The sequence below is a fragment of the Xyrauchen texanus genome, chromosome 20 (assembly GCF_025860055.1).
Source record: "Xyrauchen texanus isolate HMW12.3.18 chromosome 20, RBS_HiC_50CHRs, whole genome shotgun sequence".
NCBI lineage: Eukaryota > Metazoa > Chordata > Actinopteri > Cypriniformes > Catostomidae > Xyrauchen > Xyrauchen texanus.
The window spans coordinates 30,505,261-30,577,349 of NC_068295.1; the positions used below are offsets into that span (position 1 = coordinate 30,505,261).

The 72,089-nt window shown below is 37.5% G+C and overlaps 2 protein-coding genes and 1 pseudogene across 3 annotated transcripts; 1 reads left to right on the top strand and 2 right to left on the bottom strand.

The window, feature by feature from the left end:
* The first annotated feature begins 1,558 nt into the window (after positions 1-1,558).
* LOC127660756 (S-adenosylmethionine synthase-like) lies at positions 1,559-16,633 on the top strand. The gene is made up of 9 exons (XM_052151159.1): positions 1,559-1,935; positions 4,530-4,607; positions 5,248-5,370; positions 5,487-5,599; positions 5,703-5,846; positions 7,245-7,463; positions 9,225-9,407; positions 9,566-9,699; positions 11,186-16,633. Exons 1-9 carry the CDS (start codon positions 1,860-1,862, stop codon positions 11,286-11,288), a joined length of 1,173 nt encoding a protein of 390 aa, XP_052007119.1. The 5' UTR covers positions 1,559-1,859; the 3' UTR covers positions 11,289-16,633.
* Positions 16,634-16,755: 122 nt separating this feature from the next.
* LOC127660966 (transmembrane protein 150A-like) lies at positions 16,756-57,156 on the bottom strand. Of its 2 annotated transcripts, XM_052151472.1 has the most exons (8): positions 56,958-57,156; positions 56,592-56,780; positions 49,013-49,060; positions 46,504-46,590; positions 43,683-43,750; positions 34,355-34,482; positions 19,266-19,443; positions 16,756-17,657 (listed from the first exon to the last, which is right to left on the bottom strand). In XM_052151472.1, the coding sequence occupies exons 2-8, from the start codon at positions 56,654-56,656 to the stop codon at positions 17,413-17,415; spliced, it is 819 nt and encodes a 272-aa protein (XP_052007432.1). In that variant the 5' UTR covers positions 56,657-56,780; positions 56,958-57,156; the 3' UTR covers positions 16,756-17,412. The 2 variants fall into 2 exon arrangements, with proteins under 2 accessions (XP_052007432.1, XP_052007433.1); XM_052151473.1 differs by lacking the exon at positions 49,013-49,060.
* Positions 57,157-66,763: 9,607 nt separating this feature from the next.
* On the bottom strand, positions 66,764-68,154 carry LOC127660576 (toll-like receptor 4; annotated as a pseudogene).
* Positions 68,155-72,089: the final 3,935 nt, after the last annotated feature.

Below are 72,089 nucleotides of genomic sequence, written 5' to 3' on the forward strand. Positions count from 1 at the left end.
CTTTCTGTTCAAACACTGTAGGTTAAATCTTATGTGGAGGTGCTAAAAGAACTGGAGACTGAGATTAAGATCTCAATCCTGCCCTGTCACCATTGTGTCCTTGAACAGGGCACAAGATTACTGCAGAGGGAGGGTCCCAGCAATTAATGTAGTAAAAGTTGCTTTGGAACCATCTACTAGAGGACAATTAATTAAATATTAAGCTAGAACAAACCCGCCTTTTATTAGCTGTTCACCTTTTGTATTAGTGTGCTGGTGTCCAGTAAGTGAGCCATTTTTCCTGTTATGTGTGATAGTGAATTGTTTTTGTATACATCATGTTCTAAACAGTCCAAATCAAACAGAGATGTATCATTTGAGGGTCAATACAGCAATGTGACATTGAATCTGACACAGCCCAACTTGTAACAAAGAATAGACTATAAGTCTATAGACAGCATTTTGCTTCACTTTGTCACAGATGTTCAATTCAAAAATAATGTTGTTTTCGATGGCTCATGGGTGGCTTGTAATAGCTCAACATTTGACCTTTGATCACACCCTGACTTGAAACAAATTACTGTAGCATGAGATGTTGCCACAGGCCTCAAACCTTTTAAAGGGAACCATTCATTTGATTCATCAGAATAATTAAATCTTGAAACTACCAGTCCATTAAATGAGAAGAATACAAAGTAGAAGATGGGCACACATAAGGATACCTGGGTAGTTGGCATTAAATTCTTTTGAGAAATGCACATGTTCTGCAACAGCATTTAACTAATCCTTTGTTGAATGCTTTTGTAGTTAAATGTTTGCCACACCAGAGGACCATATAAAGTTAACTGGTGAATGCAAAAACTTAAAAGATACAGTGAACAGTTACCAGACCCTAAGATATACAGTTCACTTTCCTTGAAAACTTTTAATACATTTTAACCTAAAGCCTTGATATTGATTAAAAAAAAGTCCATGGACATGCATCAACAACCCACAAACTAAGCAAACTCTAGTCAGAGGCAAAGACGTTATACATTAAAAGCACTAGTTTTCCAAAGACATTTGTATCACAGAGTACCACAGTGAATGTCTTGTAACTTAATTGTTATATGTTAATCCACAAAGTTTTTAAGAAGATTTTGCAATACATTCATTGCATAACCAGAAAATACGTTTTTCTGCCAAGCACGTCTTTTTCAAATAAGAGGTGTGCTGTATCTTCCAATCACTCAAGAGTAGGCCTCACCACTCCCCCTTAAGTTTTGATATCACTTAAAAAAAAACTTTTAGGTTCCATAAAGTTTTTATCACATGTAGGCACGCTCAGGTCTGTTTCCAAACACTCCAGGTCTGATAATGTTTAGTAGAATGAAATAATCACCGGTGATTTCAAAGGGAAATTAATTGCACTATAAATCAACCCATTGCGTCCATTGACAAAGACCAGTCACCACCCACAGGAAACTTTTCTATGATACAGATTTTTGCGCACAAGGGGTTAACAGAGAGTATCTGGGAGTTTGAATCTCCTCCCCCCAAACAACACCCCATGAAATGGTCTGCCCCACTCGTTCACATGACATATGTGTGTATGTGTGTATATTTGTGAGTGAGAGAGTGAGTAAAGCTTTGTGTGTGTTTTCTTTCTGCCATATATAGGGGCAAACTTGCTTCAAGACTTGTTTTATAGTCAGTGATCTCTCTGCAAACCTCTATTTCTTTCTATCTTTCCTATACATGAAGTCGTTGAGAGCCTCAGGACTATAAGGAGCTCTGCATTCTTGGCCTACATCAACTATAGTTGGAGGGAATTACAGAGGCTTTGATTGATATATTTTCTGTTATTTACTTTTTAAAGCTCTTTAAAGTTGCTGGCAAACATGGAAGGAATGAATGACGTTCATGATGATGGCTCCTTCATGTTCACTTCAGAGTCGGTGGGAGAAGGGCATCCAGGTGATTTGTTTTTATTTTCATCTACACAAAACTTTATCTGATTTTCAAATTAAAATCTCAAACATCTCTTAAGATTTTTCACTAAAATGTGCTTAACTCTGTACTGTGTAATGACTTCTGTTTCGCTGTACATGCAATGAAAACCCAAAAGACATGTGCCTACTAATAGACTATTTTACCTGCCTCAACAAGTCACATGTTGAAGTGAGGTGGTTAAGCAATAGGTCAATAGATTTCAAAAGCTGACACACACACAGGTAATTCACACATTGAGTAAGTATACTTCCAAAGTACCATGTGCTCCATTGGTATTTCATTGAGTGAGAATGTAGCAGGCATAAATAGTCAATTATGCGGTAGTGACTTTTACAGGGGGTGTTATATTACAGTGTGCCACTGGGAGGGTTTTCTCAGTTACATATTTACCATGCAATTTATTTCATAATAATGTTATGCCTTTAATTTGATACAATGAGACATTTTATGATGGCACTCTCCCAGATCTGTCCTTGAAATGCATGCACAGTAGAAAAAAGTGGGAGTCAATAATGAGCACATAGGTCTACCAAGAGATTTTGCTTCAGTAGTTTATTCTGTCTAGTGTGGGGAAAATGCCAGACCTCAGATTTCTTATCAGCCACATTGCATTTCTCTCACGTCTTTCTACAAGGCCAATGTGGTCAAGACAGGTTCATATTCTACAGGTTCAAATAACCCCAATCTAAATGCATAGGCAAATCTTGTCTGGTTCCATTGCCAGAAGACACATTTTGCAACAATTTCATACTTAACTTCAGTATCTATTAAATTCACCACTCAAACCATGTGAGATTTTCAGAGTCTTGGTAAACATCTTTCATCAGCACAATTTTAAGCAGTTCAATAAAGCAAGACCAATAAAATCTATGCCATAACGTATCCAGCTAAGTTCTAGACCAAAGCGATCTCATAGATTTGACTAGTTTGTCAGTCTTGTGTTATCCCCTGGGATGTTGTTTTTGACAGCGTCAATTCTGATGTAACTCACCTAAGCTGTTGCCTCAGCTAGCAGCCCAAATATAGACTGAGTGAATGATTCTGAAAAGAGAGGACCATTGGTATTGTCCTCCAGTGGCTCAGCTATGGCTTTGATTTGTTTGGATTCCTGTGTATAGTAAAGCACAGCATTCTTAGTCTTACAATAGGAAAGACATTGTAACTATTAAACATAAGCAGGGCATTGGCTGATTAGGTCCCACTTTAGGTGTCTTTAAATACTATGTACTAACATTACAATGTATTTATTGTCAGTGCTGGGTGGATTACTTGTGAATTGTAATCAGGTACTGATTACAAATGACTTGACAAAGAATGCAATCAGTAACTTAATCTCCTAGATTACATTTTTGGGGTAATCTAATCCGATTACATTTGGATTTATTTTGGATTACTTTCAACCTCTTTCTATTTTAATCTTACGTCATGTACATTTGAGTAGAATAATAATTTTAACATTAAAGTACAAAGAGGAAGGAAATGTATTCCATTCTTTATTACTAACAAAATGCCTCACATAAACAGCTTTTTATGACATTTTAAAAAAGTGCATTAAACATTACATGAATGAAATCAACATTAAATATAACAGCAATGACAGTGCATGGCCAAAGTTTATAATTAAGTTCATTTTAACTGCATAAAACAACAGCACTACAAACGTTAATGACCATAAAATCAACATAAATCTATCTAAAATGTCATAATCATAAAACCATGAAATCAACATCCACAACGTTGCTTAGGTCAAAGTTTTAATCTAAAAACACTGAAATACTTTTAACCATTACTGCTTACTGATAGTCCATCGCCTATTCCAAAGCTGAGGTGCAAGATATTATCTTTTGAACATAAAGATTATTCTAAAAGAGCAGAATATTTTAAAACAGCAGAGTTCCACCGAGTCACACAAGGAAACATTTTGTCAAGTATTATGTCAAGTTTCATCCAGTGGACTCCACTGCATCAAAGGCAGCAGAGGAGCGATGGGCTTTGTTTCATATTTCTGCACATTTTGCCACCACTGCCCCCAATTATGAGTATTTGAAAATGCAATTTAATCCAATTACAAGAATTTGATTTTTGTAATCTGATTACATAATCCAGATTACATGTAATCCATTACTACCCAGCACTGTTTATTGTGTAATTAAGGTTGAGGTAAGGGTAGGTTTAGGAGTAGAGTTAGGGTTAGGTTAGAGGTTAGGTTTAAGGAAAGGGTTGGGTAGGGTTAAGTTTAAGGGTTAGGGAAAGGGTTGGGGTAGGGTTAGGTTTAGGATTAGGATTAGAGGTCAGGTTAACAGTGTAACTACAGATGTATTTAGGTACTTTAAATGTAAATAGAATGCAAAAAACATATGTACATAATAAGGTAATTGTATCAAATGCTTAAGTACATAGTAATTAAAGACACATACTATAAAGTGGGTCCGCTGATCATTTTATTGGTGAGTAACCATTCATTTCAGGTGAATTAAATGTAGTTATACTTGAACCTTTATCTGGACTATTATATAACTTTGTTTCATAATACTGCATGTTTATTTTCTATTTCATAGATAAAATTTGTGACCAAATCAGTGACGCAGTCCTTGATGCACACTTGAAGCAGGATCCGGATGCTAAGGTGGGCTGTGGTGAGTGGACATTCCTGATTCAATAACAAAATAAAGACATGAAAGCTCTCAGGGAATATCACAAATGTCCATGAATTATTAGTATAGTATAAGTATAGTCCAAAAATGTATCACTTACATTAACTGTTCTTTGGTTATAAAGTGATCATTGCTTGCACTCTCTCTGTCCTTACTTTTTTTTTTAAATACATTTCCAATAAGGACTAGATAAAGTTTTACAGCCTGACGGTAGAGAAGGACCTTCCACAAAGATCTTTTTATTCTGTTGTTCTTTAGAAAATCATCTGTACTGGTGCATCAAAGAACCCAGCAACCAACATACTGATCTGAAGAACCTTTAAATGTAACATTAACATCTTTTTAAATCTCTGAAGAACCATATAGCCAAAATTAAGAACCCTTGAAATAACCTTTGGAGTAAAATGGTTCTTCAAATGGGCCTAAGGGGCCAAGGAACCATTGAAGACCTTTATTTTTAAGAGTGTAAAGAGTGGTCTTTTTGAAGGGCTTTTGAATAGACAACATCTTCACATTCAAACTCAACATAGCAATGGATTATATAGTATTCATCTACAGAGATGTTCATTTTCATTTCACATGGGTTGTGTGACTAATTAAGCTTATTTTTCTTTATCATTAGAGACAGTTTGTAAGACTGGCATGGTACTCCTGTGTGGTGAGATCACATCTCGGGCCAATGTGGACTACCAAAGGGTTGTCCGTGATACGATTAAACATATTGGTTACGACAACTCTGAAAAAGGTCGAGACCTCTGAATATTTTCATTACTGTGATTACTGTGATATAAGATTTTTACTTGTTCATCAACTTCTTTTGCTTCCTTCCACATATCTGCTCTTTCTCTCCTCACTGTTCAGGTTTTGATTATAAAACCTGCAATGTGCTGGTGGCTCTGGAGCAGCAGTCTCCTGATATAGCACAGGGCGTCCATATTGACAGACATGAGGAAGATATTGGAGCAGGAGACCAGGTCAGAACACTTAGGAAGTGTTAAGATGTGTTTGAGGATCATTTGTAGCAGCTCACATGATAAACATCTTCATTCCTTTATATTGCCTTCCCTTGTGTTTTAGGGACTCATGTTTGGTTATGCCACAGATGAGACAGAAGAGTGTATGCCGCTCACTATCGTCCTCGCTCACAAACTCAATGCCAAAATGGCTGAGCTGCGGCGGGACGGGACTATTCCGTGGCTCCGTCCAGACTCAAAAACCCAGGTTTGTAATGTTACATTAAAAGACAGGGCTCAACAATAAGGGCCAGAGTGAGAGAGTTGCGGGCCATTTGACGTAACGGTAACACTTATACAATGAGGTTCCATTTGTTAACATTAATTAATGCATTAGGTATCATGAACTAACAATAAACACTACATTTGTTATAGCATTTATTAATATTTGTTAATGCTAGTTAATAAAAATACAATTGTTCATTGTTAGTTCATAGTACATTAACTAACACTTAAATACAACTTTTGATTTTACAAATATTTTACTATATTTTGATATGAACATTAATAAATGCTGTAAAATTATTGTTCATTGTTAATTCATGTTAAATAATTGTAACTAATGTTAACAAATGAAAACTTATTGTAAAGTGTTACCAGTGTAACTGTGACTTGCCCTATTGGGCCAGTGCTTCTTTTTTATGTTCTTATGTTTTAGTGATCTTATATTAATTGATCATATACACATGTTGTAAACATATGTAAACATTTGGTTTTCTGGGATATTAAGTTTTGTCAAAATTGTAATTGTAATAGTCTTGGCTGCAAATTATAAACATATCAATAATGCTCTGCACCATATACCCTCATTTTCCAACAAGTATTTGGAAGTATCTTATTTAATGTTCATTTCAACATATAGTAATACATTTTTTAAATCAAAAGATGTGTTTGTTAACATTAGTTAATGCACTTTGAACTAAGATGAACTAACAATGAACAATTGTAGTTTTACTAACATTAACAACGATGACACATCCTGTAAAAAAATACTGTTCATTGTAAGCTAAAGTTCACAAATAGAAGATTGTTTTTAAATGCTACCAAAAAAGAAAATAATAAAGAAATAATATGCAATTTAATGTAAAATGTTATATTTTAAAGAACAATTAAGTTGTAGTAAGAAGCTGATTTTTCACACTTTGTGTCCAGTTGATATAATTGTCAGTTGTACCTTTAGAGGCATATTATGTAGTTTCCAAGCCCCTGACTGACATTGACCATGCTATCTTATCAGTCCGAGTGTTCATTGATCCAGTACATTGGCCAATACATGTGACTGCTGTTGAGCAAGATAGTGACCATGAGGCGGTTTCTTTGAATGCTTGTGAGAAAACGACCCTCGGCATGACATCCAGGGCCTCTGGTGCTTACTTTCCACAGTGGGGAAGAGGACACGATTGTGCACCCGTCATTCTTAGGCACATGTCAGCAACCCAAGCTGGGCAGCTCTCAGGAAGTTGAAACCTCTGGTCTATTTTAGAGTTATGGCATTTTCAGACCATAGAGCAGGAAGTGTCCAAAGTTCTTAACGGTCCCTATGTTGTACACGTATATTGAAATGATGACCTCACAGATTTCCTCTATATGTTTTCCATGACTCCAGGTCACTGTGCACTACAAGCAGTTGAATGGAGCTGTGATTCCTTTGCGTGTTCACACAGTGGTCATCTCTGTCCAACATGACGACTACATTTCACTGGAAGAACAGAAACACATTTTGAAGGAGAAGGTCATCAAGGCAGTGGTGCCTGCAAAATATATTGATGATAAAACCGTCTATCACCTGCAGCCAAGTGGCCGCTTTGTCATTGGAGGGCCTCAGGTGTGTTCCTTCAGCAAGTGTATGGATTTCTATGGAGTTCTAGGGCTTTATCTGTTGTATATGAACAGTGTTGAATAAGTTAATCCAAAAAAAGATCATTCTGTTATTTACACACCCTTATGTCATTCCAAATCCGTATGCTGATATTTTTTCTGTGGAGCACACAAGGAGAATTATTTTAATTATAGGAACAATATGAGGGTGAGTAAATATAGTGCTGGGTAAAAATACTGATTTTACGATTAATTGCAATCTTCATTTGAACAATCCTGATATCAATTCTTAAAATCTCAAGAGCAATCTTTTACTTTAAAGTTCAGTTCAGTTTTGGTTGTGTTGATTTATTATATATTTTAACTTCCTGAGACCCAAGCGTGACTGCTGTGTGCATTTTCCATTTCCCTTTTTGATTTGTAACTAGTAGCACCTTGTAAACATGCATAATAATAATAATAAGAAGAAGAAGAACATTTGTGGACAGTGGGACTAAGTTATGACATTTTAAATTATACCAAGCTATAGAAATATTTTTTTCGTACAAATTGTTATTGTTTTTCCAGGAATGCTGGTTATTTATGTTTTAGACGTAACAGATATTACATCAGAAATTAACATAATTCATTCTGATTCAAAGTAATGGCCAGCATTCATCCAATCACTGCAAACCATGTTAAAATAAAATTATACATGATAAATTCTGAATCTATGAACTGATTACAATCTCCGAACATCATCTGCAGCCTGAAACTGAACTTTTTATATGAAGTTTGGATTGAATGATAGGATGCTCCCTTGCTCCCTATGTAGTGAATGACTTAACCTCCAGTGAGCTGTCTATCTGCACTGATCTTGGAACTGTTAAAAATGCACCTTACCTTCATCCTAACTCCGTACAAATCCTCTGAAAGCAAAAATGTCCAGCTTCTGATTCTCAATGGGAAAATGCACCGTGAATTTAGAAATATAGGAATACATTCACTAATGTTAATGAATAGAACCGTGTTGTACACTGATAAATATATATATAACAAAATTTATATTAAAATGAAGCAAAATTACTCACAGATGTGTTAATGTTGAAAGTTATTCAAAATATCAACATGTTTTTTCAACTTTTCAGGGAATAATGTCGCAAAATCCACTATGTGGACATGTTTGTGGACACCTGAAAAATGAATGAATTTGTTCTTTTCTAGATATGCTACTCTTTATACCCAAACCAGTTGCAATGAAAAACATAAATATGTTTCTTAACAGAGGCACTTTTGCAGGCTCTGCGCCAGTAGAAGCGATTAATGGAAATCGACAGCATAATGTTGTGTCAAGTGACTCAGTGAGGCAGTGGTTTAACCCATAAATGACAGTCTAGAGTCCTGTAAACAGTACTCAATCGGTTTAAATTAATTTAAATGAAAAAATACAATGTCCACGCATTTGGATGCATAGTTGCACGAGGTTAAATAAATAACAATTGAACTGCAAAGTTTGGGCCCTGTTGTTAATTTTGTAAAAAAAAAAAAAAAGGTTCCCTATATAATTTTCAATATTTGTAATGAAAATGGACATTAGAACTCAAACAATCCCAAATGAATCAGAATCTAATCAAATCTTATCTAAATTAGGATTGAATCAAGTTGAGAGCTTGTGAATCAGAATCAAATCAAACCTGGAAATTTGTATCAATCCGCAGCCCAAGTAAATAAGTGCTAAATTTTAGGTTTTGGGTGTTCCTTTAACATTTAAATAATCTTTGCCTTTCAGGGAGATGCTGGTGTTACAGGAAGAAAGATCATTGTGGACACATATGGTGGATGGGGAGCTCATGGTGGTGGAGCTTTCTCTGGAAAGGACTACACCAAGGTGGACCGCTCTGCTGCTTATGCTGCACGATGGGTGGCTAAGTCTCTAGTGAAGGCCAAACTGTGCAGAAGAGTTCTGGTGCAGGTGAGACAAAAGTGAAGACTGTGTCTAGTTAAAAGGTCACAAATAACGCAACACATTATTGAACAATTTGTGTTTGGAGTACATACCACTGTAATGGATAAGCTGGCTGTCTGGACTGGAGCAGTTCCATGTATCATTTATGATGTTATGTTCTGTAGGTGTCTTACGCAATTGGAGTCGCCCACCCACTGTCAATCTCCCTCTTCACCTATGGTTCATCGGAAAAAACAGAGAAGGAATTGCTACAGATTGTCAACAAGAACTTTGACCTCCGACCAGGCGTCATTGTTAGGTAAACAATTAATAAGATAATATGTTCTTATAATATTGTTTTGCCTCTGGAAGAGTAAACAACATTTTGTATTTTTCAGCCTTAAATAATATTTGGTTATCAAGCTTTGTACTTTGTGTGGTGGCGGTTTGATATTTGTAGGTCAATTATTAACATTATTTTCAAGGAATTCAGTTTACTATCAAAAAAGAGGTTTAAAGTTGGCATTATTCCACTAATATTAGATCTATGACAACTGCAAGCAATTGTGCTTGCTTCAAATAGATTGTCCTAGCAATAAGTGTCCAACTAAATATTCAGAGTATAAATAATGGGGATGATGGAAACCTAATGGTCTTGGTAGGACAGGAGCTGTTAATGCAACAGTTGTAAATGTTTAATCTCAAGAATGCAACTGAAGAATTAATTTCATCACAAGAAACCTGCTTTATCACCAGTGGACCATTGTGACATGTGAGCAAGGCATTTTCTCCAGAGGGAGTATCACTTTAGTCAATGCACACTTGAACCCACTATGTATTAAGTGTCTTTAATACCTCTCCAATAGTTCCACACAAATAACACATGCAATTGTAGTACCATTACTGGATAAGTATGAAATGCTGCAAATAAATTACAGAGATACAGATTATCAATTATATAAATTTTGGCAACTATTTGTAGATATAAGTGTATTCTGTTAACTCTAACTGGATTTCACATGGAATGAGAAATTACATCTTTATGAGCTGTAAGTATTATTTTTATCGTATTATAATATAATTTTTATTAAAGTTTTATATTCGATCTGCTTGTTAATATACACTCACTGAGCACTTTATTAGGAACACTATGGTCCTCATAAAGTGCCCAACGTTGTGCCGTTACAGTCCATCCACCTCAAGGTTCGACACTACAGTTGTACAGAGTGGTTACCTGAGTTACCACAGCCTTTCTGTCAGTTCGAACCAGTCTTGCCATTCTCTGTTGACTTCATCAACAAGATGTTTCCGTCCACAGAACTGCTGCTTACTGGATGATTTTTGTTTTTGGCACCATTCGGAGTAAATTCTAGAGACCGTTGTGCTTGAAAATCCCAGGAGATCAACAGTTACAGAAATACCAACAATCATGCCAAAGTCCAAATCACTGAGATCACATTTTGTCCCCATTCTGATGATTGATGTGAACATTAACTGAAGCTCCTGACCCACATCTGCATGATTTGATGCATTTCACTGCTGTCACACGATTGGCTGATCAGATAATCACATGAATAAGTAGGTGTACAGGTGTTCTTTAGAAGGTGCTCAGTGAGTGTACATGTTCAAATACATAAGCTGTAATTAGAGTGTAATAATGCATACTCAGTACACTACACTCACATGTGTAGTAGTTTATGTGCAACAATGCAGGTATGAGAGAAAACATAAAGGGAATAATTTGCTTTTGATTAAAACTGTCTGCTTAATGGCAAACCTTTAACTCCCTTGATTTCCACAAACAGGGACCTAAACCTGAAGAGGCCAATCTATCAGAGCACCGCCTGCTACGGCCATTTTGGCCGATCAGAGTTTCCTTGGGAGGTGGCTAAGAATCTCAAGGTTTAAAATGGTATGCTCATCTGACTTCATCATTCAGCTGTTGCAACTGAAGAGAATATGTTCTCACGCCCTTTATCTCTTTCCTTCAATGCTCTTCTCCCCATACACTTCATTGCAGATTGGAGCAGGATACTGTAAATGTCATGATTAAAAAATTAAGTCCAGCTTTATATTGAAAAGTCTGTCATGAATGGACCCCCCACAATAATGAGCACAATAGTTCCATGTTGATAACCATCATCACACGAGAAAGACTGCTGTTGTACTGAATATACAGTTGAAGTCAGAAGTTTTCATACACCTTAGTCAAATACATTTAAACTCAGTTTTCACAATTCCTGACATTTAATTTTAGAAAACATTCCCTGTCTTAGGTCAGTTAGGATCACTACTAAGAATGTGAAATGACAGAATAATGCAAGAGAGAATTATTTATTTCAGCTTTTATTTCTTTCATCACATTCCCATAACCATTTTGTTGCCTTTCCATTTTTTAACTTGGGTCAAATGCTTTGGGAAGCCTTCCACAACCTTCTCACAAAAAGTTGCTGGAATTTTGGTCCATTCCTCCAGACAGAACTGGTGTAACTGAGTCAGGTTTGTAGGCATCCTTGCTTGCACATGCTTTTTCTATTCTGCCCACAAAATCAAAATCAAAAGTAATAGTCAGTATCTGGTGTGGCCACCAGCTGCATTAAGTACTCAGTGCAACTTCTCCTCATGGACTGCACCAGATTTGCCAGTTCCTGCTGTAAGATTTTACCCCACTCTTCCACCAAGGCACTTGCAAGTTCCCGGACATTTCTGAGGGCAATTGCACTGGCCCTCACCCTCCGATCTAACAGGTCCCAGATGTGCTCAAAGGGATCTGAGATTCGGGATCTTCGCTTGCCATGGCAGAACACTGACATACCTGTCTTGCAGGAATTCATGGACAGATGAACAGTATGGCTGGTGGCACTGTCATGCTGAAGGGTCATGTCAGGATGAGCCTGCAGGAAGGGTACCACATGAGGGAGGAGGGTATCTTCCCTGTAATGCAAAGCATTGAGATTGTCTGCAATGACAACAAGCTCAGTCTGATGATGCGGTTACACACCGGCGGACCCTCCATCTACAAATCGATCCCGCTCCAGAGTACAGGACATGGTGTAATGCTCATTCCTTCGACGATAAATGCAAGTCCAACCATCATCCCTGGTGAGACAAAACCATGACTCGTCACTGAAGAGCACTTTTTGCCAGTCCTGTCTGGTGTAGCGAAGGTGGGATTGTGCCTAGAGGCAACATTGTTGCCAGTGATGTCTGGTAAGGACCTGCCTTACAACAGGACTACAAGCCCTCATTCCATCCTATTGCGGACAGTCTGAGCACTGATGGAGAGATTGTGCATTCCTGGTGTAATTCGGGCAGTTGCTATCCTGTACCTGTCCTACAGATGTGATATTCGGATGTACCAATCCTGTGCAGGTGTTGTTACACGTGGTCTGCCACTGCAAGGTTGATCAGTTGTCCTTCCTGTCTCCCTGTAGCGCTGTCTTAGGTGTCTCACAGTACGGACATTGCAATTTATTGCCCCTGGCCACCTCTGCAGTCCTCATGCCTCCATGCAGCATGCCTAAGGTACATTCACACGGATGAGCAGGGACCCTGGGCATCTTTCTTTTGGTGTTTTACAGAGTCAGTAGAAAGGTCTCTTTGTGTCCTACGTTTTTATAACTGTGACATTAATTGCCTACTGTCTGTAAGCTGTTAGTTTCTTAACAACCGTTCCACAGGTGCATGGTCATTCATTGTTTATGGTTCATTGAACAAGCATGGAAAACATTGTTTAAATCCTTCACAATAAAGATCTGTATAGTTATTTGGATTTTTACTAAATTATCTTTAAAATATAGTGTCCTGAAAAAGGGACGTTCCTTTTTTGCTGAGTTTATTTTGTGAAGTGCACCAGCCACCCCCATGCTTCACAGTTGGGATGGTGTTCTTCAGCTTGCAAGCCTCACCCTTTTTCCCCCAAACTTAATGAACATTATGGCCAGTTCTATTTTTGTTTCATCAAACCAGATGTTTGTAAGATGTCCCCATGTGCACTTGCAAACTGTAGTCTGCTTTTTTATGGTGGTTTTGTAGCAGTGGCTTCTTCCTTGCTGAGCAGCCTTTCAGGTTATGTCAATATAGGACTAATGTTACTGTAGATATAGATACTTGTCTACCTGTTTCCTCCAGCATTTTCACAAGGTCCTTTGCTGTTGTTCTGGGATTGATTTGCACTTTTTGCACCAAACTACATACATCTTTAGGAGACAGAATTTTCCAAGCTGCTTATAGGCACAGCTAGCTTAGCGCATGTATACTTCTGACCGACTGGAATTGTGATATAGTCAATTAAAAGTGAAACAATCTGTCTGTAAACAATTATTGGAAAAATTACTCATCCTGCAGTACATGTCCTAAACGACTTACCAAAACTATAGTTTGCTAATATGAAATCTGTGGAGTGGTTAAAAAAAAAAGTAGTTTTAATGACTTCAACCTAAGTGTATGTAAACTACTGACTTCAACTGTGTATCTATCCATCAATCTATCCGTCTATAAATCACAGCCATGCTGATATTCAGCACAATAAAATCATTGTGCGTGTGATATTGCTTTTATACAGCAGTTCTATAAACAAAAAGGTACTATCAAGTAATTTACATTTCAGACATAGCATGGCCAGTTATTTTGTCTAATTTGGTTCCTCCAATGAAAATATTTTCAAACAAAGCCAAAGCAGGATCAACTATTGCCTGTAACGTGTCTACAAACAGTGCTGATATACTAAATAACAACACTCTTGTAATGACACTTGTCCAATCAGATTTGAGGAATGTTGCTAATTGTTGTCATATTCATCACATCATATATTAAGTCTTAAAAAAGGTCTAATTTGTGTGCCTTTTTTTCTTGCATCAGAAGTAAATTAGCTTTAGAGCCATTTGGATTTTAATGAGTAAGCTATGCCTTCTTGTTTACATGTACATATTGCTGTGCTGATCTTACAAAGTATTTTTCACCACTAGAGAGTGAAGATGTATTTGTGTGCAAGTGTACTGTATGGATGTGTAGTTAATTTAAGAACAAAAGCAAAGCCAAATTATGTTGAGGGGGGTGTGTGCGTGTGTGTATAAGCCACTTTGCAATCTTTTTTCTTTTGACTTGTGTGTGTTCTACAGAGGCATGAACACTTACAAACACTGAAACCCACTATATTCTTACCATTTCCTTTTAGATGGTCAACTTGTCACAGAATTTAAGATCTAATATGTAAATAATTGTGAATAATTAAAGTGTGGAAAATTCTTCATATTTGTGTGGTTTCCATATATATGCATGGCATCAGGAATGACTCTTGATATATTAACCAAACATTACACTTTTCAATAGGTCACATACACTTACTAGAATACCATTCTAGTAAGTCAAACAAGAACACCAAAATTGATTGTGCTTTTAGTTGCGTTATAACTCTAAAGCAAAAGACATGGTGACCATTCACAGGAACGACTTGAATTTAACAGGTGATGCAACAGGCTTTAAAGCAATAATTCACCCCAAAATGAAAATTCAGTTACAATTTATTCACCCTCATGTAATTCCAAACATTATGTTTTATGTCCAAGCTGCTTTTCCATACAATGCCACTAGACTAGCTATCATTTACTTAAGGGCTGTAGTTTTCAATCTTAAAACAGTTTGTTTGTAATTGGATTCATTATTAGTTCCCCCCATGCAAATTATTTTGATGACATTTGCCTTTGTAACATTCTGCTAGATTGTATGTTTGTTGTAAACAAATGCGTTTTCAAGGTTTCAATCGACATGAGGCGAGATAATGATAGGTTATATTTTTTAATGGACTATTCCCTTAAGCAAAGTTCATCGCTCATCAGCAGATATGAAAGAAAATGAAAAGTTCATGAGAGTAATGTCTGATGCTGCTTTATTTCCATAAATTGTATTTAAGCAAATATACAGAACATATACTGCCAAATAAACAAAACATTTCTCCAATGACTGATTAAATCTTTGGTTTAATTGAAACAAAGGCACATGAAGGTACTTTTTGCTCTCTGGTATGTCATTAAATGCTGACATTTGGCAGAGCCTTGTTTTGAAGTAGTAAGTTCTACAACTATTTGTACATGCCATAGGTTTGATTTAGTTATTTCTCTATTTGAAGTATGAACAAACTGTCAGAGTCCAGGTTTTGGCAACAGTTCTGATGGAGGTTAAGTAAACTGGTAGATTAAAAAGAGGAGCACAAATCTAGGCAAAGGGGAATGCAGCAATTTGACTCTTTGAGCTGTATTTTCAGCAATATCCAAGAAAACGTTTCCGAGGTAAGCAAGATGATGCGATGACAAATTATAAGGTTTAACACAGATTTGAGCCAAAAGTTATACAACTGAAGCAAAAAATTGAACATCAAGAAAATTCTTGCTGGTCTGCATGATGGTTTGCTAGTCTTAGCTGGTTTAGATGGGCTGCCAGCTGGTCTTCCAACCTGACCACCTGAACGTTTCTAAAAAAAATCTAAAACCAGCTGGGTGACATGCTAAATATCTTAGGCTGGTTTAAGCAGGTCCGAAGCAGCTGAAGGCAGTGTAAAACGTTGTATCAACTCCGGTTGATCAAATAAGACATAATTTAAAATGTTGTGGAACAGCAAGAAAAAGACTTATCTGAAATTTCTGAGGGCAGAGAATTAGATACAACTTGTAAACGAACATGACATGGAATATTTTTTCAGGACAGCGCTGATAGCATTAGCTGGTGATAAACGGAAATGCAATACAAACATGGTTCTCACCCTGACTGATTAAATGATGCAAACTCCCTTTCTAATGAGGAACAATATAAATGTATGTGTCAGACTGGTAATGTGAACACATTTAACCAATGTATAACAATAATATTTTCAATAATTAATTATGACCTTGCAGTCCAGCTGCATTTATTATTATTTTGTTTTTTCAAACTGTGAGCACATTTCAAACTATTTACTAGGGCCAGGGACAATCTATTCTTTACCTTAAAGGGACACTTTTGAGAAAACTCTTTTAAAGTACAAGATGCTTCCTTGTAACCAACTCTCTCACTTCAACAACACATGACATCGAGTGGGAAGCCTACTCACATTTACCTCAGGACAAAATAGCCAAATTACATTTGGTCACAATGCAAACAACAGTCAGAACTTCTCATATTCATTCTGGAATGGCAACCATTACTGCAGACTTGTGATAAGCTTATGCGCCTGTTTTGCGTGAGGTTTCTGCTGATTTCATTCAGCTTAGAATCAGCATTAATATAAGCTGCATATGATCAAATACACACATATACACACACATATATATATATATATATATATATATATATATATATATATATATATATATATATATATATATATATATTCAAGGCTTGGACAGTTTTTCTACATGTATGACTTTCAACGTATGTCTAGCTCTATTAAATAGCTGTATTTGGTTCTTTGTTATAAGGCACAGTGGTAATGATATTGAACATGGAATTTTAGACGCCATTAAGGTAAAATCAAAACAACCTGATCAGTTAAGTAGATCAGAGATACGTGAAAAGAAAAATGCTATCTCTGCCTTTAAAAAAACAAAAGGCAAAGATAAAAATCAGCATTTTGGTATTCATTGTCTTGCAATGTCTAGAATTGGCACAATAACATCTGTTTTGAGGCACTATGTTAAAATGCTTGAGTATAATATTGATTGCAGAAGGCTTCATCAACAGACACAGGTAGTTTTCAGCTAGCACTCTGTATTTGCTTTTATCCAAGTTACACAGATGCTTTCAAAATCCAGATGAAATCTAACAGAATCTCCAACACATCCAGTCGATATAGTTCCCTTTTCTCAACATGGAAGCTGTTGGATTCAAAGGTCCCTGGTGTGTAAGGAGGCATAGATTTGGTCTCTCAAAAATGTGCAAAATCTGAACTGGATCCTTTGGCAAGGGTAAGCTGGTTGTATGAGAGCAAGGTTCCACTTTCTCTTCTGTTCCCTCTGCAGTTCTTGTGTTGAGACATATTAGCAGTTATTGGACACTGAGGTTACATTACGGACAGACTCTCAGGCTGGTGCTGATTGGCTCCACTAAGCGACTCCATTTTATGATCTCGGCTTGAGGTCAGCAGAGATTGCCCTCGGGCCAGCACCATCATTGTGTCACTGGAAATCCCAGAAAATTCAAAAGCAAATGTGCCGTAGAAGAGCATGATGATGACACAGAAAACCCACTCAAAAATGGCAGATGCGTGTTGCAGAACAAAACTCTCCTGGACAAAAAACACCCCACCTGGAGCACAGTTTGGTCAAGGAATCATAGGAAATTATGTATTAAAAAACAAAAGAAGAACAAAATATCATCTGAGTGTTATCACAACTGAATGTAACAGGACATTCAAAATTTTGGGAGATGTGATATGTGAGAATATTGCCACAATGAACCTTCCTAGAGGTGGGCAGTAAGATGAAAACATCACAGTACAAGTAATCACTGTAACTGTATATCATAGTATAGTTACTTTTGTTGTAAATAAAAAAAAACAAAGTGCGAATGCCTATTTTGGATCATTTGGTGAATTAAATACTTTGCGAGTATTTCATTTAATTTGACTATTTTCTCTATTTTCTTTTTTTTTTTACATGATGGACAAATAGGGTCATTGACAAATGATGTTGTCTGAGGTGATCAAAATTATTATTTTTTTTTTAAACAAAGAAATGTTATCTTTTTAACCATGTTGGTTTCATAAATGTTTGAAAATCACAGCAAAAAAAAAAACATTGAATGGCTTTAAAAATATAAAGTTGTGTAACCATCAAGTAAAAAGGTATTGAAACACTTATCTTACACTTTGAAAACTTTTTGGGAAAATAATATTCAAACTAGAGCACTTCACATTACAGACTGCACATCAACTGAATTCAATAATGTGAAAGCAAGTTGCATAAAACAACTACACTCCATTTGCATTATACAAACACCCCTTAAAAGGATAGTTCACTCAAAAATTAAGAAACTCACTCATCATTTCACCCATCCCAGATGTGTATGACCTTCTCTCTTCTGCAGAACACAAACAGGGATTTTTAGAAGAATATTTCAGCTCTGTAGGTCCATACAATGCAAGAGAATGTTGGCAAAGACATTTAAGGTCCAAAAATCACAAAGACAGCATAACAGTAATCCTTAAGACTCCAGTGGTTAAATTCATGTCTTCAGAACTATAAGTTCTTCTCCCTGCCCAGTAGGTGGCAATGTGCACAAAGAATGCAAATCACCAAAAACTAAAGAAGAATGTGAAAGTGGAGATTTATAGTATAAAATGACTTAAATATGGATCTTTTTCTCACCCACATCTATCATATAACATCTGCTTATATATGATTATAATATGGATTTAACCACTGGAGTCATGGGATTTACTTTCATGCTGCATGTATGTGCTTTTCAGACCTTCAAAGTTCTGGCCACTATTCATTTCCATTGTATGGACCAACAGAGCTGAAATATTATTCTAAAAATCTTACTTTGTGTTCAGCAGAAGGGAGAAAGTCATACATATCTGGGTAAATGATGAGGAAAAACTCATTTTTGGGCAAGCTATACCTTTAATAGGTTCATCTTTGCCTTGGCTTGTTTGTGCCCCACAGTTCTTTGTCACGCTTGCGTATAAATAGTGTTACAGTAGACCCTCCCACTAATAGCCGCACAATGCATTTACGGTGGTATAAACGCAATTGTAAAATCTCTTCCTGTTGACACATTTCTACCATCACATGACATATATGTATATGTATATATAGCGTCACTCCACCCATACCTTAACCAAACAAAAAAATATTGATATAAATATACATTCAATAAGATAAAATAAGGAAGTGTGAGTGGCAAGGATACTAAGCACCAGAGCTACAAAGGCCAGCAGGGTCATAAACAGGCGCAAGTGACCCATATTATATTCTCCCGGGGTCTTGGCCAGGCGGTAGGTCAGCGCAGACTGCAAACACACAAACAGCATACTTGTGGGGAAGGCCACCCCTGCACCAACATAGTGCAGAACCTTGGCATTATCCACCTGTAACACAATGACAGACACCAGTGCATATTAGCGACAGAACCACCAGTGACAACAAAACATACAGTCAGCAACGTGCCATACTCGGGGTGCGCTTTAGCGTGAGGGAAAACAAATTCTGTTTACCGTAGTTACCCATTCATTACTACTGGGTAATCTAAGAGAAATGGCCAATAGATTTTGCAATTTTAAAAAATAAGGGAAAAAAACACTTTTAAAAGTTTGTTGTTTTTACACTTTTGTTTCAACAGTTAAATGTACAATGAATTATGTTGACAAAAAATGCATAGTAAAGTCTGCTGCAGAGATGCATATGTTTAGATGTGTAATTGTCATCCTGTCGCTGAATTGCATGTTTTCACAGTAGTCTTCTTCATTTAGCTTCTTTTATTCGGTTTGCTGGTGATGTTTTTTACTTTGAGTGTTTTGGACTTTTTTATATTTTTCCCCGTAGAAATAGGGGATGGCTAACTACAGTAATCAGGATTTTTTTTTCCCCCAAAAGTGGGCGTGGCCTTATTTGACAACTGTATCTATGGAAAAAACACATTTAGAGAAGCTATAATTTTTTATTGCTAAAAGCATTTCTGTACTCACCACACATGACTGGGTGGCATGTGTTTATGATCTAAGAGCTGAAAACAGAGGAAAGTGAGAAAACAATGCCACATCACTTCCAACTCATGTGGCAGTTTCTAAACAACACCAGCAGAGGGCAGCAGAACAAGCTGCAGTAAACTGCTCCACCTCTACCATAGCACACTGAGGGCAAAACTCCACCACATCATCAGTTTACTGTATATCTCACTCTGGAAATGTTTAGGCTGGTGCTGATACACAAATTTGGATGCAGGTACTGACTTTAAATCTTTCCCACACACACACACACACACACACACACACACACACACACACACTTTTCCTTCCATCAACTCCATTTACTGTTCGGAAAACATCGCTCACATCATCCAAACAAACCCAACTTTGACATAATTCGAACCAGTGTGCACACCAAATGTGCTAGTGTGAAAGCACCCTATATCTCTCCTTCACTCACTTTTTCAATCTATTCTTCCAATCAAATCCTGTTGCATTTACTTTCAATTTTGTATGCAGACAAACGAAAGCTAAATATCAAAGTATTGCAGCAGTAACTCTGGAAACCATCAATCATCTCCAACTATTGTTAGAGAACCATTGATTATCTCTGGAAATGATATCCTGTATGTTCCCTCAAGGCAAGGAATTCCCCTTCATTTGTACATCTAAATATTGAGCTGCGGTTCTCCGTGCTTACACACGCACAGTCATTAGGACAAGGACAAATGTTCTCAGCACTGTAATGTTAGAAATGCTTAAGGACAGGGATCGAAGCCAGAGAATGCTTCCTTGTAATGTGAGTAACAAGCACTGCCACAATGCACATTGGATGAGACTATCATTATGTGACACATGCCATGGACACACGTAGTAATGCCCAATCACCATTCACCTTATTTGTTTCAACCCTGCTGGAAAAAAAATAACTTAAACCAGCCAAAGCTGACCACCAAGCTAGTTTCCACAGGTCAGACTTGACAGGTTTGATGGTTTTTGAAGGGTTTGGTAATTTTTCAGATGGTAAGTGTTGGGTGACCCACTTAAACCAACTTAGATGAGCAAATAAGGCTGGTTTAAGGTTTACAGCAGCGAAGTAAAGAGCTGAGTAACACCCGAGTAAAGAGTGAGCAATTTTTGACATTTTCCATATGGAACTGTGACTAAGATCCAGGCAGGCACACAGACTTCCAGCAGAGCGCAGTTACAGAAGTCTATCCTTGTGTGCGGGTTACAGTCTCATGCCTTGGGTCGCTAAATTAGCGACAGAAGAAATCCCTCATATATATTTTCGAAAACATGTGGTTGAATGCCTGCCTTTCTTCCCTTGTGCAGATAGTAGCAACAACGAAAACACATTCTAGAATTTGTCTTCATATCATAAACAACAGATTTTAAAGATGAAGAGCATCTTTTTTTATGTTAAAATACTTGGTAACACTTTACAAGACTAATAATTAATTTACAAATGTATAATAAATAATGAATACCAAGGTTAATATCGTAAACAAAAATTATTACTTAAACGAAAACAGGTGGATTTAGTTAACTAAAATAAAAATGGGTGTTTTAAGAAAATGAAAACAATAAATGTGCACATCAAAACGAACGAAAACTAAATAGAATCATGGAGAAAATGACTTTAGTTTTTGTTTTTCAATCATTCTTGGAAGATCTGGTTGAAAACAACCAATCACATTTCGCCTGCATACGTGATGCTTAAATGCACGTAAATCTGGGGGCGGGGCTCAGAATGACACCATAAAAACCAGCATGTGAGAAAGCACTGATGGCAAATAAGGTTGCCATTTGAAACAAAAACAGCACAACATAAATTGGGCCCTCTTTTATTTGACCTCAAACTAAACCTCTAAATATATTTCATTCAATGAACTTCGGAAACTGTCAAAGCAGTGACTAGTTCTTTGGTGCGGGCCATCTGAAACAAGACCCGTGTGATTCCATGCTGCTGATACAAAAAGAAAAACAAATGCTGACTTGCTTGCAATACCTGCCAATTAGTGAACCAATTTTACCTTACATGTTATAACTGCTTAGTAATAACTATTCAACATTAGTAAATCTATTAAATTGTTCATTAATGTAAAGTGGACACATGTGAAGCATTTATTAAAGAGTTGCCATCATTAGAAACTTGAACATACCTGAAGGACATCACTGGACCCCTGCTAGACCCCTTCAATTTCTTACGGAGCAAACAGGTCTGTGGATGATGCTGTCAACATGGGACTGCATTATATCCTGCAACACCGACAGACCTGGGACTTATGCAAGGATCCTATTTGTGGACTTTAGTTCAGCCTTCAATACAATCATGCCTGATCTTCTCTCAACCAAACGGACCCAGATTTCCATGCTAACCACAATCTGTCGGTGGATCAGCAGCTTTCGGACTGATATGCAGCAGCTAGTGAGACTGGGGAAAATCACATCCGGGACCCTCACCATTAGCACTGATGCTCCTCAGGGATGCATTCTCCCTCCACTGCTCTTTCCCTTGTACACGAATAACTGCACTGCAAGGACCCTTTTGTCAAGTTTGCAAATGACACCATGGTCATTGGCCTCATCCGCGACTGACGAGTCTGCATACAGATGGGAGGTTGAACAGCTGGCTGCAGTCACAACAACCTTGAGCTGAACACACTCAACAGTGGAGATGATAATGGACTTCAGGGGAAGTCAGTTTTCTCCGCATCTGAGACAGTCAATCCGCACATCTCATAACGTGGCTTGTTGAGCGTGTTAACGCAGAGACATATTGCATGTGGAGGCCCACGCTATTCTCCGCTGCACCAATGCACAAATCACCATGTGCCCCACCAAGAGCAAGAACCACACACAGCAACCACAGGGAGGTTAACCCATTTGACTCTACACTACCAAGCAAACGGGCCAATTTGGTTGCTTAGGAGACCTCGATGGAGTCACTGGATTCAAACTCGTGACTCCAGGGGTGGTAGTCAGCATCAATACTCGCTGAGCTAACCAGGCCACCTAATAAGGATATTATTTAAGCATTTATAACAAGCAAGGAAAAATACTCACTATTTGGAAAGTATTGGATAAAAGTTGCCCTTTTTATGCATACTGCTATAACTGTATTTAAATTATTAATAATGCATTTGTAAATGACTTATTCATCATTAATGAACCCCTTTATGACCCTTAACAAAGGGAATATTAAAGTGTTACCAGATACTTTCTCCTGTCCTAACTTAATTTGCAGAGATGACTATAAATAAGCCATCTGGTTGATTTCTTTGAAAAGTGCAAACACTGGCCCTGTGTTGCTTTCAAATATTGCTCTGTTTGTCGGAGCATACTGACTAGCACGACACAGCACTACTGGCTCAATGGCAGGGCTAGGTGTGTTACGATTCAATCGTTTTCTCTATGCATCAACTCCTTATGGACATTTCACCTCGAAACTGCAGGGATACATGACATGAACCATGTTGTTTAATTTAACAAAAAAAGTCACACAGTTGTGTAATTTTCATGAGATCAGGCTGATATTTTTCGACCGATGACAGACGGGAGTGTTCAGGACAACCATTTAAAAACAAGAGTTTTTGCAATTCAGTTTGATGATGCTAGAGGTGCAGATATTATACATTTTAGCTTTAAATTGACTGAATAACAATTGGGGTTTTGTTTACCATGACCAGGCATAACTCCCCCCCCCCCCCCCATGATCCATCTGGTACCCCATTCTCTGTCCTGGGAATGCAGTGGAAAAGTCCTTCACATGCTGGCACGAGGAATCTGCAGTTTGCTTTGGCAGGTAGTAACTGTCAAGCCCAAGCAAGGGAGAACCCTTTGTGAACACAAGCACATACACACCTACACACACACACACACACACAAACGTGCAAGGTAACATTCCAACACAGGAAGAGCACCATGCTTCATTTATCCAGGATGATTCAATCCAGACTGAGCAAGAACAAACGCTTTCCATTGAGGGATTTTGAGTGTAGTTAAATGTTTATAGGGGACCACACAAGCACACATATAAACAAATACATTAATTCAAATTCATGTATAAAAAAAAATGCATATAAGATTACAGGAACTCTAGCAGCTCTCCAGAAATCTCTAGTACACAAGCAAACATAAGCCAGAAGAGGAGTAACGTGGGGCAGGTTTTTCAGCAAGCTCAGACAGGTTTGCAGCAACGGAGACCCACACACCTCTACCTTTATACTACTAGGCATGGGGGGCAATTCTTTCCCAAATGATTATAGATGCATCCACAAAAATTCCACGATACAAACATAGAAGTGCCATACACTGTGCAACACTGCAGAATGGCACATATATTTATATTACTGTAAAGAATATTTTAAAGAATGTCACGATTGCCGATTTCCATACAAGAGCAGTAGGTAGTGCCTTACTTTAAAGCTTAAAATAAGCACCCAAATGTGTCAAAAGTGGCCCATGTGACTTGTTCATCATATTTCAAATATTCTGAAGGCATACCAATATTTTGTTGGATTAACAGACCAAAATCAAATCATTAATAATTCCAAATCATGTATGGCGACATGTCAATAACATAAAACCTCATTCTTTGTATTATGGCATTTGGTTATGAGACACGCAAGAACCCATGAGGTTTGATGTTATTCAAATGTCGCCATATTTGAGTTGGACTCTAAAGAGGAGTTAATCAATGATTTAATTTGAGAGAATAAAGACTTACATTACAGTCTGTTCGTCATACAAATTATGATCGAATGCCCTTAGAAGTCTTGGAATATGATACACATCAGCATGCACTACTAATCAAACTGTTGGGTGCTTTAAGCTTTAAAGCAAGTCACTATCGAGATCTGTTGGATGTAAATCAGCAACCATGACACTCTTTAAAATATCTCCTTTTGTGTTCCGTAGAAGAAATAGTCATATGGGTTTGGAAGGACATGAAAAGAATTTTGCCCCTTGACCGTTGCTAACAAACTAAAATGCACTGAGGATTGAGATGCCAAAAGATTTGCACCCCTACACACTCTCAAAACAGTACACACACACACACACACACACACATGTTGTGTTTCCATGTTTTATGGGGACTTTCCATAGACATAATGGTTTTTATACTGTACAAACTTTATATTCTATCCCCTAAACCTAACCCTACCCCTAAACCTAACCCTCACAGAAAACTTTCTGCATTTTTACATTTTCAAAAAACATAATTTAGTATGATTTATAAGCTGTTTTCCTCATGGGGACCGACAAAATGTCCCCACAAGGTCAAAAATTTCGGGTTTTACTATCCTTATGGGGACATTTGGTCCCCACAAAGTGATAAATACACGCTCACACACACACACACACACACACACACACACACACACACGCGAGCTCTACACACTATTCATTCATTTCATGCAACTTATCTTCTGTTTCTCTCAAACCACATTCAGAAAAGAAAAAAAGAAAACTCGAAAGTGCCGCAGTTACATAACGTGACTTCCAGTATTTCAGATAGTAATGAGTCTGATGGCACCCTCTTGTCATCCTACACCACAGTGGTGGAGTGCTCCAGAAGGGCAGGCACGCTGATGAGGAGCAGATGTTGTGTTAGGGCCATGTGCTCATTCCTGGCTCTCCTGCCACACACACACACACACAGGAAGAGAGGATGGCGCAATCCCACTTACATTAAAAAATGCCAATTTTGGGATTTGAGCGTTTTGAATGGAACAAGTATGTCTAGAATCAAATGTCCTAATAAAACTATTCAAAGACAAACTACTGACAGGCTGGAAGGTATTGCAATCAAGAGGATTCAAGTTGTATGCCAGGGCAATTCAAATCTGCTCCAGCAGCGTTTAACTCCAACCCTCCCAATCAGTGTTTTCAGGATGTCTTGAAAATTACAGGCAGGTGTGTAAGAGCATGGTTAATACTAAATTCTGCAGGACAGAGGCCCTCCGGGATCAGATTTGAATGGCCCTGTTGTACACAGAATACTTTGAACTTCAAGTCAACATGTAATTAAAATCAACATTATTTACTTTCTTCATTCTAGGTCTTACTGTTTTGATTTATCAGTCCACATTATTATATAAATGTAAAAAAAAGTTTGTTGTGTGTGTTGTCCACATGTACATGGAAATTTCTTTAAAATGCAATGTTTCACCCGCAGACAAAAAATCCTGTCGACAGCGTTTTAGGAAATATCTCAGTCCATACAACAACATAATATCCATTTGTCATTGTATAAAGTCTCTGTTAATACACTGAGCTCTTTACAGTCAGTTATTGATCAAGAACAACAAACAGAAACATTTAGTTCTAATCACAGTATGACAGCGGTTCAATCAGTCCAGTCGCAGTTTCAAGGGTGAGGACAGCAGTGAATGAAATCACTCTCCTAATGGATTTAACAGTTTTTTTTACTGTTTGGCGAAGTTGTTTACCTGCTATACTGCTTGGATATTTTCTGGTAGGGTTGTTGAAGCTTATATTGCTTGTCGTGCTTTAATGAATCGAACATTACTCTTGTATACCGATCAAAAAAAAAAAAAATTAATTTAAGTTACCATTTCAGTCTTCCTAATATTTATGACTTGAGTATTTATAACATTGCTACAGTTTAGAGATTCCTAAATTATGTGTCCCACTGTTTTCTTAGGCTTTTTTCCTCTCATTCTTTACATATTAGTCACAGAAATGCACAAGCTGTTGACACTTCACATTGTTTTTATACCAGAACATTTTTAAATGTTTTTTTTTTTACCTGACAAAGACTTAATGGTCTAAACATTGCGAGCAAGTGTAAGCCAATAAAGTATTTTTGGAGCAATAAATAACATTTTTGATCTATATCACATTCCCAGTGGGTCAGAAGTTTACATACACAAAGTTAAATGTGCCTTTAAGCAGGTAAATTTCAGAAAATGATGTCAAGCCTTTAGACAATTAGCTTCTGATAGGAGACATACTGAATTGGAAATGTACCTGTGGATGTATTTTAAGTCCCATCTTCAAACTCAGTGCCTCTTTGCTTGGCATTATGGGAAAATCAAAAGAAATCAGCAAAGCTCTCAGAAACAAAAATTGTGGACCTCCACAAGTCTGGTTCCTCTTTGGGAGCAATTTCCAAATGCCTTCATCTGTACAAACAATAGTACGCAAGTATAAACACCATGGGCCCATGCAGCCATCATACCGCTCTCGAAAGAAGCACATTCGGTCTCCTAGAGATGAAAGTAATTTGGTGCAAATTATCTTCTGAAGATGCTGGAGGAAACAGGCAGACAAGTATCTATATCTACAGTAAAACAAGTCCTATATCGACATAACATAAAAGGCTGCTCAGCAAGGAAGAAGCCTCTGCTCCAAAACTGCCTTAAAAAGCCAGACTACAGTTTGCAAGTGCACATGGGGACAAAGATCTTACTTTTTGGAGAAATGTCCTCAGGTTTAATGAAACAAAAATTTCACTGTTAGGCCATAATGATTAGCCATAATCATTATGTTTGGAGGAAAAAGGGTGAGGCTTGCAAGCCAAAGAACACCATTCCAACCATCTCATGTTGTGAGGGTGCTTTGCTGCATTAGGCACGTCACAAAAAAGATGGCATCACAAGTAAGGAAAATGATGTTGATATATTGAAGCAACATCTCAAGACATCAGCCAGGAAGTTAAAGCTTGGTCGCAAATGGGTCTTCAAAATGGACAATGACCATAAAAGCATAACTCCAAAGTTGTGGCAAAATGGCTTAAGGACAAAGTCAAGGTACAGGAGTGGCCATCACAAAGCCCTGACCTCATTCCGATAGAAAATATGTGGGCAGATCTGAAAAAGCACGTGCAAGCAAGGATGCCTAGAAACCTGATCTGCCTAGAGTTCTGACTGAAGGAATGGGCAAAATTCCAGCAACTCATTGTGGAAGGCTACACAAAATGTTTGACAACTTAAATGTAAAGGCAATGCTACCAAATACTAACAAAGTCTATGTAAACTTCTGACCCACTGGAAATGTGATGAAAGAAATAAAAGCAGAAATAAATAATTCTCTCTAATATTATTCTGACATCTCACATTCATAAAATAAAGTTGTGATCCTAACTGACCTAAGACAGGGAATATTTTATATGATTAAATGTCAGGAATTGTGAAAAACTGAGTTTAAATGTATTTGGCTAAGATGTATGAAAACTTCTGACTTCGACTAAAAATAGAGTCTCTTTAAATGGATTCATATCAGCCATTTCACAAGTTTCACTTTTTAATATATGTGTAGTACATGACAATAGGGCAGTGCCTAATCACAATTGAGGTAAAGTGTCCTTCTGCAAGGAACTTGCAGTTTTATACTTCAACCGCTAGAGGGCTAAAAGTTACATAGTGTAACTTTAATGTGCACTCAACCAAAAACAAATCCTGTGAGATGCTCACAGATCTGATCCTATTCTGAAAGAGGCAGTACCATTTTAGTACTTGTTTGCGCATATCAATGTAAATACTTACATTGATTTACTTATTAGTAAATGGAAATAGAATGCAATTTGAATTATTTAAAATGGCCGATCTTCGTCTCAAGTCAGCCTTAAATCAGGGCCGATCTTTTTTGCAGCAAGCAGGGAATCACACATGCATACTGCTACTCTAATGAATGAGCGCAGTAGAGCAGAGGAGGGTGGGGCCGGCTGGAACAACGCACGCCCGGTCCCCAATAAAGGAGGCCGGTGACGACAGTTTGAGACATGCAGCTGCTCTGTGTGTTTATGTTTGTGTTTTTAGTTCAGTTTGTTATTAAAATTATCATTTATATTGTCAAGCCAGTTCTTGCCGCTTCCTTTCCCTTAACCCGCTTTACAAGCACTTTCTCAGCCCTTGATTTATGACAGTGTGGCCTCTGAAAGATGAATTGTTGTCAATTTCAAGTATTCACGAATTTAAACTTTCAGACATTTCAGCTATTATTCAGATGAATATGCAGGTTTGTTATTAAAAATATGTAAGAATTACACATGTATGAATATTAAGTTGCCTTCTTACTCGCTGCAATGTGTGCACAGAGAGAATAAAGAAACTGCAAACGGGTATAAAAACTGGATTAAACAACAAATAAACATGCATTTACAAATCTGAGTACATGTGATGTAACACGAGTCTTGACAATCAGACATTGTGTTGAGCGACAGAGATTGTTTGAGCGATCATGAACACTTTTAAGCTTCACTACTTTCAATGTGCTCACTTGCGGTGTCAATTAAACATGCTCGCTCTCCAGGTGCCTCAATATCTCATCATCAGTCACTCATCTCAGCACTATTCAGTGAGGATCCCAATTTAAATCAGATTAATATTGGTCACATTACCACTAATCACAGCAATTCAATTTTAACCATAATGGCACAGTGTCTTCACGCATTTGCTTAATAATTAATTAACAAGACACCAAAGAGAGTAAATAAATCATAGATTTGAATGATTTCTCACTGGAGTAGTTTTAGAGCTTGTAATGGATACATTTTCATATTTTTTTTATGCATCTCTGTTGTGTGCGATGCTCTCATGTTTTTTGGTTGCCAGTATATCACTATGACCTTTTGATACTGACAACAGTTCTGTTAATAACAGTTTCAAAACAAATAAATGTTAGCAATTCACAATTCATGTAATTTTGGTAACTTTATAAAAAGGTTCCATTCATTAACATTAGTTAATGCATTACATATCATGAACAAACCATAAACCATGATGAGCCTTTATGAATTAGGTTATTGAATAAAATTACAATTGTTCATTGTTAGATCATAGTGCATTAAATAATTAATACAACTTTTGATTTTCAAAATGTAATGGTATATGTTGTAACTAACATTAAGTTCATTATTTAACAACGTTACTTTAGTTAACATGAACTAATGTTAACAAATGGAACCTTTTTGTAAAGTGTTATCGTAATTTTACGGTGTGGGTCATAAACGTATAACTGCACAATATAACTTGTAAAAGTGTGGCAAAAGGCACTTTTACAAACATCGGTTTCATCCAATCTTAGTGTAAAAATAATACAACAAAAAAGAAAAAAAGAGAGATCGGTAACGGCTTCAAATTTCCTGATCGGTGCACTACTAATGTATGGAATATACTGTACTAAATTAAATTTCATGGAATACAAGGATTTTGCAAATTTCTAAAAAAGCTAAAATGTCATAAGGAATCTAAATGAATCATGAAATCTGTATCAATACCCAGCCAAAACAGAGAGAAAACTTTTTCAAAAATGTCATATTCGCATGGACTTGGCCTTGGTAACCTCTCAAACGACTTTGAGAGTTTACCAAGACTCCTTGTCACTAATAAGACTCCTTGTCACTTAGCCCTCTTATTTTTCCTACCTTTCACTCCAACCACCTGACCACATTCTGGAATGAATCAGCCACTTTTCATAGATCCAATCAATTCCTGAGATAGGAATTTATAGAGAAAAGGGAGTTACATTTTGGTCACCAAACATTTATATGATCGTTTTAAAAGACATGGATTAAGCCGCCGGAGTCTATTGGATAACATTTGTGCGGACATTATGTGCTTTATGAAGCTCCAAAGTTTTGGTCACCATTCTCTAGCAAAAAAATAAAAAAAAATAAAAAAGGCCTATAGAGCTGCATTATTCTTCCAAAAATCTTTGTGTGTTCTGCAGAAAAAGAAAGTCAAACATCTGGGATGGCATGAGGGTGAATAAATGAGAGAATGTTTATTCTGGAGTGAACTATGCCTTTAAGTCCTGTCCTACATTTTTCACTACGAAACATTTTTATACTGTTTTACTCGGAAATGCTTCGCATTACAGAAGTTAAACGACTTATGAATGCCTTTTATTGTTGACTTAAACACATTTTCTCAAAAATCCACTTGAGAGATTGGCAATACAGCTTTTACACCTCAGAAGTCAAGGAAGTTTTATTTAGCAAACAGCATTCACATTAACAACTCAGCTAATCTTAATGAAGTCCTGACACTGAAGCACAATATGGTGGGCAGTTTCTCTTACACAAGCAAAGCAGAGGCGAGGACGGCAGGGCTGATTTTTTTCTGTCCAGCTCCAGATGGAGGAAAACAGAAAATTGGTGTGGGAGGGGGCTGCAAAATGTGACCTAATAGACTGCAGACATCACATGTTCACCCAAACATGGATCTCTAGTCAGTACAAAATGTTGCTCTCCACACGCAGTGTGGGTGGTCCCTGTATCAGCGTAATGGCTTAAGACATTACAGATACATTACAGCATTGCTGTGGACATACTGAGCAGAGTTTTAAAGTAAAATACAAAACTGTTACAAACTGCAATCTAGCTGACATACTAAGCTTAAAGACCACATAACATCAAAGGTAGGACAAAGGGCTCATCCCATTTTTAATAGCCAATAAGCTATAGTCTATGTCACAGCCATGGACCATGGTGGCACTTGCTATTCAGAGGCAGGTGGTATTTGGAAAGGGCCATTCTTATTCTAGAGAGCATTTGATTGGACAAAAATGTATGTATGCCCCTGAGTGCAAGATGATTCATCAATATTTTATAATATAATATAATTTATAATATAATATCTGGCTGATGTCTTGAGATGTTGCTTCAATATATCCACATAATTTTCCTCCCTCATGATGCCATCTTTTTTAGAAGTGCACCAGTACCTCCTGCAGCAAAGCACCCCCACAACAAGATGCTGCCACCCCCATGCTTCAAGGTTGGGATGGTGTTCTTCGGCTTGCAAGCCTCACCCTTTTTCCTCCAAACATAACAATGGTCATTATGACCAAACAGCTAGAGATTATGGCCTGAGGACATTTCTCCAAAAAGGAAGATCTTTGTCCACATGTGCACTTGCAAACTTTGGAGCCGTGGCTTCTTCATTGCTGAGCAGCCTTTCAGTTTATGTCATTATAGGTCTTGTTTTACTGTGGATATAGATACTTGTCTACCTGCTTCCTCCAGCATCTTCACAAGGAGCTTTGCTGTTGTTCTGGGATTGATTTTGTACTTTTACACCAAACTACATTCACCTCTAGGAGGCAGAACAAATCTCCTTGCTTAGCGTTATGATGGCTGTGTGGTCCCATGGTATTTATACTTGTGTACTATCGTTTGTACAGATGAACCTTTTACCGTCAAGCATTTGGAAATTGCTCCCAATGATGAACCAGACTTGTGGAGGCCCACATTGAGGTCTTGGCTGATTTCTTTACGATGTCAAGCAAAGAGGCACTGAGATTGAAGATAGGCCTTAAAACACATCCACAGGTACACCTTCAATTCAGTATATCCAATTCCTATCAGAAGCAAATTTTTTAATTGACCTCGAAGCTAACAGACATGTACAAATAGCCAAATATTTTGTTTTAATGGAGTTCTGAAGTAATGCAGGGGAGTAACTTTGCTGGATTTGAAACATTTCAAATATGCAGGGGAACAGAACCAAAACCACTCTAAACTAATAACAAAATTGCTAAGATGATGAATAATTAAGTTCATAATGCTGCAGGGGTGAAAGTTCATGCTCCCTCTATAATAGCTGCCTATAATAGTTCAAAAGACATAAATACAGCATGCTTCAGTGAAGGATGGATAAATATATGGACAAACATGTCTAAACCTGTGCTCTCTCTACATTGCTTTTGAAGTAGTACATAGTTAAGATGTAGATGCTTACAGTATCAAGAAAAAGGTTTGCTTCCCCCCCTGTCTCTATGGCAACCAGCCTATAAAAACCTGCGATGCCCCTGTTGACTGACCTCCCCACATCGCTAGCAGTCTGGGCACTCAGCCAATCGTCCAAACATTTTAACCTGCAAAAAGGCTGTCGCCAAGGGCTCACACCGATTCATAAATAATGGTAAAGGATGTAGGTTTCACGTGGCTCGGAGGAGTGTACGGCTTCGCATGAGGGGGTTTATAGAGTTTGCCTTCCCAATGTTACCACACCATCATTCATCTAAACACTTTAGATGAGGATTCAGATTTGAACAGGAGTAGAATATAACTCAAACCAGAAAACAGCTATTCTGAATAAATATTTAACAGAAAACACTCATCCAAACACTCTTATACTGTATATACACATATACACAAAAGCATGCAGAAGATACCCCTACTGAAAAGACCAGCTTAGACCAGCATGGATTTCCCAATCAAGGCTGGTTCAAGCTGTGTTTTGCTGGTTTATGTGTCTCCTCTAGAGTTTCAGATTAAACCTCAACAATGTCAAACTTTGCCAAGATAGCAAAAAAATCAAAAGGTTTCAACATGAGCTCTTGCATTTATCGGATTATTCTAATATAGCCATGCTATCTACAGTAATATTACAGATTTACACTCACTGAGAACTTTATTAGGAACACTATGGTCCCAATAAAGTCCCAACTTGGTCTTCTGCTGTTGTAGCCCATCTGCCTCAAGGTCTGACAAGCTATTGATGCTATTCTGCTCACTACAATTGGACAGAGTGGTTATCTGAGTTACCACAGCCTTTCGGTCAGCTCAAACCAGTCTTGCCATTCTCCATTGACCTCTCTCATCAACAAGGCGTTTCCATTTGCAGAACTGCCGCTCACTGGATATTTATTGATTTTGGCACCATTTGGAGTAAATTCGAGAGACTGTTGTGCATGAAAATCCCAGGAGATCAACAGTTACAGAAATACTTTATTTCTTTGTGCAAATAAATTACTAAAATTTGACTAAACAGAAATAAGAATAAACTGCTATACACCATTTTAAATAATATTTTATTTATTCTTTTTAAGTTAGTTGTGTGTGAAATTTAGTAAATATAGTGCTAAATAAGAGTTTATAATATTTTTTGCAATTTTATGCTTGTATTAATTACTATATTACATTTGTTATATATATATATATATATATATATGCCTTTCGGCTACCCTGCTCTCTGGATATCAGCATCGGCATTTAAAAAACCCATATCGGTCAACCACTACACCTGTAGACACTTAATGCAACATAACTGAAAACGCCTTGAAGTTTCATGAGCTATGAAACAGCAACATTTTAGCAATACACTTTTCCTCTGGGTGAGTACCCCGAATATTCCTTCAGAAAATACAGGTATATACACAATCTTCAACTTAAATGTCAGCCAGGGCATCCCAGAGTATTTCTACAGAAAGACACTGTATGTGAAAGAGAACTGGGGTCTATGGAAGGGAGCTTACTTTTTGTTGTCAAATACATATGGATACTGAAAGAATTCAGTGGAGCCATTTTTGGACACAAGAAAGATTATGAAAGTTATACCTGGAAGTTGCCGACCATGATGAGTCCAGCAGCACAGATCCAGCCAGTGAAGAGACTAGCTGTGTTTAGCACACAGTTTTGGGCCTTCTCTATCACATGGGCATAACGCAGCAACGCAATCACCATCACTGAAACAGAGAGAGAGAGAGAGAAAATCTCTTTATTACCAACAATTGACAAGCATATATTTAAAAGAAAGTGACATGTTAAATTGAACATTGAAATAAAATTTACTTTTGAAAAGGTATTTGTTAAATTATGTAAAATATAAAAGTAGTTAGAGGCAACCATCACTGGCCCTTTAATCTTTTCACTGACAGCATGCATATACAGCATGTCGCTGAAAATTAATGTGTGCGTTTTCATCAGGAGATTGTAATTTTTCCATCTGCATTATGTCACACTGAAATTCCCTATGGAATGCTAATGACATTCAGCAGTTGTTTTCAATGATTTAAAAAGTATCTGTCCTTTCAATTTCCCTGCTGAAAAGACCAGCATAGGCTTCCTGACTAACTTAACCAGCAAAACCTCCTTGGTAAACCGAACAGAATTTGTTTTAGGGATGCATGATATATCGGTCAATATATTATTCGCTGACAACCAGGAATATCTAAATATTATCACACTGATTGTGGAATTACTGCCATTACAATTGCAGATATATATACAGATTTGTAACAGTTTATTTTCTTGTAGCTGAGAATCTCTGACTTCCTGCGGCTTCTTTTCTTCAAGCAGAGACTCTGGCAGTCGCAAGAGACAGTGTGCGTGTGCACACACAGTGTGGTTGTGTGAGATCCAAGCTCATGTTGCTCTGTGAGGATTATTTTAACCATCTCCTTATGTTGTTTTGGGGCTTTTCCCATATTGACACATGCCATCTATCCAATGTTGCATGTGTACATAGACCAACAATTTAAAAAATAACACTAACAGAACTCAACAATATGTCCTGTGTGAACACAGTTTCTCATTTCTAAAGGCTGGACTCGGTACAAACTCAGTTTGACAAAAAATACTATTCCCGTATTCTTTGGACCACAAAATATTCATTGTTTTGCTGGAAAATCTGCAAAGGGAATCTGAGGGGAGAGTGGGACAAGAGAAGGGAATTTGGTAGAAAAGGAGCTATACTTTGATCGTAAATATTGATCTATGTGCCGTGACATACCCAAAGTTGTCTTAACTGATTTTTTGAAAGGCAGACACTATTAAATGGAAAATTCATACAAAAATTTTTAATCTCGGACTTTCTTACTTTAGAAGAACTCTCAGCTCTGTAGGTCCATAAAATGCAAGTGAATGGTGATCAGACCTATGTAGCTCCAAAAATCCCATCAAGGAAAAATATAAGTAATCCATACGACTCCAGTGGTTAAATCTATATCTTCAGAAGTGATATGATAGGTTTCGGTGAGAAGCAGTTTAAAATGTAAGTATTTTTTTTCTCTAAGTGGAAGTACTTCCACACTAGCACTTTTGGTGCACACCCGGGGTCGAATGACATCAAAGTTTGGTTCATTGGATAATGTGAACGCCGTTTTCCGAATTCTGGTGCGCACTTGTGAACTGGGGTCTGCTTGAAAAGGTGGTCTGGGGTACGGTTCATGTGAACTCCAGTACGATCTGCTGTTGATATGAATGTAATAGTACTAAATCACGGAAGTGAACAGCTTGTGATGATGTTAATTTGCACCTCTACAGGCTCGCAATCGCAATTATGGTATAATACATTTCTACTACCTGCTTGTGTCCAAATGCACCGCCTTCAGAGAGCAGCTCACATTCTTTACATCTCTAACAATGCATCTGCGGGCTCGTGGCATACAAATGCTATTATTCATCACATCATTGCACATTCACGGAAGACAAATGCAAGTGTCATTCTGGGCATGGTGAGTTTTCATGTTAAATCCAAAGAGACAAACATTAATACTTCACTTAACACAGTGACGTCTTCAAGTTGTTACCTATACAGTGGTAAACAGCTGCCACTTGTACTCACGTTGATGGTGTAATCAGACCGCGGTTCGGACCCAAAAAATATGATGTGAACAAAGACTAGTGGGGGCAGGGGGAGGAAATAAATTCTGGTTTGGTTCAAGCAATCAAACCAAGTGTGAAAGCACCCTAAATCTCCACTGGGATGGCATGAGTGTGAATAAATGATTAGAGAATTTTAATTTTGGGGTGAACTATCCCTTTAAAAGAGTGCTAGCCATAGTAGGATTCCCACTTATTGCTTGTACACACATTCAGTCCACAGCAGATGCAACTGGCTGGCAGATTTCATGACGTTCTTTGCACAGCTAAGCAAAACAAAACTTTTTAATCTGCCAAAAAGTGGGGGGAAGAAACCTCTACAACTATTATAAATGGTAAAAGGGAATTCATTTTACATATATAGCAATAGAGTTCTATGTAACTTTTGTGGAAGTAACCAACTGAATATGTTTGAAATAACACCGTTTAGGAGAGGTTACGAACATGGAAAAACAAACAAACAAGATTAATCCAGCGGAAATGGTACCACAACGACAAAAATTGTGTAGAGTTATTGTTGTTTACTGCATTAGGCTACAGTCTTCCCTCAAAGCGTCTAATACTGGATGGTGACTTTTAAACTGTTCAGAGACCAGTTTCCTTTAGAGTTCCATTCATCCAAAAACACTGTTGTTTAAACCATTAACTGAATAGGCAGCTGCATAAATGTTTGGATGCAGCCAAAGCTCGTATAAAACAACCCTAACAAAAGTGTTACTCCGAACCCAGCATACTCCGTCAGTGTTGTTGATTTAGTGGTTGTTGCTGTTGCTATTGAATCATGCATGCCAACAATGTCAGAAGAAAAATGGTCAATACTAAATGACGTCACTACGGTGGTAACTTTTGAGAATGCGAATGCAACAAGGGAGAAGTCTCCATGGGTGTTCTGTTCCTCATAAGAGTTTTTATCTAGAAAATTACTAAAGAAAAAGTAACATGACTGTAGGTGTGAAAGGGCCCAATGAATTTTCCTCTATGAATGCAGGCGCAGAAACAATGTGAAATCAGCTTACAGAGCAATCTGTGAACTGCTAAATTGATTTGCTAATCAATGACTGAAATATATGTCAGGAATTTAAAATAAAATATTGTGCTCTGGACAATCCAGACTGCAATTATTTTGATAGCGGGCATAATAGGAAATGGATGGACGACATCTTAAATATCGAAATTTCGATATAACATTTGTTATAGGCCAATAGGTTTTGTGATGTGTCATACAACTTGAAAACAGTTAGAGTCAGAAGGCCCTTCTCAAATGTAAGTGATGCATGTACCAAGAAAATGGTGCTTGTTTAACAAAACAGAGTCGATTATTTTTGCGGTTGTTAGATATTCAGGCTCATACCTAAAGAACGTACCGTTTTGCTGGCAAAGAAGTGCTTCCTTGAACAAATACAGTACATACGGTGACAGAACGCAATTTTGGACACAGGGACAGACTTGCATAACAGTGACACTAGCGCAATCTACTAATGCATACTTGCGTTTAAACACAATTGGGACGGAGTGATATTCTGAATGTAAGGGTCTTGAGATGTGTTTTTCTAAGTTTTAATCCACATTTAACTTCATACAGCGACCGAAAACCACTGCGTTTGTGACGCAACAACCAAATTGAGACAATCCAGTTCATTGACGCGTCCTCAGAAACGTTTTTATAATTAATCTATCTCTGACATATTGACGAATTCAGTAGCTAAATGGATTTCTGTGTACTGTAGGCCAATGGTAAGCTTTTGTTCATTATTATGAAAATAAATAATACATCGACTTCTAATGCCACTTTTTGTATCATCAATGCTTTTCTCATCCGCCACAATAATGTTATGCATTTTAATTATCCAAATTATTATATTTATAACATATTTTATTTACAATTATTTAACCATTATATATTGATTTATATATTTTTGAGAGACCTTCTCTGCAAATATTTATAAATGTGAATTAATTGCATATCCTGTAAAATTATCTATTAACAGCCCTAATTATTATATTCTAAATTATCTTTATTTGATGGCCTTTCACAGTAAATATTGAAATGCGATTAATTACTCAGCACATCATGCAATTAAATGTAATTAATTGATAGCCCTAATATAAAAAAAACACACGAAAATCTCAAAAAATGAGAAGTACCGGTATTGGAATCAATAATATTAGTAGAATGGGAAATACTGGCATTGCATTGAAATGAAAATAAGCGGTCTTGCACATCCCTTGTGCACAATGAAAGCCCACAGGTGTCATGAAAAGTGGCCATTTTTCCAACTAACTGTGTGTGTGTGTGTGTTTGTTTGTTTGAAGGTGCATAGGTGTGCGAGTGTGTTTGTAAGTGCCGTTTCCTGGAAATAGGCTCTACCTCAGATGGGCACAAAAGTGGAGACTCAGAAACACATGGTGTCCATTGGACACGATCCATTATTATTCTGCCTTGTAACTACCAGCACACCTCAGAGACACATTAAACTACGTTACACTCCAATCAAACTTGCACTACATTAATGGCAATGTTTTGCCTTACTCAAAATGTGTCTCTCTTCTGCTAGATATTTCACATTGTAAAAAGGCCAAGGCAAGTATAATTGGCCTTGAGCATGTCACTGGTTTGACATCAACATGACAACAGGATGAACTAGTGCAGTCACAACTAGTTTCTTTGGGATGAATGCATGATGATGTTTGTTCTAAATACATCAGAGCACGTTTTTAGTAATTAGTACACAATGTGAGAATCCTATGCACACACGCCATAGACCAAAATGACTAGTTTCAGTCACACAGGGTGCTTGCAAACAATCTTATTCAATTTGATGAGATATGCTATGGCTAATGCAAATAAGACTGCAATGACTCAAACAGGGCGGATCTACAGTAACATCTACCAACAATCCATAAAAAACCCTTGATGATCAGTGAGACATGGTAAATTACTGTAGCTTGTGAGAAATTACTCTAAATCAGTGGTCATATCTCACTTCTTCTTTTGAGTCCTTTTTTCCAGTAAAAATATCTCTTAAAATAAAAAACTCAGAGAAGGTTCCAGTTAGCGAGGAGTGAAATGTGGCGGAAATGCCATAGTTCAAACACATTAGCGAGACAACAACTGTGTATTTATAGAGCAGGTACGATCACGAGTTTCCAATTTGGTGCAGCACTTTTTCAAGGGAATAAAAAAAAAAACAGATAAAAGTGTACTCAACTGTCCTGTCAGATCTTTAGGAGTCTAAACTAGCTTTGGTCAGTTCCTGCTGTGAACTTTCTCCCCCTGTTTCCTCTCTGTTGAAGCACTACTCTGTTAGGAGATATATGCCATCCAATGCCATACTCACTTAAAAAAAAAGAAAAATGTGAAAACTCTGCTTATATAATGCTGTGTTTCTGAATCTAAAAAAACAAAACAATGCAGCCTTAGTGAACCATTGGTCACCCTTGATCGGATAGTCGCCATGCATATTCAATGCACTGCATACTGTAAACATTTGCCTTCAGATCCTATTGTCTGGGAATGGCGATGCAATAAATCACGTAGCATAAGGAGTTTTTTTCTTTTGATAAAAGTATTATATAATACCCTCTATAAACAGTATTCAAAACCACAACTTTCTTGTATTGTTGGATGAACAACAGTAATTTCCTTCCATAAACAGGCAGAGACCGGGTCTCACAGCAGGATAGCACTCTCACTTAAGAGTTACACAGGGTGGAGAGCTGGACACAACAATACAACCCTTCAGCTCTCAGCATGCACACTGCCACCAGGCCCAGATGCTCAGGTTAAAGGTCACACTGAACCAATGATTCTTTACAAGTCTCTTTTCTCACAGATCTGCTGCATACTTTGCACTTGTCTGTAACTGACAGTATCCAAGCATGATGCGGTGTATGGCACACAGGATACAGCAGGATTTATGATTGTCTCTGCCCATGAGTCTCACGAATGCCATCTAGAGTTGAGAGTGAGCCTTTGTTATCACCTGCAGAGGTTCTGGACTCATGGATCTCAACCCAAAATTGACTCACAGATCTGTTCTGAACTTCTGAAATGGTCGCAGACAGCAGGGGAAGGAAATGCTAAATGCAAATACTAAAATGCAACTAATCATATAACCATGTAAACATGGTTAGCTAAATAAATGGGCTGATCAGACTTAACAACTTTTAATACGCTTTCCATATATTTTGTTGTCGACATCAAAGTCTGTGTCCAATCACACTCTACGTTATTCAGTTGTCACTAGGCAAAAGTTAGCCAAATGAGACAGTGACATAACCTTTACAAATTTAATTCATTAACAAAACAATGTAAAGTACAAAATTATACGACCCAGGTTTATAAAGTAATATCTCTTCAATTGTAGAGACATTTAGAAACCCAAATTGTCAATTTTTCTATTCAGCCAAAGTCATGTTAATAATTTAGCATCGTAATATCAATACATTTCAATGTTTGATTTTAAGGACATTTTTGCTTATATTTGTAGGAGAGGCAATTTTAGAACTGGATTTGGTCACCACTTGATGTCCAAAGTCAAATCTGGGCCGTGAAGCGAAATCAGCTGAGAACTGTCACTCTTGATTTGTTCTTTTTATAGACAAATATGTTTCATATCTGACATGTAAATATCAAAATGTTAACATAAGGATGTTTGTACATTTGTTCTTGTTTATCCACTTTAAAATAACTCTCTAGTCTATATTTTTTATGTGATGTGATTAAAATTCAATTCAGATAATACAGTTTTTGGAGATGATTCATTATTCATCATTATACAGCAACACACTTGTCAATGTTTTGTAATACACAGTGACTTCATCACCCACTCAGTTTTGTAAATGCTTGAGTGCGCATGTATTGCTTTTTTGAGCTGTGAAATATCAAAGTGATGCTGAAAGATTTCTTTTTAAGTGTAGGAAGGAACCGTGTGCATCATCAGTTTTCAGATGGTAATGCCTGCCCCTAAAATTCTGAACGTAAAAAACACATTTATAATGAAGATAGTTGGCCTTGTATAGTTCATCAAGCATTGACTGTGAATATCACACATAAACAAACACAGTAAGCCTATGGTTTCCTCAGCTGATTACTGCCCAGACAGTGAATCATTGGGGCACAGATGGGAATCATTTAGTGGGGTGTCAACTACAGATTGATTTGAAATACCAAAATCTAAATAAGTTCAGGTAACTTTAAATTAGAGTGAAAAGAATGTTGAAGCTTAACCAAATTGAACTATTCAATACTGCTGATAGGATGTAGGGCTGGATGATATGGCCACAAATATTATCACAACATTCTTTTTCATATATTCGATATTTCTCATGATAGACATTCACATTTGTAATTTATTTTTAATTTTCAAGTTGGCAGAAGAGAAGAAAAAAAATCCTAGACAGTCAAAATAGTCTATACAAAACTGCATTAGGGGATCAGAAACAGCCAATGCAGTGGTGTCTGAGGGATCTTAAGTTCTACCAAAATATACAAATATTTTGCAGTTGGATATGAATGTTAAAAGATCATCTGTTCGTTTTGAAGAATAATTACAGCATTTCATTTTTGCATTCAAATTTTTTTTTATTTAGTTATATTCAGATAGCAAGTATGGGGGCATACAAGCCCTTGTGACTGAGGAATGATACTGTATAGTGTATCCCTGAAAATGTAAAACACTTTTTTATATTTTTCATTAAATTGAGAAAGGCTACAAACTAATAATGTTATTGTCTTTCCTTGTCATCCATGCCAGAGATGATGACATCTGATTCATTTCACAAAATTAGAATTTTTGTTTATAATTAATGGTTCATAACATGTGGATTAATAAAGATAAATTTAGAAGGAAAAAAACATTATGGTCTAAATGTGCTCTGGAACCACATTAACTTATGCGGTGCCTCATGTCTACTCACATGCGGGTAAAAGAGGCAACGCGTGCAGAGCGGGACAGGGCATAAATGAAGCGTGTTTGGTGCTAGAGAATAATATTCAAGAGTACAGCGCAGAAAGATCAGATCTGGTGTACACAGCACTGTTGTTTTTCGTGCTGCTCACTAGAGATGATGAGAGGGCGCAACCATCGTCATGATGTCTTGCAGTCCGGATGGAATCATTCCAGGGTCAAGACCCGGACCGCGGTGACTGGCGTAGCCTAACAATTAGCAAGGCAGCTAACGTTAGCAACTACATACAGCCTGAGAAAGCTGACCTCCTTGCGAATTTAGCGACACGCACCTGATCTTCTAGATGTAGAACACGTACATAAATATTGAAAATTACTCAAAAGCTTATCATTGATATTGTGGATTTTTTATAAATCGCAATAAATATCGAGATTGTTTTATCGCCCAGCCAGATGCGATTAGTTTTGAAGAGCAAGTCTTAAAAGGTATAGTACACACAAAATGAAAATTCGATCGTCATCAGCATTGAGCATTGTTATTTTTTCCATGAAACACAAAAGGACACATTATTTACAAGAATCTTTACACAGGAAAAACTCGACAATATTAAATTACAACATTCATTGTGACCAAGGCTAGTCAAGCTCAAAAAACACCTTAAAAACTACTAAAACAACGTAAAATTAGTCCATGCAACTTGTGCCCTATTTTCAAAATCTTATGATAGGTTTGTGTAATCAACAGTCCAATATGTATGTAATTTTTCCACAGATAACCTTGTCCTTTCCCAAAGCTTGCGATTAGCCTATTTTCACATCCAGAATGAAAAAAATATTGCGTCGCGTTTGGTTAACATAACCACAACCACACACACAACCCCACACACAACTGGTGCCAACGACGCTGATGCATCTTTAAATCTGGATGCAGACAAAGGCTAGAAGCAAGCTTTACCAGTGAATAATGACTAAGATTTAAGTTTGTTCCTCACACAAACCTATTAGATGGCTTCAGAAGACTCGGAAAATAGCATATAAGCTGAATGGACTACTTTTATGTTGTTTTTGTTGTTTTATTTGTCCTTTTTAGCACATTACAGACTCCATTAACTGTCGATATGTAATGAGTCTATAAAAATGTCTATTTATGTGTAGCATGGAAAGAATAACAGCATACAGGTTTTCAACTACAAGAGGATCAATAAACAATGGCAGAATTTGAAGATGAAATTGGTACAACATGTTTTGCACTTGTGGGCTGAGGCCAAAGATTTTTCACAGATATGAAAGGCATACAAATGAAAATGAATCAAATATAAATGGGAATCAGGCTTTAAGGGATTTCATATGGGAGATACACATCAAAAACTCACCCATAAATGATCCGGTACTGCAGATGAGACTGAAGAAGCAGCTCTCTGGAGGAAGTGTGCCACATTTACTGCAGATCGGAATATCATAGCAGAGGTTAGATGCCCAGGGTTCTTACCACATCAATACACATACATACACATCTCAAAGAAAAAGGTCCTGAGGGAAAGCCTCCCATTGGCAGCTGACTAAAATAGGCTGTTTGGCCTCTTGGGAGTGCATTGGCAGCTGTGTGTTATTGGGAGAAAGGGGGTTGGAGCTGAAAGAGGGCCACAGGACCCTTAGCATTTATCACACAGCTGTCACACTGTATGGGAAATGACAATAAAGATAAGGTTGTCAGTGATGAAAGATTAAGCAAGTGTCGAACCATGAAAGGAAATCTTCCTCGTAAACACACAGGTAATGATTACTGAAGACTATTCAGCCTTACATAACATGGCACTTTGGCAAGAATCCTTTAAAGGAGATACTATACATAGGGTAAACATATATACATTTACAGGCAATGCACGTAAAAGTGCATACTAACTTAAATGACACTAGTAAAACTGTAAACTCTGGGAAATTAGTGTTTTAAAGTAAAAATATGTAAACATCCTAAAAATAATACACATTTACTTCAGAGGCAAAATTGTGCAAGATAAGACTTTCAGGAAATAGATCTTGAATTTCACACAATTTTGCTTCAAGTAGATTTACAGTATCTTAAGAAAGATGGTAAGATATCTTTACTAAAACAAAAAGATTGAAAAAATGATTAAAAAAAATATATATTTTTTTTTGCACTCAAAGACCAAATATTCTCTCAAAAATGTACACTCTAAAAATTCTCTGAACACAAGTGACCTACCCTACACCATGCCAAATGCACATTTACTGGATTACAAATAGTATGCTTTCTATAAATACAGCACTCAAGTCTTTCAGATAAGCTTGAATTGTTTATGTGTGTGTGTCCTTAGCTACATTTTGGGAACAATACATGTTAAATAATGATTTTCTTTATTCTAATTATGCTAAGTGCTTTCTGTTAGGGTTGTTTAGGGAGTGGGTTAGGGTTAGTTTATAATAATTATAGCTTTATATAAAAACATATTATTAGTCTATTGTATGTCCCCATTTAGATAGCTGAGCAAACGTGTGTGTGACCCTTCACCCAATTCAGTGCACCTCTGGGCTAGGAACTACACAATATGGTGAGTAGCAGTCAAAACAAGCCACCACACCCCCCCAAACACACACACACACAGATGGCAGCATGAATGCAGACTGAGGACACACCCAAAGGCACAGACCCAACATATAACTCAAATTCTCATTCTCCATCAACCCCACAGCACTGATGGTAAAGGAGACAGATGATCTATTGAGCGACTCGGGGTCAAAGATCCCGAATGTTATTCCAGAATCCACAATATATGCATTGTTGGATTTCTCTTTGATTAGAAAAATGCCTAAGAGGGTCAAAGGTTTTACCAAAAAAATGTATCTGGTAGACAAGTCCATTACTGAGTGGAGAGCAGCTGAGTTCTTCTCCTAGCAGGAAAAATATATCAAACTTAAACTGTTTTGCAAAGGTGCAGGGTAGGTCACATCAAACAATGTCCCTGGATTCCTGTTTTTCCCTGATCCTCTCTTTCTGTCTACTGATGGAGGAAGATAGAAAAGACACACAGGAGAAAAACAAGAGATGCATGCAGAAGAAAGGAAAGGGCAGTCAAATGAAGAATGTACTGACAGACCACTGCCTCAAGGTGAGAAGGCAAGATGAGAAGGGTAACTAATAGGGTGGCACGATTTGGACAAGAAGTCATTTTGTGATAATTTTGACAAATATTGCAATTTGAACGTTACATACAAAAATCATATTTAAACTATAGTTTTAATATTCCACAGGATGTGAAAAACTACAAACTGTCAATAAGCAATATGTTTTGTCACCAAATTGAGTTTTGCCCACACCTGGAATATAGTTAGGCTACTCTTTACGGGTGTTGACATTTAAATCCTCTTAAAGGAATAGTTCAACCAAAAATTACAATTCTGTCATTATTTACTCACCCTCATGCTGTACCAAATACATATGACTTTAAAGGAGAATCTTTAAATAATATATCAGTTGATAGTTATAGTGCCTCACTTAAAGCTAGGGATGTCCCGATACCAATACTGGTAACGGAATCGGTCCGATACCACATTTGTGCTCTTATTCTTAAAAATGCTCCGATACCAAAAACAGATACCATCTGACGTACGAATGGCATTACGCAAACAATCCGCGCACAAATTCTAATCAAGTTATGTCCTAGTGAGATTATTTAACTGCAAAAGCTGCCATTTAATGAGATAAATATACAGTTTACTTTGCATGTGCAGCACGCTTCAAATATAAGCAGAGCAGTGATGAATGCATGAGAAAACACCATCATGAGCATCGAGCGCTCTGTTTGTTGCAGATGACATCGAACGGAGCACAAATACTTTGTAAAGCGGGGCACATACAGAGTACATACATAATTAAATAGCAGGCTCTTGCAGTTTAATAATCCCTCTGAGTCACGTAGCGCACAGCGTTTCTCACCTATAAGTGAGAAAGGACTTCTTTCCGTTCACATTATACATGGACTTGAAAGTGGATCCTAACCTTTTTTTGTCCACTTTAGTTATGATGTTTACGGTTTACTCGCACGGTTATTTTTTGGAACCCACTACACATAAAAATGTTATTACTGTAATATAATACTGACTTGTGAGATGTATTGCATATAAAATATTGATTACAAAGGTGACCAGTGGCTCCTGCTGACAATTCATACTGACCTTATGAGGGGAACATTGTCCAGAGTACAGCATAGTGTTGGTCCCCTCTGCAAGGGCAGATCCATCTCACATGACTGGTTATACATCCTGAAAGTAAACAAATACACAAAGCCCCACACATAAATAGAAACCAACAACAACAAAAAGCATTATGGTGTTGTAACAGAGCCCCATTGACTCCAGACAGGTCTAAATGCATTCAATAGAAAAGCCACATTTGGCTGTTAATTTGAAGAGCAGTCAGTTTATTTACTGCCACATTCCTACTGAACTCAGGATGACATGATCAAAGTTTCAATTCATTTTTCCAAAATAAATATATTTTGACAATTGTCATAATTTTCAATTCATACTATGCCACGCAGATCTTTATGACAATCATATTACCGGTATAGCAAATACATCCTGCACTACAGGGGTAATACTCCTCCCCAAAAGATAAAAAAAAAACCCTGAAAGACCACAGTGCAAAATTATCCAGGAAGGCAAAGCCCAATTCTTGCGCTTGGTGGGCCACATTTCATTAAACAGACTGAAGTCGGTCTTATCCGTTTAACCTTCTGTTCTACTGAACAGAACTTTTATTTTCTTTGGTCTACACGCACCCAGACAGAAAGAGTATATTTGTCACTGATATTGTGAGACAGTGGGTTTTATCAAAGTTTTTTAGCAAGTCAGTTCGCTGTCGGCCATCTTTGGAACGCTGTCGAGAGGCAATTGCCAGTCATGCAAGTGCAGCGCCTATCAACTTGAATGGGGAAAGACAGAAATCTAAAAAAACGGTTGGTCAAGATTACGATCAAAGAATATATATTTCAAATAAGCAGTAAAAACTGACAATACTGAAATCATAAATTGTGCTAATTTACCTCAGATTCTGTATAAATTATTTTAATTTTTTAATAATTTTCCCGTCAAGATATTGCTCATGCTCATTGACTGACAGAAGAGAAGGGGGACATCTTTTCTACATCTGTTGGACGTTACAATTTCTCCCATTAGTTTTAATATAAGTGGCCCATCTCTTCTAAATAGTATTATTCACCAGCAGGGCTATTATAGTTTAATTTAGTTTTTATTTTAATTTTCAATTTGTCCTTTCAGTATAGTTTAGTTTTTGTTAATGTTTCCTTGATGACTGTGTTTTCTAGTTTGTTTAGCTTTAGTTCTTCAGTACATTTAGTTTTTATTTTCATTTTAGTATTATAGGGCTGCCAAAGTTAATGCACTAACTGATATTATTTATCAGTTTAAGGCAGGTTGTAAAGGTTTCAAATATTATAATATACTGTGTATCAAAAAACTCAAACTAAAAATGCATTTTTGGTCATTTTTATTTTATTTTAGCTAGTTTTACATTTATTTTTATTTCATTTTTCCCAGTGATGTTGTATCCATTTAATAAAACTGTTTACTAGTCATTTTAACCCCCTCCAACTGCCACTGCTCATGGATCAACACAGAGCTGCCATTATTACTGCTTTAAATTATTTAGATACCACCTCCAAAAGCAAATGTTTGACTAGACGCTCATAGCACGAAGCAAAAATGAACTTGCAATTAACAAAAAAATAAAATAAACCTTGATTTATATCTTCACAGGCTGATGCATCCTTGAGCCAAATAAAGTTACTGAGAAAGGATTCTGACACTAGTTCAACATCTCACATCAAATACATTACTCATTGTTGGAAGCCAGGGGTGCCAACTCTGAAGTGTGCATTTTAAAAAGGTGTTAGTTCTTAGGTTCTATCAGTAAATGATTAATAGCTTAACTGCACATGTACATATATTATCTTACCATTTTAGTTATAGACAAATTAATAAGCTTATAAAATGAAAAGCATAAACACTTTTATGGTCATGCAAGAAGTACAGAAATAAATTTATCTGAATGTTAGCAGACGGCAAAGATGAGAAGGATCACTGGTATACTTATGAATGGCTCTATAAAGTCCTGCCTTCGCTCTTTGTTTTTTTAAACTCCAATCAGCATTTATGACACAAATGTTGTCAAGATTTTATTGCTGATTTGAAATGCGTTATTTGCTCGTAGACATGGCCAACTGTTTTGAAGATTTTCAAATGGGGTCCTTCCCCATTCAAGAAGATCGGAGCTGTACTTGTATCCATAGAAAATAGTGTCCCGGAGGCATTACAAACGTGGCTACAGAATGACCTGACTTGCCTTGAAGAGACTTTTATACTAGATCCCATAATATTAAATAATAATAAAAAAAGGATGCATTTATTATTAAAAAAGTATTTATTATACTTATATTTTACATGTATTATAAATTAATGATAAATAAAAATATGTATTTTACATTTTGCTAAATTAATATTACATTAAAATGTAGTTTATATTAACATAGTTAAATGAAATAAAAAAAATATGAATAATTCATATAAATCAATTCATTACAAAATAATAGAAAAGAGAAAAAAAAAAAAAAAAAAAAAAAGTACACCTTACTCTATCCAGTTTAAAAAATATATACATTCTTACCAATTGTCCACAGGACAGACATGCTGGTTGTACAAGGCCATAGCATACCTGAATGGGCAAAAATGATTGTAGATTATCACATAATGTCATCAATGCAAACATAAAGGAAAATGAACACTTGTATTTCATTCCATCTACTATTTTGATACGAGACATTTGTCTCCCTTAAAATATACAAATTCTTCAACATTTATGGTTGCATCTGTAGATGATAAACACAATATAAACACATATATAAACATAACAGGCAAGAAGAAGCCAAAATTAACACTATGATCTAAAAACTCTGAATGCAGCCATTATTCTGTCAAAAAAAGGACTGTTTCAAATTACATAAGTCAAAGCTGACCATATGAACATTGTACACCACTAACATCTGACATCACTTTAAATATGCAATGAGCTCAAAACAAAAATGATGCATGTTATGGATGACACTACTGTGGGATGAGGCCAATGAACAGAGAGAAAGTACCTTCTAAAATATGCAGTGGAAACCTCTAACACAGCAGTGTCATCTCTGATAAAATGAATATCAATTTGATGTGACTTTCTGTTTGCAACATAAAACCAAATAACCGGACAGCTCTGGAATGGTAGTCGATATGACCGGTACATCTTTATCAGACACATGCTGGCATTATGTGTCACTCTCTTCACAAGCTGATGAAACAAGAGCAACAACCTCCTGATTCAGTCACACTGACCCTCAAAAGATGTCAATGAACACAGGGGCATCAGATAACAGTCAAAGCAAATGTTTGCTTCCTATTTTTGGACTTATTTGGAATCTGAAGGAAAATCACTTTCAAGCAAGCAACATTTTTTTTATAATTGACCAATGAGATAAGGGAAGAGTATTGCCCTGCTGAAATGACCAGATTACACCAGCAGTTTTAGGCTAGTTTATGGTGGTTCAATGAAAGACATTGGCGACCGAGGCTACCATACAGCCTAACATCTCCTTTTGTGTTCCACAGAAGAAACAAAAGTCATATGGGTTTGGAACAACAAGAGGGTGAATTGCTAAAACACCTACCAGCATCGAAAACACAAAATATACTGGCAAGCAGTTATGCTAGTCTTTTCAGAAGGGTAAGCAGCACTAAATGGACCATAAATACACCCACCGCACTTACAGTTGGATATCATGTCATTTGTCTTTCACTCATGCTGTTTTAACGGTTGGCATACATAAATACAAACACATTTGCATTTGTCCAGTGTAACTGCATCTGACAGCATGAAGGGTCATCAATGGGCTAAGCAGCAATTAGCTTTGTTTTCATCTCTTGTAAATGTGTGTGTGTTTGTCTACAGCGAGACAGCCCACCTAAGCTGTGCACTACACTTAGCATGACACCGAGAGAAATTACATTTGGTAAACAAACATTCTACCATCTGCCCTGGCTGGTGTTGTGAATAATCACACAGGCCGTTACCAGGTCACTCTCAACATCACAGAGAAGGGGACAACTTGTGACAAGAGGGTATAGTGACTTCCTGTGGAATGTTTAGGACATTTGTCATCACATTTAGGTTTTTTATTTTGAGCATGGCACAACATTGCATAAAAACAAAAAAAATTCTAAACCAGAATGTCTTTTTTTCCAGTAAAATATCTTTAAAATATATTTATTGCATGATTCTTTTACTTGAGAAGCAAAACTCATTCATAACATAATAAATTAAGACTGGTTTTAAGAAAATATATCTTGAATTAAGTTATTAATAATATTATTATATAATATAGATTTTTTTACAGGTTCAATACAATCATTTGTGGCATAATGTTGATAAAAAAAGAAATAATTTGACTCGTTTATTTAAAAAACAAAAACAACTAAAGCACTTACAATGGAATTGTATGGGGGACAATCTGTCAACATAAAACACACTATTTCAAAGTAAAGCCACAAGATGTAAACATTACATGCTTTAACATGACGTAAAGCTGTTCAATGGAAAGGAAGCGAGAACCGGCTTGTCAATATAAATAATATTTTAATAATAAACTTAAACAAAAGACGACAACACACACACGACGGACATGTCTGTAAACGATCTCTCTCTCCCGCATCATCCTCCGCAGTCAGCCTTTATCCCGCTCGGAGGCTTGATTAGCCTGATAAGGGACCAGGTGTGTAGAATCACAACCTGCCACACATAATTTAAGTTTACCGGCATTACATCGCCATGACAATGGAGTTTTAATATTCGATATAACTTTAAACACAAGGTTGAGAAATTATATCATCATCATAAAATCATGTTAACAAATATATTGTTTACTACGGCTGGGTATTGATGCAGATTTCACAGATTCAATCAGATTCCGATTCACAAGCTCTTGTTTCAATTAGATTTGATACATATTAATTTGGGTATATTTCTGTTATAATGTCTCTTTTGTTTACATATGAAATTCTCTCCCATCTAATGCTGTTAATTATACAGGGGACATTATAAATATATACATTTTACTAATTAAATTGTATTAGTTTTTCATCATTTTGTTTGATCAGTTTCATCTGTTTTTTTGCATAGTCAGTTCAGAATATCTTTACATATTAAGGAGTACTCCCAATTATTTACACACAATAATGTAAAGAAACACAAACCTCTAACTACACATTATTTAAATATAAATAGTACAGTATAATTCATTAAGAAACACTTTATTATTAACTAGTATAGTATACTGGATAATGTAGCAGCAAAATTAACAGTAATTCCAGTCTTCAGTAGAAAAAGAAGCATTTTTATTTTTTTGCAAAAACAATTTAACTTGTATCTGGACTTTAAATTATTCAGATCTCTTTTTGTTCAATTTAGTTGTAAGACATCAGTCCACTTTTCATTCACGGTTATTTTTCGGAACTCCGTAAACTTAAATATTATTATAATTTGTAAAGGACCCGTCAATTTACATCGGCATCAGACATGCTTGTGTTGCGTCTCGGGTGCGTTGCGTCAAACATTTCAAAATTGTTAGGCCACTGTGTCAAGTTAAATATAGTTTAATACTTAGAACACATCTTGAGATCTCGTAGTTCAGATTTACGCTCAATCAAGTGTTTTGAACGCAAGAATGTAACGCATGTTTGTGTTGTTCTGTCAGCTGGATGGTTGTTTTCATCACTGTATAAACTGCGCGTTGCCCACACATCTGAAGTTTCACTTACTGCCCTCTGGAGTAAATAGGTGGTACTACAAGCTTGCATTTCTCAGGAATCTTCCTTATTACAGTCCGGGGGCATTGTGATTAATTGTGTAAAATTTTTTAACGTGTTATTTTAATACAATTAATCACACTGAATTAACGCTTTAAATCGACAGCCCTAGTTTTTATGGTTCTTTTATGACATTTTTTTAGCTTCACAGTAACAAACTACTAAGAGTATCGGATTTGGATCGGGCTCGTCGGACCAATACCCGATCCGTCTAAAAGCTTCTGTATCAGAGCCGAATAAGTGTAGTAGAGGGCTGAGCATAGAGTAAAAGATTGATCTTGTGATTTAAGAATCGATATCGTGAATGTTCAAATAAACATTTCAATGCATCAGAAAATCAATATTTTTACCCACCCTTAAAGTATATATCCTGTGGTTAAACTTTAAGAAATGTAATTTAATGTTTATAGACTGGCCACATTCACTTCTATTGTAAGTGCCTTACTGTAACAGCAATTTTCGCTTTTGTTTAAAGCAAGTCGAAACAAAGTCTTTTTAGTGAGTCAGTCCACGCGGCGGCCATCTTTGGAATGCTCTTGGGCAGATATTTTTTTATATAAACAAGCGGCATACAAGTGCAGCTCCCATCTACTTTAATGGGGAAAGACAGAAATCTCAAAAACGGTTGTTCAAGATTATGATCAAAGAACATATTTCAAATCAACAGTAAAATCTCACAACACTGGTATTATAAATTGTGCTACTTTATCTCAGATTATTAAAAAAAAATTCAATATTCCGGTTGGTATAGCTAATGCGCATGCACATTCTCGAGTTGATTAATGGGCGAGGTCTGTATCTAAAAGGTGATTGGCTCTTTTACCTGTAAGGCGGGACTTCCTTTTCTACATCTGTTGACAGTTGGGCATTCCAATTTCTCCCATTCATTTTAATAGAAGTGACCTGTCTCTGGTAAATACACTCTGGTGAAATTTGTATGGTAATCACCAGTGCCATGCCAACAAATGCAACTGATTGAATTTAACTTGTATTGAACCCAGAACATTTCTTTAAGAACAGGAAAAACTATTTGCCAATGGGGTAAGAAAAATAAACAAGTCTAATAATTGTATACAATTCTGCTAATGAAGTGAAAATAAATTAACATATATAGACATTGTTACTGGAAAACAAGATAAAAATGCTGGGATTTTTTTACTCAACGAACTTGTTTGTTCTTTCAAAACGCAGTTTAAAAAAAAGGGAGACCATTATAAACAAACTAAAATGAAGACAAATCCCATCTTTTTAATGAACCCTCTGGAGACTAATTGATTTTGTTGTTGTTTTTTAAACAAATCTCAGAGACAGATGGCATTCTCCATACCTCCTTTCAACATCATGTACTCGGTTCACACACAAAGACCTTGTGCTGTCTCTGCAGCAAGCCTGTGTATGTGTGAAAAATTAATGACCAGGAGCTTCAGCTCTGATCAAACCAGGGACCAGACCTGTGATTTGATAAAAACAGCCAACATCTCTATCCAGAGAGGTAGACTGCTTTATTTCCAAATCAATTTCACAGCCACTGAGGACATAGATGTAACGCATATTTTCAGCTTTTGGCTAGCACACTCAAGCAATATAAATCTTTCAAAAAAATACATATGAATAAACATTATCAGTATATTTAATCCCACAGAAATTACATAATTGTGGGATAACTGAGCCAAGTTATCCAGATTCATAAACAACTGAGCCTGAACGTAAAGTAAGTAAGTCTAAATGAAAATTTGCCCCGGATAATGACCCTTCCCTAAATGGAAATGTTTTACAATGTACCCAGAATATTTCAAAGCCACCAACTAACGTTCCACTGGGGTGTAACAGCGGGCTGTGCACTGTGAACTACTAAAAATTGCCTCCAATTAAGAATTTTACAAACAGATGACTACCATTATGAAACAATTCAGTGTGAAAACATACCAAACAACTATTTGCAGTTTCCGTTGTGCTTTGAACTTTTTCGGGTAAAATCAGTTTCTTTTGTAGGTCCCAAGTATAGATTCCATTTTCAGCCATAAAAACATGTGCTTTCTTGTATAGAAACTAAAAGGAAAAGTCACTGGAACAGGACAAATTTAGTCCATGTTGTACTGGGAACTTCTCCCAGACTCTCACTACAGGAGTCATGGAAAGAATAAACTAAATATTCTCTCCCTTCATCTCTCTCTCTCGCATAGTAAATGAGAAGTCGCTGATGCTGCTCTCTCTGTTTTGGATTTATGTAACCACTTCAGTCAGTTCACTCTAAAGGCTCTACAGCAGAGGAAGTGGACCTGTTGAAACAGGGCACCTGCAGGTGTTCCAGAGCAAGAAAATGGGGACAAGAAATGAAAGGCCAGCACAGTGCTTCACCTTAAAGCAAATAAAAATGAATAAAAGGTATTCTGTATCCCTGGGTCTTCTAATACCATTGATCACATATTGGAGCCAAAGTCCCTCATCCTGATCTCCTAATCTACTAAACTGGACCGTTCATCACCTAGATCTTAGCATTTACATGCTTGCTCGTGCATAGTGTTATGCATCTCTCCATTGCTGTGCCATGAAAATGTTACTAATAATGACCTTGAAGTCCTCAGCATTTTTCAGGCAAGCTCAGATGAGACCGCTATGGGCAAGTTAGTGGCAGTTTTATATGAATAACCAGCTCCCCAAAGAGAAGGTTTAGGAACATGGATATACATTTGAAAGAATACGGCACTTCAGATCATCTGGCTAATATTTAATCCTCATTCAAATAATATACCTTTCATAAGAAGTTACATTGAAAACATGAATGTTTGCAAAAGAGCTTTGAGATTTTGTGTATCAAAATAAACAAAATAGCCTTTTCTTGGTAGGGAGAGGGAAAACTTGGTCACAACATTCCATAATAAGTATATCAAAAACTATGCTAAATGTATGCAGTCTTACAGTATCCATATTTACTTACATTGTAAGTTCCTTACTGTAACCACGATTTTTGCTTCTTTTTTTTTTAATAAACGAGGTGCAAGTTGAAAATATTGTTTGCGGTAATCAATATTATGCCACGCATTATGCAAAATTTTACCCAGATCATTGCTTTAACTGGCAAAACTGGATGAAATGTTCAGTGATGGGTGTAATCCAATTACAAAGTAATCAGTTACTGTAATCTAATTATGTTTTTTTATTTCTGTTATGCATTACATTTACAATGATCGTAATCAGATTACAGTTACTGACTTTCAATTAATTTTACTACTTTTAAGCATATTATAGGGTTATGCTTATTATATATCATTAATTACGTATGTAAAATACATGAATCATGGCCCCGTAAAGAGTCATTGTGAAGAAGTTTGAGGTACTAAAGTTTTTTCACATAAGTAATTGCTAAAGTAATCTGATTCCAATTCAAGGGAAATAATTAGTATTTGTAGTGGATTACTATTTTTAAGTAATTTACCCAACATTTGTAGTATTTTTCTGCTAATGCTGGTCAACCAAGGAAGTCTTGCTGGTTAAGCTAGTCAAAAAGCCTTGTTGGAAGACGAGCTTCCTATGTTGTGGACCGCCATTCAAAATGTAACAGATCCAGGGATAACTGTATAAAAGTGCACTGATTGCAGCATATTGGCTACATCACACGGCGACGAGGAGGAGGGAGGGCTGTGAGGACACCTGCCAGGCCCTAAATTAGGCTAATCAGCTGGGAGGGGTATTAAGATGAGCCAGAGGTGCCAGTTCGAGAGAGACATATGCGGCCGTTGTGTGTGTCTATGTGTTTTAAGGTCATTTCTGTCATTAAAGTTAAGTTGACTGTTCTGACGGTTCCCGCCGCCTCCTTGCCCCATACAGAAAGGGGGTTTCCCCGGCCTGAGTCAGGTGATGGAGGAGTGTGAGGAGGAGGAGGGTGGGGTAATCAGCCGGGAGGGATAAGACAAGCCGGAGGTACCAGTTAGAGAGAGACTGAGACAAACGTGGCCACTGTTTGTATGCGCGTGTCTGGGTTTTATGTTGTTTTAAGTTAATTTCTGTCATTAAAGTTTCCATTGACTGTTCTGCCAGTTTCCGTCTCCTCCTTGCCCATCCCTTACCCGTTACACACACATTATTAACATAATCAGTGACATATAAAAATATAAGGCTGTCTTGACATGTTTAATAGGCCCATAAAGTTGAAGTTCACCAAATTTATGTGTAGTATGTTTAATCTAAGGACATAAGGATGTCCATAAAATTGGATGTTGGATGATATTTTAAATCAAGTAAGGGTCTGAAGGGATGTAATCTTAAATCAAAGCACACATGGCATTTCACCCACATTTATTTCAATCAGAATCTTTCCATTTGACATGAAATTAAGATTGACTTACACAACCCATATTCCAGTGATGGTGAGAGCTGGAAGGCTGACGGGTAAGATCATCCACAGAGACATCTCCAGCACACGATCTTCAGCGCCCCTCAAAACATCCACTTCTTTCGCCTTCGCCAGCCTTTCTCTTTTTGCTCATCAATGTGCATTTATACTCTTTGCACGACCCCAAACTTAAACATCATATCTGCGAGAAAAAGGGAATAATAAGCTTTAGACTGAGGAGAACACTGATGTCAATGTTTGGACTATTAATTCAAACGGAAAGAGAACCAATTTCATATCCATGCAGAAACGTATCTTTTTGGAAACAAGGCAAAATACAATCGAGTGAAGTTAAGAAATAGACGTGTATTTATCTCACCTTCCCCCTTGGACATGGGACAACAGTAGATTGTTCAGAGGCAGATAACATCAGACTTAACAAACTGCTACAGGTTTAGCATTACTCCTCAAAAATCCAGCTGACTGTTTCTATGAGTCGTTTTCCTTTGCTCTCGGTCTCGAGCACTGAACACACGACTTCTAGTATCGGTCGACTCCGTTCATGTGATCAGCGCTGTCTCGTGTCCCGCTGTATGTGAACTGAATGCGATCTTAAACCAGTCCAGCTGTTCGCTCAGCTCCGCCTCCCTCCTCCATGCTTGCAAGTGACACACATTTACACACACCTACATCGATTCCTCATAGTACTTCATTGGTTTAGAAGCGTAGTAGTATAGAACATTACACTGCATTTTGTGAGAAGAGGTTGCTTGAAGGGGTCGTTTGACGTAATGTCATGACGTGCTTGTTGAAATGTATCTGAATTAAAGATGGTGTAAGATTTGTTTATGTAATGGTATGCAGAAAATGTTTGTTCTCCCTGAAAGATATCACTGAAATAAGTGTCCTGAGATATCTCAGCGGTTTCTGTGATAGCACTAGACTATTTAATGAGTTAACAAAAAGGAAACCGTGGGTCGCGGGCATTCTTTGATCAGCCAATCGGAAGCCTTTGATGTGCTTCCATCCTGTCAATCATTTTGCATGGTGTTTTCATGGTGTAGTAGTTGACACAGACAATACAGGTTTAATGTCATATTCAGTTACATAACAGTTGTCAACTGGTGCAACATCTGTCTATATAGCATGTTTACATACAAAAACATTTAAAATAGTAGCACAGACGGACAGAAATTCTACTTTACTGTGAGATCTATAGATCCAGTTTTGTGAGGTCCACTTTTTCATTTTTAGCCTAATCATGGAAAAAACATTTATATTAAATTTTTAACAAAATGAAGTTTTTGTCTTAAAAGGAGAAGTATTACAAATTTGGCACTTTTTCATGGTCACAAATCAGGTGTAAGCACATTTTAGATTTTGCACATTGTAAGACCATCCCTTCCACAAGATGCTCTTTGCAATATTCTCAAATCATGCTGGGATAATATGGATCATGAAGTTTTGCACATATTTGTCATTAAATAAAAATGGGGAAAAGAAATTCTAAAATTCTAAATAAAAACATTTCAATTGATCTTTTCACTTGCATAGTTTTGCTGATAAAATAATTTGTAACACAAAATATTGTATTCAATAAGAAAATGCAAAGTAGATCCAAAACCAGTGGTCTACATTAAACCCCACTTTATACTATGACCAATAAGAAGTTACAACCTGGAAGCAATATCATATGACTTTTATTTTGATGACCAATATGCTTATTATCTTGCTTCAATCCACTTAGGTCTATTTGGTCCTGTTGCATAAAACATCTGCCAAATGTTATGAAAAAGATGTCTTTAGTTCGAGTAATAGTTACAGTATGTTCTGCTAACAAAATGCACTATTCTTCTTATTAAAGTGGTTGTACATCCTGGTAATTATATATATATATTTTTTTTGTTAGTTTGTTTGTTTCTTCTGCTAGACAAGATAAACAGACCTCTGATTTCGGATAGGAGTTTATTACTGATAAGATCTGCTACCAGTGTTGTATTGTTAAAGGTATGTCATCTTGTTTAAAAGTTTATTTTATCAGACAAGCTTGACAGCTCACACTACTGCTATCAGGTCAGCAGTGGTAATCATTTCCTAGTCCTCTCCCGTAGCGTCTGTATTCACATATCAAGTGTAAATTATGTTTCAAAGGTAGTATCTCAGAACACTATTGAATAAACAAACCTAATCAATGTTTGTGGGTGTTCTTCATCATCTGTCTCCTCATTTTCTTTTGATGTTCTCAGTGAACAGGCTGTTTATATTGTGCTGCCAAATAGATAGTTAAATACTGATTGTGAAAAGTTTGTGGGCAAATCATTAGACCTATTTCTCAAGCCTCACAATGATGTAGACATTTAATTAGGTACACCTGTACATCTACTTTTCATGTGATTATCTAATCAGCTAATTGTGTGGAAGCAGTGTAATGTATAAAATAATGCAGATATGGGTCGGGAGCTTCAGGTAATGTTCACATCAACCATAATAATGGGGAAAAAGTGTGATCTCAGTGATTTTGACTGTGGTATGATTGTTGGTGCCAGATAGGCTGGTTTGAGTATTTCTGTAACTGCTGATCTCCAGGGATTTTCACGCATAACAGTCTCTAGAGTGTAAAGAAAATGGTGTGGAAAAAAAACATCTAATGACAGAGGTCAGAGGAGAATGGCCAGACTAGTCCAAGCTGACAGGAATGTGACAGTAACCTAAATAAAAAAGCGTTACAACAGATTTCTGAATGTACAACATGTCAAACATTGAGGCAGATGGGCTACAGCAGCAAAAGACCCCTCCAGGTACCACAACTGTCAGCTTAGAACAGGAATCTGAGGCTGCAATGGGCACAGGCTTACCAAAACTGGACAGTAGATGATTGAAAAACAATCGCCTGGTCTGGCAAATCTGGATTTCTTCTGAGGTACACAAATGGTAGGAACTCTGTAGCCTCAGTTTAATGTGGAACCCAACATATTTCTGCTGTTGTAGCCCATCCGCCTCAAGGTTTGACATGTTGTGCATTCTGAGATGCTATTCTGCTCACTACAATTGTACAGAGTGGTTATCTGAGTTACCGTAGCCTTTCTGTCAGCATGAACCAGTCTGACCATTCTCTCATCAACAAGGCGTTTCTGTCGGCTGAACCGCCGCTCACTGGATGTTCAGGCACCATTCTGAGTAAATTTTAGAGATTGTTGTGCATGAAAATCCCAGGAGATCAGCAGTAACAAACATTATTTAAAAATCAGCCCATCTGGCATCAACAATCATGCACGTTCAAAATCACTGAGATCACATTTTTTTGCCATTCTGATGGTTGATGTGAATCTTAACTGAAGCTCCTGACCTGTATCTGCATGATTTTATACATTACACTGCTGCCAAACGATTGGCTTGTTAGATAATCGCATGAATACGTAGATGTACAGGTGTACCTAATAAAGAGTCTGGTGATTAAAGTAACTTGAATTTAAGATGAAAGATGTGAAAATGACAATCCAGTTTACTGAGTTTATTACAGTTGTGGAGCTCTGTGCTCTAGGCCAGTGTTCTCAACCTTTTTGACTCCAAGGCCCCCCACTGACCATATTTGAAGCCCCCCGCCGAAATGTTCCGATGACATCATCCGATCTTACTTCATCACGTGACAGCATCAAATCAAATCCCAAATATTTTAATTAATACCTGACAATACCATCCTCAAATATTACATTGAAGCACCTATTTACACACTACTCTATTGAAAAGCAGCTTCATATGACAACTGTAAATACTGTAAATACTGAAGTCATATGACAAATTGAAATGCAAGCAGAGGCAAATGATAATGTTATCAAAAATATTAACGGCACTAGCCTTAAAATACGACACACGTGTCTGAATATAAATCACATAGCTTTGTTCATAACCCAGCAAATTAGAAAGTTGCTGTTATAAGAATGACTAAAAAATGTACTATAAAGCAATGTCTTCTCTTATGACGATATTAATTTCTTTTCATTTGAAAAGCAATCAATTAATCAATTTATTTACATGTATTTTTTTGGCTCATTTATTTAAAATAGTTTAATACTGATGTAAATATAAACTAATTAAATTAAAACAATATAACCTTCAAGTGTTTCTCCTAAACATGGTTTCAAGTTTTTAAAGTAATTATTCAAGAGCCAGTAATAAAGCAGAGTAATAAAATAAAATAAAAGTTATATAAAAACATTAAAAAGTAATCTTATATAAAAATATTGACATAATCTTTCATGCGTGACTATTCTATTTACATTAATACAGAACAAGTGCATTCCCAGTTTGACTGATAAGCAGACCTGTCAATGACATTTATTGGGGTTAATGATACTAAAGTTATCTAGCAAAGGACGTTGAGTTATTTTCTGTTTTTCTTATAACAGCTGCAGCATGTCACAGATCAGATATTTTGAGATATAAGATTTTTGTCCTGTCCAGCCTTTGAATTATGTAGGATTATTTTAATATTTCTTATAAAAAATATTAAGTCATCTTGAGGCCCACTTGCAAGTGTGCTGATGCCCCCTAGTGGGTCCCGGTCCCCTGGTTGAGAACCACTGCTCTAGAATGAAGTCTAACAAATCTTTAATTTTCAAAACGTTTGGAATAGCTTCATCTAGTGGTGAGATTTAGCATGTGCACCACACAGTATGGGCTTTTGACTTTCTGATTGTCAAGGCCAGTCACAATTCACCTTCATTGTATGGAAAAAGTGTTCATTTCTCCTCTTGTGTTCCACGGAAGAATAAAGTCATACAGGTTTGGAACGGCATGAAGATGAGGAAATGGCAACAGAATTATCATTTCAAGTCAAGTCAAGTCAAGTGGTTTTTATTGTCGTTTCAACCATACACAGTTAGTACAGTACACAGCAAAACGAGACAACGTTCCTCCAGGACCATGGTGCTACATAAAAACAACAAAGGACCAACATAGGACCACATGAGACTACACAACGAAATAAAATACCTATATAAACTACCTATATATACCTATATAAAGTGCACGCGCAAACATGTGCAAAAAGTACAGGACAGTACAACAAATTACTGACAATGAACAGCACAATAGACAGTGCAGCGCCGACCAGTACTCAGTAGTGCAAAAAGATGACAGTTTCTAAAAATGTAAACATAACATACTATGAGATAATGTTCTATACACATAGCAGTTATTGAGGTAGCAGACAGTTATAAAGTGACAGTAATTAAATGCAACTCAGGACACGTGTGTGTCAAACCAGTCTCTGAGTATTGAGGAGTCTGATGGCTTGGGGGAAGAAGCTGTTACACAGTCTGGCCGTGAGGGCCCGAATGCTTCGGTACCTCTTGCCAGACGGGAGGAGGGTAAAGAGTTTGTGTGAGGGGTGTGTGGGGTCGTCCACAATGCTGGTTGCTTTATGGATACAGTGTTTTTGTAAATGTCTTTGATGGAGGGAAGAGAGACCCCAATGATCTTCTCAGCTGTCCTCACTATCCTCTGCAGGGCTTTGCGGTCCGAAACGGTGCAAGTCCCAAACCAGGCAGTGATGCAGCTGCTCAGGATGCTCTCAATAGTCCCTCTATAGAATGTAGTGAGGATGGGGGTTGGGAGATGTGCTTTCCTCAGCCTTCGAAGAAAGTAGAGACGCTGCTGGGCTTTCTTGGTGATAGAGCTGGTGTTGAGGGACCAGGTGAGGTTCTCCGCCAAGTGAACACCAAGGAATTTGGTGCTTTGACGATCTCCACAGAGGAGCCGTCGATGTTCAGCGGAGTGTGTTCACCTTGTGCTCTCCTAAAGTCAACAACCATCTCTTTTGTTTTGTCGACATTCAGGGACAGGTTGTTGGCTCTACACCAGTTCGTCAGCCGCTGCACCTCCTCTCTGTATGCTGACTCGTTGTTCTTGCTGATGAGACCCACCACGGTCGTGTCATCGGCGAACTTGATGATGTGATTCGAGCTGTGCATTGCTGCACAGTCGTGAGTCAGCAGAGTGAACAGCAGTGGACTGAGCACACAGCCCTGGGGGCCCCAGTGCTCAGTGTGGTGGTGGTGGAGATGCTGTTCCCGATCCGGACTGACTGAGGTCTCCCAGTCAGGAAGTCCAGGATCCAGTTGCAGAGGGAGGTGTCCAGGCCCAGCAGGTTCAGCTGTCCAATCAGGTGCTGGGGAATGATTGTGTTGAATGCTGAGCTGAAATCTATGAACAGCATTCGAACGTATGAGTCCTTATTGTCTAGGTGGGTGAGGGCCAGATGGAGGGTTGTGGTGATGGCATCGTCCGTTGAACGGTTTGAACGATCACGCAAACTGCAGTGGGTCTAGTGAGGGGGCAGCTGGGTCTTAATCTGCCTCATGACGAGCCTCTCGAAGCACTTCATGATGATGGGTGTAAGTGCGACGGGACGGTAGTCGTTGAGGCAGGACACTGAAGACTTCTTTGGCATGGGGATGATGGTGGTGGCCTTGAAGCACGTTGGAACAACGGCGCTGCTCAGAGAGATGTTGAAGATGTCGGTAAGAACATCTGCTAGCTGGTCTGCACATCCTCTGAGCACTCTGCCAGGAATGTTGTCTGGTCCAGCAGCCTTCCGTGGGTTGACTCTACGTAGAGTTTTCCTCACATCTGCCATGGTAAGACAGAGCACCTGGTCGTTGGGAGGAGGGGTGGACTTCCTCGCCATCACGTCGTTCTGCACTTCAAACCGAGCGTAGAAGTCGTTCAGCGCATCTGGAAGGGAGGCATCTTTGTCACAGGCAACTGATGTTGTCCTGTAGTTGGTGATGGCCTGGATGCCCTGCCACAAGCGCCGCATGTCACCGCTGTCCTGGAAGTGACTGTGGATTCTCTGGGCGTGTGCGCGCTTTGCCTCTCTGATTGCCCATGACAGTTTGGCCCTAGCTGTTCTTAGGGCTGCCTTATCGCCTGCTCTGAAGGCGGAGTCTCGGGACCTCAGCAGCGTGCGCACCTCCGCAGTCATCCACGGCTTCTGGTTGGAGCGTGTGGTGATGGTCTTGGAGAAAGTGACATCATCAATGCACTTGCTGATGTAGCTGGTCACTGATGCTGTGTATTCCTCCAAGTTGGTAGAATCGCCATATGTTGCAGCCTCCCTGAACATGTGCCAGTCAGTACACTCAAAACAGTCCTGAAGAGCAGAGATGGCTCCTGCTGGCCAGGTTTTTGGGTGAACTATCCCTTTAAAATAAAATCGAAACTGCAATTTAAGAGTGAAGCATTTTTATTTGAATAAAATTCCTTTCAGATATTTTGCCTAATAAAAGATCGTATAGCTACTAAATACAATAAATGCAAACGATCTTGAGCTGTATTATGATATTATAGAAACATGTAAACCATTGCAACAAAGCATTACATTGAAGGATCTACAATAATACATAACTTGTCACAGATAACATGTTTTTATCTGCCATTTTTTTCCCCATCTTTATTAATTAAAAGTTTGCAAATTATTCTTACCCTATGCTATTCTCCTCGTTGCTAGCATACTGGAAGTGTCACGTGTTTCTGACACATAAAGCAGAATGGGTTGGGAGGATTAGACAGAGTTGAAGTGGTGGTCTAGCGTGTTTAGAGTCAAGCGATAATAAATCAATAAGCTAGTTAGTGGTTTACACATGAAAAATATCAGTATTGCTTTGCTGTTAGAGATAAGCCACTGTTAATACAGGATGCAGTGATAAAAGTGTGGTTGATAGTGTCTCAGTCTGGCCTGACTGTCAGTTTGGCTGGGTCTCGTTTGAAAGGCTGCGTCCTCCGGAGGTCGCATTTGTCGGCCGCATAAGTCATTTGGCGGTCTCGTTTCAGAAAAGCGAGTAGGACGACCTTCTGGGAATGCATGAGACGTATCCTTCGTGGGCACTCACAACCCACAATTCTTTGCTTCAACGGAAATGTCTAAAAATAATGACGACAATTTGCCAGTAAATATGATGTTCAAACGCAAGTAATGTTACTTCCAAAGTTGAAGTAGGCTACCTCAGTAGATCTATGTGTGCAGAGTATATAATATGTATAATTATGTTCATATATAATTAAGTCCATTGTATGGACCTACAGCTGAGATATTCTTCTACTCTGCCATAAAGCCCAGATCGGTGGAGTGTTGCAGAGATGGTTGTCCTTCCGGAAGTTTCTCCCATCTCCACACATGATCTCAGGAGCTCAACCAGAGTGACCATCGGGTTCTTGGTCACCTCTCTTACTAAGGCCCTTCTCCTCTGATTGCTCACTTTGGCTGGGAAGCCAGCTCTAGGAAGAGTTCTGGTAGTTCCAAACTTCTTCCATTTAAGAATAATGGAGGCCACTGTGCTCTTGGGAACCTTCAGTGCAGCCAAATTTTTTTTGTATCCTTCCCCAGATCTGTGCCTCAACACAAATCTCTCTGAGCTCTGCAGGCAGATCCTTTGACCTTATGCCTTGGTTTTTGCTTTGATGTGCATTTTCAGCTGTAAGACCTAATAAAGACAGGTGCCTTTCCCAATCAATTGAATTTGCCACAGGTGTACTCCAATCAAAGTGTAGAAACATCTCAAAGATGATCCAGAGAAATGTGATGCACCAAGTGTCTGAATACTTATGTCAATGTGATATTACATTTTTTTCTTTTAATAAATTTGCAAAGTTATAAAAAATCAGTTTTTTGCATTGTCATTATGGGGTATGGAGTGTAGATTGATATGAAAAAAGTAATTTAAAGCATTTTAGCATAAGGCTGCAACATAACAAAATGTGGGGGAAAAAAATTAAAGGGTTTGAATACTTTCTGAATGCACTGTATGTTTCAAAGAAGCCGATGGCTCTGCACTGAGCCAAGTGCGAAGAAGTGGCTCAGATGTACTTTAATAAAGATGACACCAATGCTACAATAATCTCCAATTTATGCAAATTGGCCTTTAAATATAACAGAAATACTTGCTATACAAAATCATTTAATATGCACCTGCTGGCACTATTTAGTGATTTTCAATATGATCAGAATAACTTTGTGTGTTTGGACCAAGTGTGCCGCACAAGACGTCTCGATCGCCCCCTGGTTACTGGTCCTAGTATAGGTCATAAACCCTGCCTCCCCATGTTATTCAACGGGACGTGAGACCAACTAAACAATTAAATTACACTTCACATATTTTTTTTTCCAAAGACAGTTTCTGTCATTTACTGTAGTTTCTATCACATTGATGTAATTTCAAGTGTTTGTTTTCAAAATAAGTTTGTTTTTAGTCAGTTATTTGATGCTATAAAAACAGTGCTGTGACACCATGATTGACAGCTGTGATTGACAGGTTCACTGAGCGAAGTAGTCACTGAAGCACCAACAGACTTTTTTTTGGGATCTTCGGAGGACTGAGGAGATTGGAGCTTTAAATTTAATATCTTTAATTATAGTGTAATTATTTCACACCGTCATAAGTAAAAAGTCAAAAGTGCAGGGGCGTGTGCTTGCAATTGATTCAGCGAGAGTGAGGGCGGGGCCTTGATTTCGCGGCTTTACTTCCTGCTCACTACTGCGCAGGTCTGGTCCCGAAATCGCAACTGCGCAGACTCAAGTCCCAAGATGTCTGCACCATACCGGGACACTGGCGGCTTCAATTATCACCAATGGAAAAGAGCGAAGGGGCGTCGTCCATCTTTTTTTACAGTCTATGGTTTGGACATTTGACCTAGTTGCTGTTTGCTCCTTCAAGAAAGTTAGAAAAGCGCTTCAAGTAGGATTATGATGACATGACAGAATACATCACTATCCTGCACACTAGATCCAGTTGTAATCATCTTTACAAGCAGCTTCAAGAGAATGGGAAACTGCCTGGTGGGATGCTAGTAATGCTGTTTCTATCAACATAAACTGTCTTCTCTGTCTGCTCGTATGAATGTAACACATCATAAGAAAGTGTTTCACCGCTGTTCAAATGCACTTTGGATCACATCATTTATATGTATAAATGTTTTCCATCTGAAAGGACTACATTTTAAATGAAACAAATGACAATAAAAAAAAAATGCAACGTAATCTCTACTGTAATCAAAATACTTTTTGAATGTAACTGTATTCTAATTACCAATGATTTAAATTGTAACTGTAGTGGAATACAGTTACTTATATTTTGTATTTTAAATATGTAATCCCATTACATGTATTCCCTTACTCCCCAACACTGATCAAATGTCACCACTGAAACAGTTTCCTGCCATTTTAAGCACAGTCAGATTGCTCAAATCATGAAAAGTCATGTAACTTGTGAAAGTGATACTCGTATAGGAAATATAGAAATACTGTAAATTCTTCAAGCCATGTAAATCTCCATAGTGGAAAAACTACCTAGTTTAGTACAGCGTAATTCCAACACTTCAAGCAAGTCAAGTCCAAAAAATGGCTTACTGGCCATTCCTATTTCTGAGTTTTCTAAAATTCATGTATCGAAGATTTGGTGTGCTCATGAAAAATTTGGAACAGAATTCCTTTTAAATCTAAAGATTTCCACTCAGATCTACATACCGAAGAAGAGGTAAATCACTAATGCCATAAAATGTCATAGGTATTTTTCACCACCAGTTTTTCTAAGTTCTGTATCTTTTAAATAGATTGTATGACAGACACTGAAGTGGCAGCTACATAAAATTCCTTAAGATAGTGAAATGGAACATATAAAATGTTTTGGGGACATTTCCTGTTTTCACAGTGATTTTTGTTGCATTGACCATACAGCGGAAGACGTGCCTTTCAGAGTCATTTCAGAACATTCTTTCTGAACAAAATGTACTTTATTCAAATTAAATGAGCACAGACCATCAAGATTCAATATCTGACATCTTAATTCCCCATTTTATTCTGTAGTTTCCAATGAACAGCTTGTCAACAGTGAGACTAGCAAGTGCTTGTAGACATGACTTTTGTGCATGCAATGAATCAAAGGCAGCTTGAATGTGAAGCTCCCTGAGATACAGGTCTTTAAAAGCTCCTAATTCTATGTGAAATAATGGATTCCTAGAGAGTATTAAAGTTATGTTTCTGCCCATCTCTCGAAACACAACAGTGTGATGGTTTTTTATTATGGATAGTATCATTGGCATGTAGATCAAGTAAAGTGAGGTCTTTGAAGGTGCTCATAAATTAAGGGAGAGTCATGAATTGAATGTTATTTGTTCCAAATTTAAGTTCCTGTAACTTGGTTACATTATTAATTTGAAGCTGTAGGGAAGCAAGACCAACATCCAGAAGAACTGGACACAGTAGATTTTGTAAATTCTTCACATTGTAGAAAGCATCATCATCATCATCATCAATATAATGGATATGGCATCTGAAAGGCCAAAAGATGTCAAGACATTAGCAAACATTAACATATTTTCAAATTATAATTTAATAATGATTGGAGATCACTAGCATTGATTTACCTTGTGAGGTCCAAGACTTTTTACAACAGAGGAAATACACACTTATGAAAAGGGTTCAAGAAATTAAATCTGAAATCCAGTCATCACAGTGATGGAAGATTAGAACAGATGGCAGGAATATTAGTCAAATTTCTCCCAGTACATGAGTAGTCGATTTATTATTATCTAGAAATGGATCAAAAGAACATCCATTTATCCATCCATCTTCTTTAGCCGCTTGTCCCATGTAGGGTTGCAGGTAGTGCTGGAGCCTATCCCATCTATCTTGGGCCGAAGGCAGGGAAACACCCTGGACATGTGGCCAGTCCATCACAGGGCAACACACACAGATATACCCATTCTCATTCACACTTCAATTTAGATTGCTTAACCTGTGTGTCTTTTAGACTGTGGGGGGAAACAAGAGCACCCGGAAGAAATCCACATGAACACAACATGCAAACTCTACACAGAAAGGCCCAGTTGAGCCAGGACTCGATCCTACCCACTGTGCCCCCATTTTTTGTTTGAGAGACCACAAGGCCTTTTAATATAACAAAAAACAATCCATTAACATAGAAATCCAGTTTCTACATTAGAACTTTTAGTTCCCTTTCAAGTCACTTCAAAGCTGCACCTGCATCTGGTCAGCAAATAGAACTCCTTCTCCCTGCATGCTCCAGCAAAAAAAGTGTATCCTTTGAACACTTCTGTGTAATTATATTGATTGATTTTAGTAGATTTGGGAGAGATTGTCACTGGCTCAAGTCTTTCATGCCTGCTCTTTTCAGTGTCAAGCAGTTCACCTGTTCAGTACGAGCCATGTATATATAGCCTATATAGCCAGGCATATATAGCCTGGGCTGAGACCTCGCTGACACAGCACTCACTGAGATTTATTGTTTTCATTGCGAACTCATGAAACTCAACATCCTTCGCTCTCGACTCGTTTTCGTTCTGAAAGCCGAAGCCCCTCCCCTCTCCTACTGCTTGCTCCTTTATACAGGGATATAGAGCACAGATATTTGGATGGTTTGAAGCCAGCTCAAGCCTTTCATGCCTCCTTTTCTCCACATCAAGCAGCTTTACCTGGACATGATGAGTTGTGGAACACGTGTTCGACGCACGCTGCCCATAGAGTCATTTTCCAGCAGAGTGAGCAGACCTCATCCAGTGCCTAAGGAAGGAGCTAAGTTCCTTGGAGAAAACGGTAAGGATTCAATTTGTATAACTCCTTTATATTTAATTAAAAACTTTTGATATGTTACTGCCAACTTCAAGAAAAAACGCGACAAACGCGATATGACGTTCGGCTACTTTGGATATTGATAGCGTAGTTGAAGTTGCATTATCACAGCAGAAGGGTTGCCATCATGTCACAATAAGTAAGCAAGAATTTTGCAATTACAGACAGTGAATCTGAGACTTTTATTTGTTCTGTTTGTGTGTCTTATATTTGAGAGGGTTGTCACTCAATGCAGAGAAATAAGTAATAAAAAAGATACCAATGCACTATAGGCTATTGAAGGACTGGCTTTGGTAAGCTCGGACGTTATCGGTTCTGCTGTCGGTACTGGAGAAATTAAGAAAATACATTTATTATTGCTATAAAGAGAAAATTATTTTATCTCACCAGCCATTTCTATGTATAATAATATGAAAACATTTGTCTGTGATGCAATTTAGCTATTCACAGTCAGAGAGAGAGAGAGAGAGAGAGAGAGAGAGAGAGAGAGAGAGAGATCTCTCACGCGGTGCCACAGCGAGCACAACACGAGCCATTCTTAATGAGTGACGACGGAGGACAGAACTGGTTACACTTTAGATCTGTGATATTAGTCTGATTTTATTTTAGATTTCGCCTTCCAAAGATTATAAAAATAATATTTATACATAAGCCGCATTCTGTCTAGCACAACTTCCTTCCCTTCACAGCGGTGCACTGACATTTCTCCCTAAAACTCAAACTTAACGTCAGAATCAGCACGATCGGTGATTGTTGTAAAATGCAGTCTAGCTACTGTTGCTAAACTGCGGAACACATTTAATAATAAAAAGAACGCCACAGATCTTGTGCTTGAACATCCTGCTCCCCTGAATTTGGAAACATGTTAAGACATTGGGACGGATATGACTATAAAGACATACCTGGTATGGCTAGTGTCTATGTCTTGGAATCAAGTCATATGGTTCAGTAGTTCGTATGTTAATTTAATCCTGTTTTGAAGGTGTAAATGTATTTGGCTTGCTGTCCATATACTGGAGGGCTCGGAGCTCGAGACTCGACTCGAGTCCTTGAAAGATGTCTGTATCGAGAATGATACCTAGGAATTCTATGGAAGAGGAGGGACCTGCTGTTATCTCATGGGAAATTGGAATTCCTAAATCGGCAAAAAGTTTCTTAAAGCACCTTAAATCTGTCGTCCTCCATTCCGGCATCCCAGCAAAATTTTACTCATTCATTCTGTATTGGCACAGCAACCACAGCTGCCCAAAAAGAATGTAAGTATTTTGCTATCACGTTTTCAGGGGTTTTAGAGGTAGAAAGAATGTCATGTTGGGAATAGCCATATAAATAATATAATTGGATTTTGCTCAGCCTACGAGAAAAGTGGATGTTAGAAGCGGCTACAGCTTGGCAAAGTGTATTAACTGTCCATTTTGAAATGACAGGTACATTTGGGTGGTCGGCAGAGGTCGAAGATCTGAGTGATCTGGACGGCAGAGGAGAGGGCTGATTCCTACGTCTTGGAGTGCGGGTTTCTGAGCGAGAAGCTCTGCGTCCTCGGCTTGGAGGAGCCGGATCGATAACGGCAATGGACGGAGAACTGTCTTTGCCAGGATCGGATGGCTGCGATGAAGTATTAATGGGAGAGTTTAAGAGTTCCTCGTCGGATGGAAAGAGATCCAGTTCAGACAACTTGCTGGCTTGAGGGTGGGACCCAATTATCAGGAGAGTTGTCACAGGAAGCAGGTAAGCAGCGGCTTATATACTCCTGCTCGTTGGCTGTGATTTGTCAGATTTTTCAGTATAAAAGTGTGCTTATAGCGATGCCTTTTTACTTCTCTGTTGGCTAGTGGGCATTGCCCATTCAGTAGCACAGCATTATGGTATACGGCTCCCAAAGCATTAGCAACTGAGGCAGCGTCGAAGTGACTGACTTGAAAGGGAACACCTCGGTTACTGGTGTAGTTTATCACCCCTAGGAGGAGCTCCCATAGTGTCAGCTACTGACACAGCATCTCATTCCCTCCTTTCAGAATACCAAGATTACATCAGTAACCGAGACATTATTTAAGGAGAACTGGTAATAAACTAAATTCCAACTTGATAACATGCTTTCAGCATCCTCCTTGAAATATTATTTTATGTCTGAAGTTTGTTAGACTCCAGGTTAATAGCATGAATAAATGCTATGCATATTCACATGCTACTTCTTTCTGATTTGTGTACATAGCTACATGTTCACTCCTGAAAATTGTTTACATTTTAGTTTTATTGTATTCTTCTACAGTCATTTTGCTGGGGTCAAATCAACCCTAAATAGAAACAATGTAACTTGATTGGATAACACTCTATAAAAGTGCTGATGTCTGCTTTGTGATAGTGTGTTAAACGTTCAATACTCTCAGTCTACAGGGTTTTGATTTAGTCAGAAGAACATACTATAAAATAATTTGTTAATTAAGAATTGCCAATTATATTTTTTCATGTACTGTACAGTATTGTGGTCTAACCCTAACACAAAACATCAAGAGAGTTAAATTAACAAAAAATGAGAATTGCATTAATATAAAATGACAATAATAAGTTACAAAATACTACATATTCTCAGAGATGCTTGCTTTAAAACACACTATAACAATACATTGCTATCCTTACTGTGGTACATTCCTTTCCTGGTTCAGCATTAAGATTGATACAAGGAAAAACATCTTTTCATTTTGTGACACAATCATTTAAAAAAATTACCCTGTGTGATATATGGAAAACTCCTACCATGCAATGAAGTGACAAAGAACAAACCATTTGTCAGGATGGTGAAAATTTGGCTACAGTATCATCATCCAGCTACTGTAACTTTTTTTTAGAATATGACTTAATTAATTT

Bases quoted from the DNA above. Each gene is read 5' to 3' on its own strand.
- LOC127660756 (XM_052151159.1), top strand. From the start codon at position 1,860: ATGGAAGGAATGAATGACGTTCATGATGATGGCTCCTTCATGTTCACT. The intron at 5,847-7,244 runs GTTTGTAATGTT...CCATGACTCCAG, and splicing joins GTCCAGACTCAAAAACCCAG to GTCACTGTGCACTACAAGCA. The intron at 9,700-11,185 runs GTAAACAATTAA...TTCCACAAACAG, and splicing joins CGACCAGGCGTCATTGTTAG to GGACCTAAACCTGAAGAGGC.
- LOC127660966 (XM_052151472.1), bottom strand. From the start codon at position 56,656: ATGTCTCTGTGGATGATCTTACCCGTCAGCCTTCCAGCTCTCACCATC. The intron at 46,591-49,012 runs GTAAGAATGTAT...GTTTACTTTCAG, and splicing joins GTCTGTCCTGTGGACAATTG to GATGTATAACCAGTCATGTG. The intron at 17,658-19,265 runs GTATCCTTGCCA...ACTGTGCTCCAG, and splicing joins CTTTGTAGCTCTGGTGCTTA to GTGGGGTGTTTTTTGTCCAG.